The sequence below is a fragment of the Giraffa tippelskirchi genome, chromosome Y (assembly GCF_054371585.1).
Source record: "Giraffa tippelskirchi isolate mGirTip1 chromosome Y, T2T-mGirTip1v1.2.pri, whole genome shotgun sequence".
NCBI classification, from domain to species: Eukaryota; Metazoa; Chordata; class Mammalia; order Artiodactyla; family Giraffidae; genus Giraffa; species Giraffa tippelskirchi.
Window position 1 is genome coordinate 355281 of NC_137290.1, and position 70203 is coordinate 425483.

Below are 70203 nucleotides of genomic sequence, written 5' to 3' on the forward strand. Positions count from 1 at the left end.
CCAGCCCACCAGACACCCACCATTCAGAGGACCCCCCACCCTGCCCTGCCTCGGTTCAAACCGCGTCCTCCCAGCCGAGATGGCAGCCGCGTTGCCAGCCTTGGTCCGTCACCCACAGCCTGCCTGAGTCTACGTTCCCTTCCATTTGGATCGATGGTGTTGGCTGAGGGTCAGCACACCTTTTTCTGGTTATCGGAAGAACGTGTTCCGCACATTACCCCCTGATCCTTCGTTACCTTCTCCCACGGTCAGGTGGAACGGCGTGAACTCCTATGAATGACAGCTAGGTGCAGTCGGGACCCTGACCCATACCGTCTCTTTCCTTCCCCCGCCCGTCACCCCTGAAATGTTTGGGGGTGTCGCGTGGGGTCGCCTGTGAGCTCAGCTTCGCAAAAATGGATTTTAAATGTTTCAGCTGTTCCTGGCGCTGGAAGGAGCGTGGAGCTGAGGGAAAAAAAATGACAAATTAACAATCTGTTCTATTTTTGTCTCATTTAGAGCACTTTCCCCCAAAAGATTGTACGCTGGTTACATTGAACTAGTGTTTTTTTTTTTTTTTGAAGGCAGCTGTGTCTAGAGGCGGTGTCTTCAGTCGGAGCTCGAGGCAGGATGTTTGCAGGTTTGGGGAGGGAGACTTTGGGGTAAACCATGGGCCCGCAGTGCAGGAGACCTGGGTTCGATCCCTGGGTGGGGAAGATCCCCTGGAGGAGGGCATGGCAACCCGCTCCGGTGTTCTTGCCTGGAGAATCCCACGGACAGAGGAGCCTGGTGGGCTACAGTCCATGGGGTCGCAGAGAGTCGGACACGCCTGAGTGACCAACACGTTCACGTTCACGTTCACGTTCACGTTCACGTTCACGTTCGCTTCCACGGGGGGAGCGCTCTGCAGACAGCTGACCACATGGGCCCACCTGCAGGGTGGCTGTGGCCAGGGTAGGCTGGCCGAGGCGGGGACCCTTCCTAACACATCACACAGCCTGTTCCTAGACACCCCCTCCGCCACACCCGGGACCCAAAAGCGCTTTCACAGAAAACCATGCCCCTCACAGACCCTGGTTGGGGCGCTTATCTGTGGGCAGATATTGAAATCCATAAAGAGGGCCTGTCTGTGAAATAGCCACACACATTTTTATCTACCCATGTTTAAAAGTCAGGCGAGCAAGCGTGTTTTAAAAACAAGCACGTCACATTGAGCAGACTGGCAGCCTGGATGGGAGGGGAGTTTGGGGGAGAATGGATACACATGTATGGATGGCTGGGTCCCTCGCTGTCCACCTGAAAGTACCACAGCACTGTTAATCACCCATAGTCTGGTAGATAATAAAGTTGTTTTTTTTTAAAGGCTGTAGTTGATCCATATACATTATTGATACTATGTATAAAATAGATAACTAAAGAGAACCTGCTGTCCAGCACAGGGAACTCAGCTCAATACTCTGTAATAACCTTATGGTTCCCAGGGGGAAGGATGGGGGAAGGGATAGTCAGGGAGTCTGGGATGGACATGGACACACTGCTGTGTATAACATGGAGAACCAGCAAGGACCTGCTGGACAGCACAGGGAACTCTGCTCAATACTCTGTAATAACCTTATGGTTCCCAGGGGGAAGGATGGGGGAAGGGATAGTCAGGGAGTCTGGGATGGACACGGACACACTGCTGTATTTAACATGGAGAACCAGCAAGGACCTGCTGGACAGCACAGGGAACTCTGCTCAATGTCACGTGGCCGCCTGGATGGGAGGGGAGTTTGGGGGAGAATGGATACATGTATATGGATGGCCCAGTCCCTTCACTGTCCTCCTGAAACCATCCCAACATAGTTAACCAGCTATATCCCAATACAACATAAAAAGTTTAGAAAGAAACGGGCACACGGGTATAGAGTCCACGCTCATGCACCTGACTTGCATGAAAATCTCTCTACTTTCAGATTGCACTGACTATAAACAACCCTCAAGATCGGTCCAATGTTCTTTTTCTGGCCTTATCTTTGGTTTTTCCGTGAGACACACAACCGCTGTCTGTCTGAAGGAATGAAGTGTTAAACACTTCATTGTTAACACCTCACTGTTTATAAACCCTCACTGTTTATAAACTCAGGGGTGCTGCCTGCTTCCCCAGAGAGGCAAGAATATGTCCTTTTGAAATTAACTTTAAAATACGTGCATGAAGTACTAACGTCACGACGATGCTTTACGACTTCACTTGTTATGACTTTTGCTATTTTTGTCTTAAAGGAAAAGGTGTGGAAGGTTCCAGTGTGTGGCATGCATGGAATATTTGTGTCATTCCTGGAACCATCAAAAAGTGGCCCAGGACCCAGCAAGACCCAGGTGAAGTATCTTTAAAGACACGTCTGTGTTCAGGACGCCCCAAGAGCTTTCTGCTCTGGGCTGGAATGTATTAGGCCCTGTGCTTGTGATTCTGGAGCAGGGAATGGCAACCAACTCCAGGATTCTTGCCGAGAACCCCACGGACAGAGGAGCCTGGCAGGCTGCGGTCCACGGGGTCGCAAAGGGTTGGACACGACTGAGCGACTTAACACTTCACACATCTCACGTCCCCTGGACAGCTGAGCTGACTGTCCCACTTTGGGAAAACACCTCAGTAGTTCCTTTCGCATTAGGGGCCAGAGTATCGGCGCTTCAGCTTCAGCGTCAGTCCTTGCAATGAATATCCAGGACTGCTTTCCTTTAGGATAGACTGGCTGGATGTCCTTGCAGTGCGAAGAGCTGACTCATTGGAGAAGACCCTGATGCTGGGAAAGACTGAAGGCGGGAGGAGAAGAGGACGACAGAGGATGAGATGGCTGGATGGCATCACCGACTCGATGAGCATGAGTTTGAGCAAGCTCCAGGAGTTGGTGATGGACAGGGAGGCCTGGCGTGCTGCGGTCCATGGGGCCGCAAAGAGTCGGACACAATTGAACGACTGACTTACTTTCTTTCGGGTGATTCTCTTCACAGTGATCGCCCCCCCACCACCTTGTCAGGCACCAGAAAGGCCAAGACGATGCTGACGATCTTGGTGACTGGCTGACATCCGAGGGTAGTGGTCCGCAGGCCAGGAGGGATCAGGAGTCCCTCGTGGCCAGAGAGCGGGGTGGCACGGGGTGGGGAACACTGATGCCCCGCGAAGGCGCCAAGAGTTCCTTCACCCAGAACTGTCACTTCGGGCGCTGCCAAGGCGCCTGGGAATCAGGTCGGTTGGAAGCACGCCTGCCACAGGGCCCCGAAATGAAGAGGGAGAAATTAGAGCAATTATCCGTCTTAATGAGCCCCGCATCTCTTGTGTTGTCATTCATGAGGTACAAAATATGCAGCCCGGATTTTCTGCCTGTGGCGTTTTCTTAAACAGGATTTCACAGGCAAATAAAAATAGATCCCAACGAAAAGGATTGTTTGGGGGAAGCTTTCGGTTGTGGGAGGCAGGGCAGAGGAGGCTTTCAAGCAGGGTGGAGAGAGGCAGAGAGGGTGGACGTGGTTTCCACGACTCTGAGACCCCCGTGTCTTTTCCAAGCACCGGCAGAAGCGGTTTATCTGCGGACAGTCTCTGCGTCTCGCAGGGGCCGGCCAGGGCCCGGCATGCATGTTCCCGGCCACGCGGGGTCAGCACACGGCTTCTGCCTGACTCTCCCTCAGCGGTCTCTTTGTCCAGCCACCAGTGGGTCAGCGGGGACGGCTGTCACCACCCTCGTCATTTCATCGAGCTCTGAGATTGTCCACTGTGACTTAGGACGTGCTGGGATTTTGTTGCTGTTTAAAACCTTTTTATCTTGTGTTGGGCTATAGGCGATTAACAACGTCGTGAGAGCTTCAGGTGGATAACAAAAGGACTCGGTCATCCACATACGTGTATCTGTTCTCCCCCAAACTCCCCTCCCATCCAGGCTGCCACATGACATTGAGTAGAGTTCCCTGTGCTGGACAGCAGGTCCTTGCTGGTTCTCCATGTTAAATACAGCAGTGTGTCCATGTCCATCCCAGACTCCCTGACTATCCCTTCCCCCATCCTTCCCCCTGGGAACCATCAGGTTATGACAGAGTATTGAGCAGAGTTCCCTGTGCTGTCCAGCAGGTCCTTGTTGGTTCTCCATGTTAGATACAGCAGTGTGTCCACATCCATCCCAAACTCCCTGACTATCCCTTCCCCCATCCTTCCCCCTGGGAACCATCAGGTTATTACAGAATATTGAGCAGAGTTTCCTGTGTTGTCCAGCAGGTCCTTGCTGGTTCTCCATGTTAAACACAGCAGTGTGTCCGTGTCCATCCCAGACTCCCTGACTATCCCTTCCCCCATCCTTCCCCCTGGAACCATAAGGTTATTACAGAATATTGAGCAGAGTTTCCTGTGTTGTCCAGCAGGTCCTTGCTGGTTCTCCATGTTAAATACAGCAGTGTGTCCATGTCCATCCCAGACTCCCTGACTATCCCTTCCCCCATCCTTCCCCCTGGGAACCATCAGGTTATGACAGAGTATTGAGCAGAGTTCCCTGTGCTGTCCAGCAGGTCCTTGTTGGTTCTCCATGTTAGATACAGCAGTGTGTCCACATCCATCCCAAACTCCCTGACTATCCCTTCCCCCCGTCAACATAAGTTCATTCTGTAAGTCTGTGAGTCGCTTTCTGTTTTGTATGTAAGTTCATTGGTATCATTTCTATTTAGATTCCACATATAAGGGATGTCATACAATATTTCTTCTCTGCCTGATGTACTTCACTCAGTAGAACTTGGCAAAATCGGATTAGGGGCAGATGGTTATGTAAACAACATGTTGAAGGAGTTTATTAAAACTCAGAGGTTCTCAAATGTGACAAGTTCAACAGAAACACTTAAACAAGTCCTGCAGCTGCTTCGGCCACGCTGCTGTTGCTGTTGCTCAGTCGTGTCAGACTCTCTGCGACCCCATGGACCGCAGCCCGCCAGGCCTCCCTGTCCATCACCCACTCCTGGAGCTTGCTCGAACTCCTGTCCATTGAGTCGGTGATGCCATCCAGCCATCTCATCCTCTGTCGTCCCCTCTCCTCCTGCCTTCAGTCTTTCCCAGCATCAGGGTCTTTTCCAAGGAGTCAGCTCTTCCCATCAGGTGGACAGAGGATTGGAGCTTCAGCTTCAGCATCAGTCCTTCCACTCTGCTCACCACAGACTACATGACCTTCAGGGTGACTTGCTGGTGGATTTTAAAATAGGAAGAAGCTCAGAACACAACCCAGGCCTGCAAAGCACCTGTTGCTTATAGCACGAGCTGCTTTTGACTTGATGGTATCATCGGTCAGGGGGCAAATCGCAGGATGGCTGAGCAGACGGAATAGTGCAAAACAACAGTGGATGAATTTGCAGTTGGTGTCAGAAGACTGTTTGCTAAAGAGCCTTCTGGGGAATTCCCTGGTGGTGCAGTGGTTAGGGCTCTGTGCTCTCCCTGCTGAGGGCCCAAGTTCAAACCCTGGTCAGGAACTAAGATCCCACCGGCTGCAAGGCCAAAAATAAATGAAACAAAGTGAAATGGAATGAAATAGTCTTCTTGTTGCAGCCCCGCGTCCGGGAAGCAAACTTGCTCAGAAGGACGATGCAGATAGTGGAGGACAGTTTATTACACCGGCGGGCCCCAGGCAGAGTCTCCTCTTAGCCAAGGACCCCGAGCAGTTTTTGTGAAAACCTTATACGACTGAGCGACTTCACTTCACTTCACTTCACTTATATACCCTAAGTGTATAAGGTTCCCTGAAACTAGTCTGAACAAAGGAAAAAGAAATATGCAATCAAAGTTAACCCGTGATCATATGCCTTAAGCCTAGGTGGTTAGCAGTGGACAGTTATCAGTAGGCCTGTGGTCATACCCCAATAAGCATAATAGAATGTATGATTTTATTTGCTTACACAGATTACTAGGGTATTCTTTGAGGCAACGGAGAGCCCTGGGGCTCTTCCATGGCGCGGGGAGAGGGGGGGTTCGGGGGACTGGGGATGGCTGGTTTTCCAGTCGGTTTGTCGTTTCCATAGATACTGGGCATAGAGCTCAAAGTCCACAGCCCGGCCCAAGATGGACTCCTGCTTTCGAGACGGAGCCTGTTCTGTTTCCTCCTTCATTCTAGCATTTGGGACACAGGAAAAGATAATACAGAACTGGTAGTGAGAGTTGGACTATAAAGAAAGCTGAGCACTGAAGAATTGATGCTTTGGAACTGTGGTGCTGGAGAAGACTCTTGAGAGTCCCTTGGACTGCAAGGAGATCCAACCAGTCCATCCTAAAGGAGATCAGTCCTGGGTGTTCATCAGAAGGACAGATGTTGAAGCTGAAACTCCAATCCTTTGGCCACCTCATGCAAAGAGCTGCCTCATTGGAAAAGACTCTGATGCTGGGAAGGGTGGAAAGCAGAAGGAGAAGGGGACGACAGAGGATGAGGTGGTTGGATGGCATCACCGACTGGATGGACATGAATTTGCACAAGTTCTGGGAGTTGGTGATGGACAGGGAGGCCTGGCGTGCTGCAGTCCATGGGGTCGCAAACAGTCAGACACGACAGAGCAACTGAACTGAACTGAACTGGTAAAAGGTCTTCAAAGAGTTGGGTATGTGAGGGGGAAAAAGAGTTGGAAAAATGTGTGGCTAAAACCATCTCTCCCATATTCCTGTATGAACTCTAAAGCCCGCAAAAGCAGCTCTGGGCATGTAGGAAGGACTGCATCCATTTTTCCCACGTCTGGTTAGAAATTCATAGATTTTTCCCTCCTTTTTTTTCCTTTCCTATTAACATGTGGCGTGTCTTGGCTAACTTTCAAATATTAATCTAACCTTACATTTCTGGGATAAACCACTTTTGGCCATGGCGTGTCATCCCTTTAATGTATACACTTTTGAATTCGATTTGCTGGTATTTTGTTAAGGATTTCTGTATCTGATTCTGTATATTGGTCTATAATTCTGGGTTTTTTGTAACATCTTTGTCTGATTTTGTATTCAGAGTGATTCAAGCCTCATGGAACCAGTGAGGAATTGTCCCATTTGCGTTATCATTGAAAGAGTTGGTGAAGGTCATTTTTCCTCCCTGTGAAAGACTTCACAAGGCAGTGTGGGCCTGGAGATTCCTTTATGGCCACACTATTAATTATAATGCCAGTGTCTTTATGATATCTATCTATTTATATATGACTATTCATGTTTTTTACTTTTCCTTCTGTTAGCTTTGATAATTTACATCTTTCAAGGTAATTTACATCTTTAGTGATTGAGTTCATTAGTAAAAACGTTGATACTATTCTCCTGTGGTCCTTTTTATTAAAAGAAAAATTTATTGCTTATAGTTAATTTACAACATTACAAATGTTACAATGTTTCTGCTGTACAGCAAAGTGAATCAGTTATATATATATATCAACTCTTTTTGAGGTTCTTGTCCCACATAGATCATTACAGAGTATTGACTGGAGTTCCCTGTGCAATACAGTAGGTCCTTACCCAATTCAGTTCAGCTGCTCAGCCGTGTCCCACCCTTTGCGACCCCATGGACTGCAGCACACAGGCCTCCCTGTCCATAATCAGCTCCCGGAGTTAACTCAAACCCATGTCCATCAAGTCGGTGATGCCATCCAACCATCTCATCCTCTGTCGTCCCCTTCTCCTCCTGCCTTCAGTCTTTCCCAGCATCAGGATCTTTTCCCATGAGTCAGCTCTTTGCATGAGGTGGCCAAAGGACTGGAGCTTCAGCTTCAGCATCCGTCCTTCCAATGAATATTCAGGACTGATTTCCTTTAGGATGGACTGGTTGGATAACGTTGCAGTCCAAGGGACTCTCAAGAGTCTTCTCCAACACCACAGTTCAAAAGCATCAATTCTTTAGCACTCAACTTTCTTTATAGTCCAACTCTGACATCCATACGTGACTACTGGAAAAACCATAGCTTTGACTAGATGGACCTTTGTCAGCAAAGTAATGTCTCTGCTTTTTAATATGCTGTCTCAGTTGCTCACAGCTTTTCTTCCAAGGAGCAAGCGTCTTAATTTCATGGCTGCAATCACCACCTGCAGTGATGTTGGAGCCCAAGAAAATCAAGTCTGTCACTGTTTCCTTTGTTTCCCCATCTATTTGCCATGAAGTGATGGGACCGGATGCCATGATCTTAGTTTTCTGAATGTTGAGTTTTAAGCCAGCTTTTCACTCTCCTCTTTCACTTTCATCAAGAGGTCCTTACTAGTTATCTATTTTTGTACATAGTAGTGCGCATATGTCAATCCCAATCTAAAAACTGTATCCCCCTCTCTTATCCCCTGGTGACTGTAAGTTGGTTTCCTACATCTGTGACTCTACTTCTGTTGTGTAACTAAATTCACTTGACCACATTTTAGATTCCACATAAAAGTGATATGACATTTGTCTTTCTCTGTCTCACTTACTTCACTTTGTAGGGCAATGTCTAGGTCCATCCATGTAATATTCCATTCTTTTTCCTGGCTGTGTAGTATTCCATTGCATACATATACTATATCTTATTTATAGAACTCAAAGAACACAGACACACACACACAGCATCTTTTCATCAAAGGCTTGGTCAAGTGTGCAGCCCTGTAATTTCTCCGGAGGGAGGAGACAGCCCTGGCCTCTGAGCCCTCTCCTGTGTTTCGCCAGCTGTTCTTGCAGCCTTGAAAGTGAAAGTCGCTCAGTCATGTCCGACTCTTTGTAGCCCGTGGAATTCTCCAGGCAAGAACACTGGTGTGGGTAGCCTTTCCCTTCTCCAGGGGATCTTCCCAACCCAGGGATTGAACCCAGGTCTCCCGCATTGCAGGCGGATTCTTTACCAGCTGAGCGCCTTGGGGGCGCTCTCTCTTGCTCCCCTCCTGTGACCTGTATGCAGATAGAACAAACCCCTCCGTCAGTAGGACAGAATCCAGGTGCTGCTGGCAACAGGGGGACCTGGGAGGATCCCATCCAGCCAGCTGTGCCCTGAAGCCACAGGGACCCATCCTACCCTCTTCTGCTCTGCCCTGGGGCATCCCTCTTCACTTGCACCCCCCAAAGCTGCCTTTCTGATCCTCACACAAGCCCCAGGACTCCTGGGAAGTACAGGGCACTTTCGAATTGGAGGAGGTGGCGATGGCAGAGGGGGCACTGCTTTTCCCTGCCCACAGTCCTCTAGCCTCCCCCGAAGATCTCCTCTCTCACCATCAGAATGACCGCGGAAAGGAGGAGGAATAGACCCAGCGGGCACAAGCCAGCTCCGGGGCCACGTCAGCGGGGCAGGGCTGCGCCTTTGGAGCCAGGGACCTGGCGCAGATGGAGTAAGTAAGTAAGTAAGTAAGTGTTAGTCGCTCAGTCGTGCCCGACTCTTTGCGACCCCATGGACTGCAGCCCACCAGGCTCTGCTGTCCATGGGATTCTCCAGGCAAGGATACTGGAGTGGGCTGCCATTTTCAAGAATGAATAAATGAATGAGTGCAGGAATGAATGAATGTGTGAATAAATGAATGAGGGAATGAATAAATGAACAAGTGATGAGTGAAGCAGCCCAGGGCAGGCCTTTGCCTGCAACAGGGGAAAGCCCAGCTCCACACACACCCTCCTGGCTGGGAAGAGCTCGTGGTGGGGGGGGTGGAGGGGGCATCTAGGGACCCGGGTGCAGGCCCACCCAGGACCCCCAGCTGACCAGCTGGTGCCCAGGCCTGCAAGGCGGCGTTTTCGGCCCAGTGGGCCAGCCTGCGGGTGCCCTGATCCCGGACAGAAGGGCCACCCTCCCCCTCTCTCCCTTCCCTCCTCCGCCCCGCGGCCCCTCCCCCCCCCCGCCACCCCGCCCAGGTGGGCTCCTGGCTGATGTCCAGCGGGCACTCAGGCCTCTAGCCCGGGGCTTTGCCGCAGGCCAGGAGGCTGAGCTGCGCTGGAGACGCGGGGGGCCTACGGGCAGTCTCTCTCCCCTCCCGTCCGGGGGCCCTCACCCCCCCCCCGTGCTCTGACCTGGCCTCTGCTCCTCAATTAGCAGGGCCCCCCCAAATCTCCGACCCTGCCGCTCCCGGCTTGTCCCTTCCCAGCTGGCCCCCAACGCGCTCCCCCACCCCCGCGATGGCCGGCAGGTTCCGCGGAACCCCCCACAGGAAACCCTGGGCGCTCAGCACAGGCTTCTCATTAGTGGGGTGTGGGGGGCGCCTGCACAGGCCGCCCAAAGCCAGTCCTCACTGAGGCCCTGATGAGGGATGAGACACACTCCTACAGGGCAGGCGAACCTGGGGCTGGGGGAAGCCAGTCCAAATCTTGTCCAGACTCAGTTGTGTTGGACTGTTTGCAACCACACGGACTGTAGCCCTCCAGGCTCCTCTCTCCATGGGATTCTCCAGGCCAGAATACTGGAGTGGGTAGCAGTTCCCTTCTCCAGGGGATCTTCCCAACCCAAGGATCCAACCCAGGTCTCTTGTATTGGAGGCGGATTCTTTACTGACTGAGCCACCAGGGAAGCGCAACAATCCTGGAGTGGGTAGCCGATCCCTGCTCCAGGGGAACCTTGCCCACCCAGGAATCCAAGCGGGGTCTCCTGCATTACAGGCAGGATTCTTGACCAGCTGAGTCACCAGGGAAACCCTGGGGGTGGGGTGACCAAAGATGGGAGAGCGAATCCAGCTGTCAGAGGACTGGGGACGCACGTGGGGGGGGGCAAGCTAGGTGACACCGCTGGTCCTAGTACTAGAGTCTGGGGAGCACGGAGACCCTGGGCGTGAGGGGACAACCTCTGTGCCCTCCACTGGTTCTAACACTTGGACTCTGAGGGACGTTGGTGGGTGGCCTTGCAGATACCTGGGGGTGAGGACTCCTAGATGAGCACCACTGGGGTCCACCCCGTCTTGGGGGGAGGGACCGCAGGGCCCCGGCCGCCTGGCCCGAGGAGCTTCTTTAGGGAGTGGGCTGGTTCCCACCGGATGGAAGCATGGTGTCTGGTTCCAAAGTGGGCTCAGGAGGCAGAGGCCAGGTAGGTTGCTTCTTCTCTACAAATTGGCCACTTAATTACTGCCTGCCTCCTAGAGGGTGCTTAGCCGCTCAGTCCTCTGCTACTCTTTGCAACCCCATGGACTGTAGCCCTGCCAGGCTCCTCTGTCAATGGGATTCTCCAGGCAAGAATCCTGGAGTGGGTTGCCATGCCCTCCTCCAGGGGATCTTCCCCACCCAGGGATTGAACCCAGGTCTCCAGCACTGCAGGCAGATTCTTCACCGTCTGAGCCTTCATTTTTCTAGAGACAGGATCATCTGTGAGTCGATGGCCGCTGGGAAGAAGCCCGCCGGGAGGGCACGGGGCCCCTGGGTTTGAGCCGCAGCAGGAGCACTCTCAGCTTTCCTCCTGGGCGGCTGTGAATCGGACTTTGCGATCCCCTTTGCAAACTTTGTGGAGGTGGTCTGGAAGTCCGGGGAGCCCTCCAAGGCCTTTTCTGCGGGCACGGACGGTACCGATCGGTGCGTCCCGTTCGCGGGCACCTTGGGGACGCTGCCGGCCGCGGAGCCGGGCTCCGAGCAGGCAGGGCCCGCGGGGGCATCGCCCGGTGCGCGCTCCGCCTGCGCCCCGGGAAGGGCTGGACCGGCCGTCCCCGCCTCGCCCGGCGGTTGCGAGACTTTTTTTTTCCTTCCAGCCTTCGGGCCGAAGCCGAGTTCTCGCAGGCGGTGGGCGCGGGACGGCAGTCCTTCTGCATTTTAAGGCTGGAGAAAAAAGGCCAGACTTTCTGAGCCGGTGTTTGCCGCGAGATGTTTGCAAAGCCCTCGGCGACCCGTGCGTAATGCCTGAGAAGCCAGCCCGGGTGAGGGCGCGCCGGCAGGAAGGAGGTAGGGGCTTGCGTGGCCCGCGCCGAGGCCCTGGGCCACAACCAAAAGCGAAAACCGAAATCCACCACCCCGCCCGGAGGTGGCTTCTTGCAACATTAATTACCGCAGCAACGCCTGCCTGGGATCGCGTAATGTATTCATCGCGATGGAGAGCCGCTCATTGTTTGTTTAGCGGTGGTCTCCTGGAAGAAAAAAAAAGGCCTTCTTTAGACGCCCTCCCCGGTACACTGCTTTGCTCCCCGAAAAAATAATGTTTTTCTTCAATAAAACGTAGAGGACCCGGCCTGTGATTAAATCTGAAAGGAAAGAGTTTTAATGTCCACCATATGTTTGCAAAGTACACGGGGAGGAAAAGAGAGAGAATTCCACCGAAAAGCAAACAGCATTTCCTCCTACAAAATATGTTGTTAAAATTGCCTTTTTTTTTTTTTTGCATAGAAGGTTATTTTAAAACATATCCTGGCCCCAAGGTGGGATTTATAGCAAACATGAGATGGAAAAAAATATATGTATATATATACATTTTGGGGGGTGTGTCTTTGGCAGCTCAGAGGCAGCCCACACTCCAAATAGGAGCCGGAAACCCACCCTGCTCCCTCTTGCCCTTTATTAATATTATAGATGTCGAATTTGTCGACAGGATCAATCTTATCCATTCAGGAGCTGGATTAACAAAGCCCCGTTGTAATGAAACTCTATTAGCCTCCCGTTTGAAACACGGATGTTTGCGTCAATCAATAAACAGCCTACTGGAGAATACAAAAGCAGGTTTCTAAATTTGAAAGGGGTGGGGGGAGGAAGGAGACCCAGCTAAGAAAAGTGTGAAGACCTCTGTAAAATCAAGCCTCTCTGATCGATACTTATAAATAGTTAATGTGTGGGGAGGGGTCGATTGTCGTTAAAAAAGGAAAAAAAAAAACCACCTCACTCTTGGGTGAAAACCGTCAACACCTCCACTCTATTATTATTTTTGATAGAAATTGTCTTTTGAATTAGGGGCTGAGAAAGTGGGCCAAACAGAAGGGACATTCCTTGAAAATTCCTGTTTTGTGGGCAGCGAAGGTGACCTGGGGGGGGCGGTGGGTCTGAGAGTTGCTGGGCTCTGGGGAGATGGAAGTGAGGGGGTGACTCCCACCGACCGACCCTCCCGGGGTGGGGGGGGATGGGGAGGGTGGGGGGGGATGGGGAGGGTGGGGGGGGATGGGGAGGGTGGGGGGGGATGGGGAGGGTGGGGGGGGATGGGGAGGCCCCCTACCAGACGGCGGCCTCTTCTGCTCCGCTCTTAAGAAGCTCGCGGCAGGAAATTTCATTTCAAGTAAATCGGTTTGGGTCACAGGAGCTTCGTGTCCCTGGGCTGAACGTGAAAACTCGAAGCCCTGACCTGGAAGCCTCAGATCAACCAAATATGAAATATCTGAATATTCATCACCTTCCCCCGCCCTGCTGGCCTCCCAAATACAGGGAGACCAGCAGCTGTAGTTCATTAAGATCCACCTAATTCACATCGGGAAAGTCAGATTACTCCCCGAGACCGAACGTGGCCAGTGTCCAGCTCCTGCTGTCCGCATCTGTCCCTGGGTCCCTGGGTCCACAGTGGTTGTGGGGGTGTTGGGGGGGGTCGGCTGTGTCCACAGGCACTGTCCCCAGATATCCTGGGGGCTCGGGGCTGGGCGGAGGAGCCTGGACGTTCACGCTGAAGTTTAGATGAAGGTACGGAAGCGCAGCTGAGAAGTCTGGGGGTCATTTCTTTTCTGCGGGTGATGGCAGGACACAGAGGGGGCAGAAAGCCCCGTCCCCCGCCCGCCTGCACAACGGGACGCTGAATCCAGCAGTCTCTCCCCCTGGGGACCAGGGTGTCTGAGCTTTCTGACTCAGCCTGGGTTCAGAGAGGAAGTCTGAGCGGGCTGGCTAACTGGGGTGACGGGGGGTGAGAGACGGGGTACAGCATTCCAGCTCCGCACCATGCCTGTGTGGCCTCGGCCTGCGTTGCGGGGGATCCTCAGGAATTCAGGAAATCTGACCTGGAAGGACAGGGCCCACCTATAACGGTTCAGGTTCGGGGCGAGGAGGGTCCCTCCCAGCCTGGGTCCCCCCAGCTAGCTCCTGCCAACCCCCTGGTAGGCTGGCTGTCAGCCGTTCTGGGATGTTCCGTCCCCCGGCCTACCAAGCAGGGGCCTGGGTCTGTGGGCTCGCCTGGACCCACACAGACCTGGGGACGTCTCCAAGCTGCAGAAAGACCTGGGTCCTCCTGCCTTTGGTCAGAGACCCTGCCCTCCTCCGCAGCACAAGCCACCCCTGGCATTATTATTTCATTCCATTGCACCCTGCGGCTGCGTCTCTTCCCAGGTGGGCAGAGGGCAGGGGCCGTTAGCACCTCGTGTCACCGGGGGTTCCTGAGCAGCGGGCCTCGGGCCTCGGATCCGTAACCCGGGAGAGGCCCAGGGTGTGTTCCCAGCTTCTGGTGAGATCCACGTTGGAACTTCCGTCTTCTCCCAGAAACCAGATCCCCGGCCTCTCGCTCCCCAACCCAGCCCAACCCACGGCGTCCTTTTTTCTTTTTTCTTTTTTTTTAAAAAGCAGCTATGCTTTCGTTTCTATCCACAAACTTTTCTGAAGCCTCTTTCAAAGCTGGCAGAATGCACTGGAGACATGAAAGCATCCACAACTTCCCAAGACAAGTTGAGATTTTTAAAAAGGTCTCTCTTTTGGGCCCCTTCTTCTCTGGGGGAAGGTGTGGGGGGGTTGGTGGAGAGTCTGCAGAAACTGCAAACAAGAGCCCCTTATGCCCGGGAGGGCCTGAGCTCCGGGCACACCGGCCCCCCTCCGCCCCCCAAACCTTGCCCCGGCGGAAATGTAAATGTAACATTTCATAAACCATACCCACCCTGCGGCCTTGGGCACTGACTTGAATTAGCAAAAATATGTGTTCGAAAAAGTCCTTGCCCAGGCTGAAATTTGAAAAATAACTCTGAGGGTGGGTTTGACCGCCTCTGGTTGAAAGGTGACAAGGTTAAGGAGCTGTGTGTGAGTGTGTGCGTGCACACACGTGTGTGTGTGTGTGTGTGTGCGCGCGCGCGTGCGTGCCCCTGGCTACGGACAGACGGGGAGAGGGTTCAGGGGACATCTGGCTCCTCACTCCCGAAAAGTGAGAGCAGAAGGGGTTTGCTCATCAAGAGAAACTGATTTTGTGAAAATCTTATCATAGGCACAGCCTTGGGACTGACAGAAAAAGCTGGTTAGATGGCTTTCTTCCTCCCAGGACGGGTTATTATTTCGGAACCAAGTGTCTACTGGGAATCAAATATGGAAATCAAAATTGGGAAGGGGGTGACTTTAATTCTCTCTTGGGCTCGAGGTTTTTGGATACCCAGGGTCACCAGCTGGAGGAGACCCCTGGGAGCTGCCTGACTGTAACTCCCAGCGTGTTCCCTCTTGGGTGGTGGTCAAGGCCCCAGGGGTGGGGTGTCCTGCTTGGGAGCCTGGGACTTCTCACCACCTGTTCCCTGCAAGACCCAGCCACTGTGTGCCCCCGGGGAGGCTGGGGCCCCGGGACTGGCCAGGAGGGTCAGGGAGGAGGGGGTGCAGGCTGAAGGCCCGGTGTCCCTGGGGAACCGGCATCCTCACCTGAGGCTGGACGAGCTACCCTCCCTCCGAGGACTCCAGAAAGTGGCTCAAGCTTAGGGCCCCGCCACTTGTAACCCCTTTCCGCTCCTGTCAGTCCACTGTTTCTTGCAAATACCGCGTTCCCTGGTGGGCGGGCCGGGGTGGGGGGGGGGCCCTGACCCGGTAGACCCGGAAAACGCGCGCAGTGGCCCGAGTGACCGCGGGGGCAGACTTGGGGCGCGCCACGCGTCTGTGGCCAGGACTGGGAGCTTCTGAGGCCGCCTCGTGCCCCCCGCAACCCCGCGCCCCCACTCCAGCTCCGGCCGCGGCCCTCGGCGTCTCCCTCAACCCAGCGCAGACCCGCGAGGCGGCTGCATGTTTAATACATGACGGGCTATTTGTACTTCTGTGTGATAGGCGCGCGCCTCCGCTTTGATTAGTGCGGCGGTGGTGACAAAGCCCTGTTTGTCAAGTTGCGAGCGCCTCTTTGCCTTTTCGCTTTTGAAGTCCGCGGGGAGCAGGCCACGGGCACCCCCCCCCGCCCCGACTCCCCCCAAGTCCTCCCCACCCCCCAGCTCAGTCCGCCGCACGCGGGGCCGAGCCGACCCGGGGCCGCGCGCACGAGCGAAGGGCGCAGCCATCCTGGAGAGTGGACGGAGGGCGCAGAAGACGCGACGGAAAACCCGGGGGAGAGATGGAGAGGGCGACGGAGGGCGGCGGGGAGGAAGGGCCTGGAAGGCCGGGAGGAAGGAGAGAAGGAAGCTCTGCTGTGTCTGCATCCCGTCCCCCTCTTTCCCCGCCTTCCTGGAGTCCACCTCCCAGATCGAGCCCCCCCCCCCGCCCCGGGCAAACCCGACCTTGGCCCTGGGGCTTCACTTTCTTTCCCACCGAAGGAAACCCCCGTCCGGCTCCGGACGCTGGACGCCCAGGGCGCCCCGGATCCTGGGTTCTTGCTCACCGGCGCTTCGCAGGATGAGGAACTGACTCCAGAAAAAAATGCACAACGAACTCCTCCAAAACCCGTAACACTCCCCCACTCCGCCTTCCACCCCCTGTAACCCCTCGTCCCAACCCCCTGGCAGAGGGGAAGGGCAGGTGGAAGGGGCCACAAGGAGAGATGAGAGGAAAAAAAAGCGGGCAGGGGGCAGAAAAGGCACTTTATTTGCGGACGGAATTTTGCATTTTGCAGAGTGGATAGCTTTGGCCGGCGTTGCCAAATGCATTTCGGATTGCAATTGAGAAAAAGTGGATCCTTTTAAAGCACGTTATAGCGTTCCGAGAGAGGTAGGGTCTTGTCAGGAGAACCACGGCACAAGCAAAAAAAAAAAAAACAAAAACATAGATGTCTCCCCCCCGCCCCCAATAAATCTCTCAGACACCAGGCTGACAGCACGGCTTGAACAGGAAGGCTGCGTCGGTCCGGCGCCCCCAAGGACCGCTGTGTAAGAACCGGTTCTCCCAGCGAGGGAGCCGCCGGCTTCTCCGCGTCTGGACTCGCGCGCCCCGGGCAGCCGAGGGCCGCAGGGTCCGTGTCTCCGGCCCCTCCGAGGTCTCCGAGCCGCTCTGCCCAGCTGCAGCCGCCGCCGCCGCGGAGACTCGGGCGCCCACGTCCGCCCTTCCTCGCGCTTTCGGGGTTCTCCAGCTGTTTCCCCGATCAGGCCGCGCACGCGCGCACACCCGCTCGGGGGCGGGGGGCGCTCCGGTGGGTCCAGCCACGCCGTGCCCAAGCGCATCGCCAAGCTGGGGGTCAACTCTCCCCCGTGGGATGGCGCATCAGCGCCGCCGCCCCGGGGTCCTCTCGGTGGCGTCTCCGCGCGGCCACGCCCGGACGCCGCATCCCGCGGGGAAAACAGATTCGAGGCGCGAGGCTGCGGCGCTCCTCCCGGTGCCGGGCCGCCGAGGACGTCCTCACCATCCCCAAAGTCCTCGAGTTTCCTTTTCGCCGGCCATTGAGAGAACGCGGATACCTGTTCGCGGCGCTAGCGCTTTGCGCCCCTGCGCGCGCGCTCGCGCTCTCTCCATATCCGTCTCTCTCTCTCCCTTCAAAAACTTGGTCTTTACCGCTCCACACCAAGGTGCCACAGACGCCAAACAGTGATGAAATCAAAAGAAAACCAATTGCCGGACTGGAGGTGGGGGAGAGATAGCGCCTCCGCGTGCGCCCGCGCCGAGCCGCGAGGTGTAATTGCTGCAGACAGAGAGCGTTGGGGGTTGGGCGCAGAGGTAGCCGCGTATAAATAGTGAGATCTCAAATTGAAAGGCATAAATAACAGCAGGAGGGACCTGCCTTCACACGGACGGTCCTCTCCGCGCGCGGGAGGCGTGCGGACCACAGCCCGGCTCCTCGCCAGCCCCGCGGACCCCCGCGGCCCCCCCCCGTTCCCACCCCCACACCCCCAGGCAGCCATGGAAGAACTCACGGCTTTTGTATCCAAATCTTTTGACCAGAAAAGCAAAGACGGCAGCGGCGGCGGCGGCGGCGGCGGCGGCGGCGGCAAGAAAGAGTCCATCACGTACAGGGAAGTTTTGGAGAGCGGACTGGCGCGCTCGCGGGAGCTGGGGGTCTCGGAGTCCAACCTCCAGGACATAACGGAGGCCGGCGGCCACTGCCCGGTGCATCTCTTTAAGGACCACGTGGACACCGACAAGGACAAACTGAAAGAGTTCGGTTCGGGGAGGGCGGCGGAAGGTAAGCCGGGTCGGACGCAGGCTCCGGGCCCCTCCCGGGCACGGCGCTTCCCGTGGCCGCTGAGCCCGGCCGCCCGGCGTCTCGCCCTGCGCCGCGCGGAGGCCCCGGGGAGGGGGCGCCGCGGCGGGCTCTTCGTTCCACCCCCAAAACGCTGAACGTGACAGCCACGGCTCGGACGCAGAAGGGCCCCGGCCGCCACCCGTCGCCAGGCTTTTCGTAAGAAAGAAACCGGCCGGAGAACCGAGGAGGCAGGGGCGGATGGAGGCATTGGATCCGAGGGCGGGCAGCGGCGCGGGGCCCGCGCGCATCGCCCCCCTGGAGGCGTTGGCATTGGGTGCCAGCGGCGGGCCCTTTCCCCGGATGGAGAGCGATCCGGGTGTTTGGGCTTGTCAACGCAGGTAGAGGGTAAGGCTGGCGGCTGCGCGCCCGTGTGCCCGCCGGGCTGTCTGTGTGCCCCGGGACGATCCCCGGAGCTCTCTCCAGGCGCCCCTCGCCTGCCCGCTTCCCCCGCTAGAAATGGGCCGCGTAGGGGATAGCGCCGGCCGGCAGGCGTCGGCCCCCTCCTTGCCTCTCCGCCCTGGGCCCTCTTAGGGAGAACTTTGCCTTGAAGTTGGCTGCCGCGGGGCCTGTGAAATTAAAGCCAGCCCTGTGCCCGCGCAGGTGGTCAGGGTCTGCGAGGGGCAGAAGGGCCCGGGGAGGCTCGTGAACCCCTCGCGCGCGCGCTCGCGCGGCTGCCCAGACCCCGGCCGGCAGGGCGCAGCGGGCCCTCCTGCAGGACCCCCATCCTGCGGCTTTTCCTGAGATCTCCGAGGCGTTTTGGCGCTGTTGTTGACTGCAGACGCAGCCGGGAGGGGAGGCTTGTTTACAAGGGTTCTCTCAGCGGGGCCGAGATGGTCCTCACCGGGGCGGATTTCCATGCAAACAGGGCAGCCGGCAGCTATAAATCAGAGGAGTAAAACTGGCTGGATCTCTCAGCGGGGAGTGTTAGGAAGCAGACGAAGGTCTATATTTCTCACGACAAAGCGAGGAGAAACAGAAGCTTGCCATATGGGGCGTGGGTCCCCGTGTCTTCCTCTGGCAGTATTGAGAGGGGGCGGCATTGGCGACCCCCTGGAAGCTCGTGGGTCCCACACTTCGCTGGGGGAGTCCCAGCACGCGGGGCTTCAAGGCTGGCGCAGACAGCCTTTGGAAACCTTGACCTTAGCGGAGGCAGAAGGCTGGCGGAGGCCTAGTCTGGATAAGCCCCTGACCCCGTGAGAGTCCCCCAGCCTGGGTTCGGATCGTCTTACCTCTGGGGCTCACCCCTTGGCGAGGCCTCGCGCACCTGGCCCTGTAATTCCTACAAAGACGGTGTACTTTGATGGAGACGCGGCTGTCTGCCGGCCGGAGCCCCGGTCAGGGCCTACTTGAATTTACAGCGCCTGGCAACTGACCTCCCGGGCCCCTTCACGGCTTCCCTCATCCTCCTTCAAGGCTGAGCTCCCCTCTGCCTGCCTCCTCTCACTCTTGGACAATCAGGACAGCAGAACCCTGGCAGTCGGCCCCTGGAAAGAGGGCAGAGCTCAATCGAGGCCTTTTTTATTTTCTATTTTAAATAGACAGGAAGAGAAAGACAGGGCTGTAAAAAGTAGCAGCAAGAAAAATCACAGTAGCTCCTCTCTTGTCTGGCTCTGCAGACCACCCCCGGCCCCCCAGAAGGGCTGAGCCCCCTGGCCGAATTGGCAGAACGGAGAGGCGGGAGATGCCTGGGGTCTGGAGAGACAAGGAGGTGTTGAGCGACCGGACTGCGTGTAACCACTGAGCCTGTGGTTTCTGCAGAGCCTGCCCTGGGTTCTGCAGAACTTTCAAGGCCAGCTTCTTATTCTGGGCTCAAGTCCCTGGGGTTCAGGCTTAAGACACCTGTATGACAAAGTCAAGGCAGGGCTGCCTCTGGGAAAGGATTTTTTTCCCCATGGCAGAGAAGTAGGGCATCCTTGGAAAAGGATTCTTCTCAGGGGGTGAGAGGGCATTGGGTGCCCAGTGCTCAGGAGCCTTGAGGAGAGATGTTTCAGGACTTCAGTGCTAAGGTCCATCTTAGGAACTCCCGCTGGGGGACAGGCTGGTTTCTCTGGTTTTTCCCTGGCCCCAAGGAGAATTTGAGTCTTTCCCGTTTGCAAGTTTCCGGGCTCATGGCTGAGGGCTTCTGCAGCACTTCTGGACTCTTTTCAGAAGTCGTGGAAGCCCAGACTCTTTGGAGAGAGTTTATGGAAGGCCACCGTCTTCTCCTTGACCCAGAGGGGACATCTAATGAGGGCGTTGGGAGACCTTTCTGCCTGCACCCCTGTAGACCCTATGATCAGAGAAAAAAGCACACGGGCTGCTAAAATGTTGTTGTTCACTCTTTGCGACCCCACGGACTGCAGCACGCCAGAATTTCCTGTCCATCATCATCTCCCGGAGTTTACTCAAACTCATGTCCATCGAGTCGGTGATGCCATCCCACCATCTCGTCCTCTGTCGTCCCCTTCTCCTCCCGCCTTCAATCTTTCCCAGCATCAGGCAGGGTCTTTTGACTTCCACCAGCTCTGCGACTGGGGAGCCAACTTTTATTTTCAATCCTTGAGTTTGGTGAGGGACTGCATTTCCTGGAGGTGGAAAGGAGAGGCATCTGGGTTAGAATCTGGTTGATCCTGACCTTACTGCCCCCTCCCCCAGCAAGTACAGACGCTCCTGTAATTTTTGGACCTAAGGGAGTTTGCACTCCTGGCGTCCTGTTGGGGCCTGAGAATATGTCCAAGAGACCGAGGGGCAAAACAGGAAGTCAGGAAACTGTGCACTTGCGGGCACCCCCAGACGCCTTCCTGCGTGCCTTAAGATACGGCTTTGCCTTCTTGGGGGGCTCCTCTGGTGGCTCAGACAGTAAAGAATCCACCTGCAATGCTGGAGACCTCGGTTTGACCCCTGGGTTGGGAAGATGCCCTGGAGAAGGGCATGGCAACCCACTCCAGTATTCTTGCCTGGAGAATCCCATGGACAGAGCAGCCTGGCGGGCTACAGTCCATGGGCTGGCAAAGTCAGACACGACTAAGCGACTAACACTTTTCTTCTTTGCTTTCTTGATCAGAGGGAGATGAGGTCCCCCGATCGCCCAGCTCTGTGGCGACCTGAAGGAGGCTCTGGCCTGGCTGGACCCGCCCCTGTCCTGCTGGGGTTGGTGGGAGGACAGGGCTTCTCCTCGGCCGGGACCCCCAGCCAGGCTGGGCTCTCCTTGAGTCCTTCGCAGGAGCCCCTGGCAGGGACCCGGTACTTGGGCGACTCTCCCTATTGACTTAATAATATCTAACAGCCCATTCCCTTTCCCCCCAAAAAGAGGGGGGGGGGTTAGGTTCTGTAAGTATGTCAACAGAGGCGAAGTGGATAACTGAGGAAACTATTCGGAGATTAGGCCAAGATACACCAGCTGGGCCGGGGTTCGGAGTCGTTACAAAAGAGCTCGTCTGGCCTGCGAGTTTGCTTTATCGGCTCCACGCAGGTTTGCGTCAGGGCGCATCGTCCGCCGAGGCCCCGCGCCCCGTGGGCGCACCCAGCGTTCTGCCACGTCGAGCCAAAGCTTCCCGGCGCGCGGCCTGTTCGCAGCGCGCGGGGCCGGTGTTCCCAGCGCGCAGGACCCGCGGGCCGGCTCGGGGGAGGCGGGGGCCGGCGGAGGGGCTCCGCGCGGCCCCGGGGGGACGCGGGGAAGTCCGGGCGGGGCGCGCGGGGGGCCTCAACGCTGTGCCCTCGGCCCGCCCGTAGGCATCTACGACTGCAAGGACAAGCGCGACGACGTGAAGTCGGAGGACGAGGACGGGCAGACGAAGCTGAAGCAGCGGCGCAGCCGCACCAACTTCACGCTGGAGCAGCTCAACGAGCTGGAGCGGCTTTTCGACGAGACGCACTACCCCGACGCCTTCATGCGCGAGGAGCTCAGCCAGCGCCTCGGGCTCTCCGAGGCGCGCGTGCAGGTGAGGGCCGCGGCTCCCGGGGCCTTCGGGGCCTTTCCACGAACGCGCGGAATCCCGGGCTGGGGTGGGCGTTCGTGGGCATCCCCGGGGCCTCGCGCGCCCCCTGCCTGGCACGCTCGCCCTGCACGTCGAGCGCACGTGGTGGGGGGCTGGAGGGGGAGCTGGAGCCGGGCGTTCGGGAGCATCCCCTGCCTGGCAGGCTCGCCTTCCGCGTCTTGGTGACTGAGGCTCCTGCCCGCGCGGGGCCGGATTAGCCGGGGCGCCGGGCGGGGGCCGGGGAGGGGGCGCGCAGGGGCGGCGACGCGGGCGCATGGAATTGGTGATGTCCCCATCTGGCGAGCCACCGGCTGCTGGGGCGGGGGTGCGCCCGCACGTGCGCGGGGGAGGGGCGCTCCCGGGTAGTTTTGTTTGCTGTTGTTTTTCATCTCGGGGTTGTTGTAACCGTGGAAGTGAAACGGACGACTTTATTGATGGGGAGGGTGGGAGGGACCCCCTACCAGACGGGCCCCCCTCTGCAGGCGCTGCCGAAGGTCGGGCCGGCCGGTTGTGCTGGGCTTTCCCGTCGGCGTTGACGGTTCTGGGCAGGACAGCCGAGCCCGAGAGAAGGAAAAGAGGGTCACGGTCCCTGGGCTCCGGGGACTGGTTATTTAAATAAATGGAATTAATGCAGCCCACGGGGGGAGGGGACCGCGTACAGCCTGGGCTTTGAAAGAACGGCTTTCTTGTTGCTGTAGGATCAACGTCTTTAAACACGACTGGGCTAAGATTGTACGCATGAAACGAAAACACGGAAAGGGTTTTAGAGACAGTGTTTTACAAAAGCTTTCATTTGGGGAGCGGGGGAGGGGACGGTGTTTGCGTTCTATCTCCTTCCCCTTCCCTCCTTGCCGCTGCGGTAGCTGGGGTTTCTTAGGCGGAGATGCCGCAGCCCCCCAAGCGTGCCCAGGATTCTCCGTGGCCTGACGCGGTGATGCTGCCCGCATCCCAGGGACGGCGGGCGGCCTGGCTTGAGGGCCGGGTCCCCGAGCCAATTTCTCCCGGCGTCTGTGGCCGAGGCGAGGAGAGGCGCGCGGCAGTGAGAGGGGGGGACTCCTGGCCACCTTTCCCCGTCAAGATGGATGGGGCTGCCCTGTATAAATTAATGAAAAGATTAAACTTTTGCTGAAGGGGACATCAACTTTTATGTCATTTCACAGCCTTTCTGCCCGGGATCTGTAATATCTCCCAGGCCTTGATGTACTGTTTCTATAAAAATAAATTACTTGTAATTTAATTCCACACTATTTCTTTCAGTAGTCTATTACTGAATAGCACCTTCGCAGGAGAGACCAAGTTGGCAGAAAATTGCTTCTTGGGTGGCTACAGATCTTGAGAAAAGCCCTAAAAAAAAAAAAGGTTGGGGGGGTGGGAGGTGGGAAAATAGGAAAAGTGAGGCGTAGGCCTATTGATCCAGAGTTGGATTAAAATTTAATGATTGTAAATAATAATAAAAATAAACATGGGACTAGAAGAAAAGAAATAATTTCCGATTGGCCACGGGGAAAAGCATCGTGTAATAAAGGGGAGGCAGAACGTGGTCATAAAAACCAATTAGTTAAAACTCGGACCCTGCTGTGCCGAAGCCAGGGAAGGGGGCCAGGGAAGGTGGACTCAAAAAGGAAGAGAGGAAAATGCACTGTATTTTAATCCTGAGTCTGAACTGTTGGGTAATTCTTTTCGGTACAGGCTGTCCTGTGTTGTTAGAGGATAGTGTTTCAATTTAGAGTGGAAATTTGCTGTAAATAAATTGAAGACCCTTTGGAAGCTGGTCCTTATTAACCTTTTATTTTTAGTGTTGTACTGGAAAACTCATATCACCCAGCTGTCAGGGTTATAATCGAAAGTTATGAGACCACGGTGAGGCGCGGGCGGTAATTTAATTACGACAAATATCTTTGGGTTTATGGCGCAGAGCTAAATTAAATGTCATTATTCACTGTCTGTAATGGAAATCAAAAGGAAATCAGATTACAGCATTTGTGAGAGAAATCGGCGAGTGATCCTTAATGAAGAAATAACTGTCTAAACCTCTGTCGTGTGCTTTACTTAGCATATTCAGGACTAATTGGAATTGATCGTGAATCACCCCAAGACTGATTTATTATCGCCGAACGCAGGGCTAATTCATCACTTTTATTCTCCGTAATCTTATTTTTTTCTTCTTCTTCTTCTTTCCCCGTGCTGAAGGGAAAGTGAGTTTTCTTTCTTAGATTTAAATAGGATTCTGTTTTCGGGAAAAAATGCCCTTGGTGGTGGGGGGGGGGTTGGTGCAGAATTTTTGCCTCTGGCTCCGAATTTTCACATCCTTTCCTGAGGATGGCTGGGTACCGGACCCCAAGGAGACAGCGGTGTCCAGGAAGGGTCCGAAATGGAGAGTGGTCCAGTCCCAAGCTGAGTGCAAGGCGGCGGTTTAGGGCGGTTCACGGGTAGGGAAGGAATCTGAGTGCAGGCTCTGGAAATGCAATCACGATTTGTGAATCTCCACACGTCTTGAGAGGGGGCACGTTTTTGGAAAAATCTTTTTGGAGCAACAGGGCATCCAAATTTGCCAGGCTCCCTGCGGCGTGGTGGGGTGAGCTTTCCCACACTTGGGGGTGGGGGAAGTCAGTTCTGTTAGGACAGGCAGGTCCTAGAGGTCAGCCTTGGATGGAAAACAGGCCCTTAAGAGCCTGTGATGGAAAAGTTCAGGTGTCCTGCAGTCCAGCCTGTTTGCAGCCTCTGTGGGAGCTGAGGTTTCCCTGGCAGGGTAGGAGATGGGAGCGACCCCAGGCCCTGAGCTTGGACCATCACAGGGTCCCTGAGTTCCCCCCAGAGGTGGGGCGTGGCCTGAATTATCCTGTGAGATCCCGGAGCACCGCGGAGGGGACTGGGTGAGAGAGGCTGGAGGGGGAGTTTTGGAGAAAGTCAGGTAGGAAAAATGAAGTGCTGAGGAGCCCAGACGGAGGGGAAGCCCTGGATTCCACCTGCATGGGGCTGTTTGGAGGAAGAGGGACAGTGAGTGTGGGGGAGGACTGGATGGGGCATTGGGAGTCGTGGGGCTTTACACCCCAATCTTGTTGTCACGCCTCTGATGCTCGTTGGCCTGGGTCTCAACACCCTTTCAAGAGATTCTGAGCCCCTGCAGTTACATTTTCTGTACCAGAAGTGTGGGGTGTGCATTTTGTGTGTGGGGTGTGTGTGTGCACCCAGTCTTTGGGGATCAAGAGTGGTCATGGCTCTGGGATGTTTAGCTGGGACCCTCCAGGCTTCCAAGGAGGGGGGGGTGCCTTGGAGGACATGGAAGTTCCTGAACCCCACAGCTTGATTAGGGAAGAGGCTGGTCAGGAGGTGAAAGGTTGGGGTGGGAGGTCAAGTTGGACCGGTGACCTGACCGCCTGGAGTTGGGGCTGCCCGCACAAAACGATGGAAGGTTCTCCACGGCCACCCAAGGACCCTCTTGGGCTTCCCTGGTGGCTAAGATGGTAAAGAGCCCGCCTGCCAATGCAGGACTACCCCGGTTCGATGCCTGGGTGGGGAAGATCCCCTGGAGGAGGACACGGCAGCCCACTCATCTTGCCTGGGAGAATCCCATGGACAGAGGAGCCGGGCGGGGTACAGTCCAGGGGGTCGTAGGGAGTCAGAGGCAACTGACCGACTAACCACGGCAGAGAGGACCCGCCTGCCGGCTTTCCGCTCATGGATGCCAAGGCTCTATAGTCCCGCTTAGCTGAGGACGCTTGCCAGCTGCAAGTGCCCGGTTGTGCTGGGGCTGGGGAGACAGAGGCAGGGGAGGGAGGCCTTGAGGGGGCCCACAGGCAGCTTTTGGGGGGGGGCTGGGAACCCCAGGCGCCTGGCACAGCCTCTGGCGTCATCTGGAAAGCAGGCTTTGCCCGCGCTCACGACGGGGGTGCCCGTGTGTCCGCTCTGCCCCCAGGTTTGGTTCCAGAACCGGAGAGCCAAATGCCGCAAGCAGGAGAACCAAATGCACAAAGGTGGGTGCGGGGATGGGAGGTGGGGGCCGAGGATGGAGGGTGGGGGGCGGGGAGGCCGCCGGGCGTGGAGGGTTCAAATCTCGTGTGCTTGCTCGCAGGCGTGATTCTGGGCACGGCCAGCCACTTGGACGCCTGCAGGGTGGCCCCTTACGTGAACATGGGCGCGCTGAGGATGCCTTTCCAACAGGTAGCTCGGTTTGTATTTTTATTTCTCCCCCCAGGGGAGCCGCCACCTCCCCCAGCCCGCCTGGGGGGAGGGAAGAAAGGGGAACCGCTTTTTCACAGGGGTGAGATTTACAAACCCGTTGTGCTCTGCGTGTACTCACACAATCCTGTCCGACTCTTTGCAACCCGATGGACTGCATCCCACCAGGCCCCTCTGTCCGTGGGATTCTTCCCAGGCAAGAACATTGGAGTGGGTTGCCACGCCCTCCTCCAGGGGATCTTCCCCCGCCAGGAATCAACCCGGGTCTCCTGCATTGCAAGCGGATTCTTTGCCACTGAGCCACCAGGGAAGCCCTGTGAACCCTTTGGTGCATATTAACATCACGCTATAAAACTCCCGGGAGTTCCCTTTGAGGGACAAGTAGGCCAGAAAGCCAGACACAATATTTTTTTTTAATGAAAGTCCGCGGGGAAAAATAAAACATCCCACCCACCCAGGAAGCGCCCACTAGCTTGGCTCCTGGTCGAGGACGGAGAGGGGGATGTGTCTCCCACTCGTGCGTGAGGACCTTTTCCTGCAGCCAGCCCGGCCTCACTGCATCTCAGAGTGGGGGGCGGAGGGGGTGTGGTCCTTGCCCCATGCACCTCAGAGTTGGGGGGCCGCGGAGGGGGGAGTTCGCCCAGTTCCTAGCAGCGCAGGCAGTCCTGTCCAAGGAGGGGGGCAGGCGGGGCGTTGGAGGACAGAGGCCCTCGGAGTCCAGGTGTCCCAGGGGCCGCGCCACCACCCCTGGTCTGGAGCAGCCTCCGGTAGGTTCTGGGAGCCGCGTGGCCAGACCTGCAGGAGGAGCTGGGCTGGAGGGGGCGCCCCAGCTGCTGCGGGAGAAGGCGGGGCCCAGTGTGGGGGTGGGACCCCCCAGCGTGGGGGTGGGGGCGTGCACGCTGCGGGGAGGGCGTGGGGGGTGCTCTGGCCATCGGCGCAAGCAGGACACGCTTGGGGGTTGTCTCTGTGCCCCTGGGTGCTGAGGGGCGCGAGGTCTGTGGCCCCTCTGGTCAGCAGGGGTCGTCTAGGGGTGACATCACAGGGGGCCGTCTCGCCATGGAGGGTCCTCTGGGGTAACACGGCAGGGGGTCGTCCAGGGATGACACCGTGGTTTCGGCTGGGAGCTCCTGTGGGGCTGAAGGCAGGGAGGGAGTCCGGGGCTGTGGGCCGGGGAGGGCCCGCACCCTCCTCGCTCGGACCCCGCCCCCAACCTCCAGGGCGGGGCCCCTCGCCGCCCCAGCACCCCTGCCGCAGGCCTGTAACGGCCCCTGGCCATTACAGGGGCAGATGCCCAGGCGTGGGGTCAGCGTCAGGCCCTCTGAAATGAGACCACTGGGAGCTCCAAGACTTGGCTGAGCTCTTTTTGGAAGTGGGTGGTCCTTTCCTCCTCCCGACCCAGGGATCGAACCCCCGGTCTCCTGCACTGCAGGCAGATGGTTTAGTATCTGAGACACCAGGGAAGCCCATATAAGTTGGAGCTTGCTCTGCATTTTTTTTTTTTTACAAAATGCTGTGGCTCAGATGGTGAGCGGTCTTTTGGAAGATTCCCAGACTCTGGTCCGTGGGAAGGGGGTGTGTGTTGGGGGGGTGAGGCCTGAGCTATAGGCAGGACCCTGAGTCCAGGGGCATGTCAGACAATCAGCAGAGGGTCGGGTGAGGAGGGGGTACCAGCTGTAGACACCCGATGCTGGGGTGGGCCTGGGGATCTGTGCAGATCCCCCAGCTCCTTGGGGGTGGGAAAGCCCCCCTCCCCAAAACAGCCAGTGACTCCCATCCAGACATCAGGTGTCCAGAGAACAGTGGGGGGTGGTCCCTTGGTGTGGGGGGGTGGTCCCCTGGTGGGTGGTCCCTGGTGGGTGGTCCTCCTGGCAGGAAAGCCCCACCCCACCCCCCAGAACAGGCAGCGACCCCATCTGGACAGCGGGTGTCCAGAGGACAGTGGGTAGTGGTCTGCTGGTGGGTGGGGGTGATCCCCTGGTGGGGGGGTGGTTCTCTGGTCTGGGGGGGTTTCCTAGGGGCAGGAAAGCACCCCCTAGAACAGGCAATGACCTCCTCCATCCAGACACCGGGTGTCCACAGGACAGTGGGTGGTGGTCCCCTGGGGGGGGGTCCCCTGGTGGGTGGTCCCTTGGTCTGGGGAAGGGTCCTCGGGGCAGGAAAGCATCCCCTAGAACAGGCAGTGACCTCCATCCAGACACCGGGTGTTCACAGGACAGTGAGGGGTGGTCCCCTGGTGGGTGGTCCCTGGTGGGTGGTCCTCCTGGCAGGGAAAGCCCCCCCCCCAGAACAGGCAACGACCCCATCTGGACAGCGGGTGTCCAGAGGACAGTGGGTGGTGGTCCCCTGGTGGGGGGGTGACCCCTGGTGGGTGGTCCCCTGGTCTGGGGAGGGGTCCTCGGGACAGGAAAGCGCCCTCTAGAACACGCAGTGACCCCTATGCTGACACTGGGTCTCCGGAGGACAGTGGGAGGTGGTCCCCTGATTGGGTCGTGGTCCCCTGGTGGGGGGGTGGTCCCCTGGTCTGGGGAGGGGTCCTCGGGGCAGGAAAGCGCCCCCTAGAACAGGCAATGACCTCCTCCATCCAGACACCGGGTGTCCAGAGGACAGTGGGTGGTGGTCGAGGGGTGGTCCCCTGGTGGGGTGGTCCCCTGGTGGTGGGGGTGGTCCCCTTGTGGGTGGTCCCCTGGTCTGGGGAGGGTCCTCTGGGCACGAAAGCGCGCCCTAGAACACGCACTGACCCCTATCCTGACACTGGCTGTCCGGAGGACAGTGGGGGTGGTCCCCTGGTGGTGGGGGTGGTCCCCTGGTGGGTGGTCCCCTGGTCTGGGGAAGGTCCTCGGGGCAGGAAAGCGCCTCCTAGAACACGCAGTGACCCCTATCCTGACACTGGCTGTCCGGAGGAAAGTGGGGGTGGTCCCCTGGTGGTGGGGGTGGTCCCCTGGTGGGTGGTCCCCTAGTCTGGGGAGGGGTCCTGGGGCAGGAAAGCGCCCCCTAGAACAGGCAATGACCTCCTCCATCCAGACACCGGGTGTCCAGAGGACAGTGGGTGGTGGTCCCATGCTGGGGGGGTGGTCCCCTGGGGGGGTGGTCCCCTGGTCTGGGAAGGGTCCTCGGGGCGGGAAAGCGCCCTCTAGAACACGCAGTGACCCCTATCTTGACACTGGCTGTCCGGAGGACAGTGGGAGGTGGTCCCCTGGTGGGGGTGTGGTCCCCTGGTGGGTGGTCCCCTGATGGGGGGGTGGTCCCCTGATGGGGGGGGTGGTCCCCTGGTGGGTGGTCCCCTGGTCTGGGGAGGGGTCCTTGGGGCAGGAAAGCGCCCCCAAGAACACGCAGTGACCCCTATCCTGACACTGGCTGTCCGGAGGACAGTGGGAGGTGGTCCCCTGGTCGGAGGGGGTCCTCGGTGCGGGAGAGCCCGCCCCCCCCAAGTGCTGACTGCCCGGTCTCCCACCCAGGTCCAGGCGCAGCTGCAGCTGGAAGGCGTGGCGCACGCGCACCCGCACCTCCATCCGCACCTCGCCGCGCACGCGCCGTACCTGATGTTCCCGCCGCCGCCCTTCGGGCTGCCCATCGCCTCGCTGGCCGAGTCGGCCTCGGCCGCCGCCGTCGTGGCCGCCGCGGCGAAGAGCAACAGCAAAAACTCCAGTATCGCCGACCTGCGGCTGAAGGCGCGCAAGCACGCGGAGGCCCTGGGGCTCTGACCCGCCGGCCCGCCGGCCCGCCGGCCCGCCGGCCCCGCGCGCGCCCCGGCCCCCGCCGCCCCGTGCGTGCGTGCGTGCGTCCGTCCGTCCGTCCGTCCGTCCGTCCGTCCGCCCGCGGCGTCCTGCACTCGACCCCTCCGCTCCCCGCACCGCCCCCCACCCTTCGCCTCGACGGGCCGCACGGACACCCCGGAGCCAGGGCGCAGCGAACTCCCCGCCCCGGGGCCCGCCCTGGGAGACCCCTCTCCACCCCCTGCAGGCCTCCGGAGGGGACCTCCGGGAGCGCGCGGCACCTCCAGGGCCTCGCGGAGACCGTCGGGGGGCGGGAAGAGCGAGCAGGGGTCGGTTGGACCACTCCAACTCGACCCCCTCGACGGGTGGTCGGTGCGTCCTGGGACCACCCTCGGCCACGTGGAGCTGCCCCGCGCCCTCGCCTGCGGCTGCCACTTCCTACCCTGTGCATGCGGCCTCCGCCACGCGCCTTTCCAAGATCTCACCGTCTAGGAAACAAAAAAAAAGTTCTGGGGCTGGTCTCCTCTGAAAATGCCAACGTTTGGATGCGCGCGATTTTATTCACTGCTACGGACGGAAAAGTTGCATCGGAGAAGGAGCTACGGGACGCCCCCCACCCCCAACCCCAGTGTGGATTTCAGTGTGGACTCGGGCATCCGGAAGCAGGGACTCCGTCCTGGGCCGGCCCGCGCATCCACCGTCCCCTACCCTCCGCCTGAAAGGTAGCAATAACGAGACGCACTTGACACGGCCTGGCTAAGGTGCGCTGGTCACCGGGACCTCAGGGTGGCACGCTGGGACCGTCCCGGGGAGGGCCGGCGGCCTGACCGCCCCCGCCGTCTTGCCCGCGTTTGGCCCCGGCGCACCGGATTCAGGATTCCTTGTGCCGCACAACAGGCGACTTGATAACTTTGCCCCCAGTCGCTTCGATTCCCCCTCGAATGGACACTCTCTGGCTGTGCTGCAGGATTCAGATGCGGAAAGGACTTGCAATCGTGGCAGCGGGGCACAGTGGTTTAAGGTATAATAATAGTAACTGATGGAGCATCCACGCTAGTGACATGCAATGACGTGCAGGAAAGTGCAATATTGTAAATATTAATAGATTTAAAAAAAAAAAAGCTGTCCACTCTTGACCCTGTCAGCTCCGGACTTTGAAGGGCATTACCTCCGCGTCCCCCCCGCCCCCCCCCACCTCTGCATGCTGCGGGCCCAGAGCCGGGATGACCGGGGTCGGAGGGGACTGCCTCCGGGCGGTGGGAGTGAGTTGGGTGTGGCTTAAGCTGAGACCCAGGATGGGGGCGGGGGGTGGGGCGCCAGGAAGTGAGGGCGGGGCAGGGGCTGAGCTGTTTCTGGGACGCCTCCTCCAGGCAGGCAGTTTTAAGAGATTTTTTTTTTTTTTTTTTTTTTTTAAGGTGTGGGGCTTCCCTTGTGGCTCAGTTGGTAAAGAGCCTGCCTACCAGTGCGGGAGACCCAGGTTCGATCCCTGGGTGGGGAAGATCCCCTGGAGAAGGGCATGGCAACCCACTCCAGTGTTCTTGCCTGGAGAATCCCATGGGCAGAGGACCCTGGCGGGCGACAGTCCATGGGGTCACACAGAGTCGGAGATGACAGTGTGACTTTCACTTCCTTTCACTTTTCTAGAGGTAGTCAGGTCTAGCCTTTCTTCCTTTTTTTTTTCCCCTCCTGTCCATCAGACAGCTGTCTGTCTCAGCAGCAGGTCAGGGGCGTGGGGGCATAGTCTCTTGACACCATGTATCCAAATCCCAAGTGTTAATGTTCCCAGACTGAGTTGGAGGCATGGGCTTTGCAAGTGCTGTGTGAGACTGGGTTGAGGGGAGCATGGTGGTGGCCATGCACCCTTGCTGGGCTTGTCTACCTCGAAAATGTGCATTTCTGTCGTTTTTTTTGGTCTGTTTGTTTGTTTGCCTTAGTCAACCCAGGCGTGCCCAGACAGAACTATCTACCTAGTTCCCCAAAGCCCAACCAGTCCACGCTGTTTCTAAAACAGCTTAGCAGCTTTTCAGTCTTGCCAGCTGTTTTCCCTAACCCCTTCATTTGGGTACATTTCTGTAAGAAAAAAAAAAAAATTTTTTTTCCCTTCTGTGTAAGGGAATATATTCTACCTTTGCACTGAAATGTAGATTCATTTACAACATCTGAAACTCTTTTAATCAAAAGGGCAGTTCAACATAGTATTTTTTTTTTCTAATTTTGAAATTTCAACAAAGCTCTGAGATGATGAAGAGAGAGATGGGGTAAAAAAAAACATTGTGTATTTTTAAATCACTTGCAAGCCTCGTTCCCAGCATTCACGGCATTATGGAATTTGCCTTGTCTGTGCAGTTCTCCTTCTGAAAGGTTGTCAATTAAAAAAAAAAAAAGAAAAAAGTCGTCTCCATGGGATTTTTCTAGCAAGAATCTTGGAGTGGGTTGCCATTTCCTTCTCCAGGGGATCTTCCCCACCCAGGGATTGAACCTGGGTCTCCTGCATTGCATGCAAATTCTTTACTGATTGAGCTATCAAGAAAGCCCATATACGTTGCAACTTTACATTGTTTACAAAAAGCCATGGCTCAGTCGGTCAGGAATCTGCCTGCAATGCAGGAGACCCAGGTTCATTCCTGAGTCGGGAAGATCCCCTGGAGGAGGTCATGGCAACCCACTCCAGTGTTCTTGCCTGGAGAATCCCATGGACAGAGGAGCCTGGTGGGCTACAGTGCATGGGGTCGCAAAGAGTGGGACACGCCCCAGCGACTGACACTTTCAAATGAGCCTCATTTGTTCTAGAATGAAAAGGAAAGGTTGGAGGTGAAATGTGTTCGTGCGATTTTTTTGGGCGGGGGGGAAGTTTACCATCCATCCATTGTAGTTAAATGTTGATTCTCCACACATGAGGTCTGGTCTGGCAGAAACTGAAGTTTCAAAATAGAGCTGCCCGCTGGGGGGGCTGGTAGCCCCAGAGGCCTGCCGGATGGGGGCGTCATCTCATCCTTGTCTCTAGCTTAAATGGGGTGAGCAGGGTGCGTCTCTCCTGGACGGGGGGCCCCCCCTAACAGAACAGAGCCTGAGCTGTTTGAGGGGGCGAGGGGCTGTGAGAGGAGCTGGCGTGGCCTCTCTCTGGGCAGGAAGAAAGTCTGGGGGGTGGCGGATGACTGTTCAGGGCGCCCAGGCTGGACGGCGGCTCCTGCCCTCCTGTGTCTGCCAGAAATTCCAAGACAGAAGCAAGCCAGGAGCCCCCATGGTGGTCAGTTCTTTCCAGCCCGGATCTGGTCTCTGCTTTCGCTCTGTCCGGCAGTCGGCAGGGCGTGCTGGGGCGGGCGGATGCTCCATGTAGGTCCTGGTCTCCCCGCGACAGTTCCTGGACCGTCCTGGTCTCGTCCCAGCGGCCGTGGGACAGAGAATGTACCGAGGTGGACGTAGTTCGGCTGTCGTCGGTGTCTTCTGAGTAAAGACAAGAGCCCCTTTTGAAAGTCCTTCACGGCCACTTCCACAGGGAGCAGGCCAAGTGAGGAATATCACGTAGAAAGCAAAGTGGGCGGGTTTCATCCAAACAGCACCGGACGTGCGGTTTTTGGTTGTGACAGCCACGTGCAAGCTGGCCCGTGTGTGCAAACGTGCTATCAGATCTGTTCGGTGTCGACCCCACGGGGTGCGGGGCTGTGTTCTCCAGGACGGGCCCCAGTCCACGGACCTGGTTTTGTTTCCCGAGACCCTGGTCGGAGAGGTCTTTCACGATGGGGACTCCCGGTTTAGCAAAACCTCTGTTCTCAGCTGGGTTGTTGCGGTTCCATGTCTGTCTTACAGATTTGCTCTCTCCACCCCCCCTTCTGTTGTGAGGCTGGGAAACTTGCAATTTTATCTCAACGGGGAAGGGGTTGCATTGATGGGGTCTTAGCATTGGATGTTGGGCTTCCCTGGTGGCTCAGATGGTAAAGGATCTGCCTGCAGTGTGGTTCGATTCCTGGGTCGGGAAGATCCCCTTGGAGAAGGACATGGCAACCCACTCCAGTGTTCTTGCCTGGAGAATTTCCACAGACGAGGAGCCTGGCGGGCTACAGTCCAAGGGGTCGAAAAGAGTCGGACGCGTCGGAACCACTGACACTTTCACTTTCAGGGCATGTAGTTGAGGTGATGAAGTGTCTGACTTGGAGAAGTCTTGCTCGCTCAGCAGAGAGGTGCCAAGATCTCACCAGTGGCTCGTTTCTAGAGGGGTCACGGAGGTCATTTTGCCGTCATGTTTTATAGGGTGACTTTGTTGCCTGTGACCAAGGCCGAGTGCAGGCTGGGTGAGGCTGCTGTATAGTCTGGCTGCAGACAGAAGGGACCAGGCATGCGTGTCTTTCCAACCTCACGGAGTCGCGCATGCGGTGAGGTTAGCGTCCCCTACCAGGGAAGTGGATCTTCAGAGCCTCACACGTCCCCGGGGGGTGCAGGGACCCTCCGCCCACCTTGCTCCCATCCAAGCTGGGACCCCGGGCCAGCTGCCCCTGATTGCAGGCACTTGCATGCTCGGCCATGAAGTCTGTTCCCTGTGGGGCCATCTGGACTCTGAAATGGGAAGGGGCTGGTGTCCAAGCTCACGGCCACCCCACCCTGCTGGTAACTCTCCCAGCCCACTGTTCCCACCGGTGGGCTTCACTGTTAATGCTCCCCCAAGTCAAGGGGGTCACCCCAAGCCCTGAGTCCCAGTGTCACTTACAGAGAAGCCGACTTTCACGACCAACGTACGTTTGAGGCACTTTGCTCTTTTTTTCTCCCCACCACCCCAAATCTGGGAGGTTGGGTTGGCGGAGGGGTTATCCGTGGACAAGCTCGACATTAAAAAAAGAAAAAAAAACTGGTGCCTAATTTATTAAAAATTAGCTTAGGAATATGCTGACTTTTCAATACACGTGAACACGATGCAATTTATAAATGTTTTATTGAAATTTGATATTTAACGAGAAACCGGTTGAGGAATGTATAAAAAAAATGTTCAAGTTGCAAAGCTATTAAAACGCGCTATTTATTGAGAGGCGATGGTTTCCCCAAGCCAGCCCCACGGTGCGTAGAGCTCCCGTGTTGAAGAGGGGTCACTCCTTTGCTCCCTGGTAGTAGGTATATGTGGGTGTGTTATTTATTTCCCCCCTCCTTTGGTTGAAAGTTCCTAAATATGTGCTATCTTAATTATGTTGAGTGTAAATTTGACGTTGCCTTGCCTTTATTTTTATATATTTTTTAAGCCTGTTGCTTTTCCCCCGCCCTCTCTCCTTTCTTCCCTGAATTTACGAGCAGCGACGATAATTTAGGACACAGCGCCCGCGTTTGGGTTATGCATAGAAGGTGTGTCTGGACCTACGCAGGTTTTCAGGTATCCGTCAAATGAAATCACACAGCGCCCCCCACCCCCAACCCCGCTATTGTGGGTGAAAAAAAAAAACACGCCAAAGGTTTTCTTGGCTGTGCTCGCCGGCAACCCACCCCCTGTCCCCCCCGACCCCCCACACAAAACGCCCTCAAGTTTAGTCCTAGTTACAAAGTGTATTTTGTCAAACCATATAGTATGAATGTACATCTTGTAAAACGGAGATATAAATAAACTTATAAATATTTGTATTCAAGTGTTAAAAAAAATTCGCACCTTTCCCCAGAGGAGACCAGTGTGGGTTGGGGGGGTGGGGAATTTACAAGTCGGAGGGGGCTGAAAGTTTTGTTTTCGAGGGGACAGCAGAGAGAGAGAGAGAGAGAGAGAGAGTGAGAGTGTGTGTGTGTGTGTGTGTGTGTGTGTGTGTGTGTGCGTGCGCGCGTGTGCGTTTCTGGTGGCCGTGTGGCTTTCCGTTCACGACGGCTCCTGTAACCCTGACCTCGAGGAAAGGTACATTCCACCTCCCTCCTCCACCCCCAGAAAAGTGAGGAAAGAAAAAAGAGGAAAAAAAAAATCCCCACTTGCAATCAAGTCCGAATTGGAGGCTGAGCCGCCAGGGGACTTGAGAGAAAGCCAGCCTGCTTTGGTTTCCAGCTTAAGATGATCCTTTTGTATGATTTCTTTGGGGACTGTGTGTGAGTTCTCCACCCTGGCTTTGCACTGATGGTGGAATCCTTTTGGAAAAAAAAAAGAATAAATGGAAAAGAAAAAAGCAACACTTTTAAAAAAGCGAGACTTTTTTTTTGTTTTGGCCTGTGCTTTTTATCTTATTCCGGAGATGAAGGTTAAAAACGTGATGTTGCCTTCTGTGTCGATAAAAACCACATGTGGGGAGGAAAAGGCCGGCAGACGTGGGGTGGGGGGAGCCCCCTGGGGGTCCGGGGAGGCTGTGTGAGCTGGAGGTGAGGGGCTGCAGCCTGCTCTTTCGGGGGGCCGGGGGAGACCCTCCCAAGGGAGTATCCGTCACCACCCGGGTGTGTACAGGGCAGCCTGGATCCTCTCCTCTCGTTCTTGGTCCCAGAAACCTTCTCAGCCAAGGAAGGGGGTTCTAAAGGAGCTTGTTGTTGGATGCCGAGCATGGCATAACTTGAGATTTCATTTTCGTTTCTGACTCAGACGCTGCAAAAGCGGTCCATGCCCAGAGCCGTTTGCCACAAGCCTGTTTGTGTCCTGGCTGTAAGAGGCAGGGGGCCTGCTCATTGACCCGTGGGCGGCCCCAGAGCGCGGCCTTGGACGTGTTTGTGATGGCCGTGTTCAGCATCTGTATCCCGGGCTTCCAGGTTATCTGTCCTTTTTTGGGGCAAATGTGGCCAGCTTTGGTCAGGCCCTGCTAACTGGCCTCGGTCATGTCTGACTCTGCGACCCCACGGACCGCAGCCCGCCAGGCTCCCCTGACCGGGGGATTCTCCCGGCAAGGATCCTGGAGTGGGTTGCCGCGCCCTCCTCTGGGGGGACAGGCTAGTCTCTACGAGATGAAATCTCGAGAGCACCGTTCTGTGGTCATCCAGAGAGCTGTGAACTTCCAGCTGTGTTCAGCAAACACCTTCATGCTGTTTAACATTAAGAGACCAGTTTCTCTTCCACACAGACTCATTCACTTTGCTGCCAGTTGTAACCCATCTGAGACGGAGCTGAGTGTCCTTGAGACGTTCCTGGCATAGCTGAGCCTGAAATGTCCGTTTGTCTGTCCTTGACACGTTCCTGGAATAGCTGAGCCTGAAAAGTCAGTTGGTTGGCCCTGAATTTCTTTGTTTTTTTTCTTCTCCCCACTGTGGACTGTGTTGAGCGTGTTCCTTGGATTCAAACTGAGTTTGGTCTTTGTTTCTAAATGATTTTGAGTCACCCGCACGGACACGCCCTGCAGAAAGACGGGGCTAGGGGTTTCTGGACGGCCGGACAGCCGTTCCTTACGACCCAGTTCTCAGACCCGTAGAGTGACCACGAAGGCACCTTTGCTCTGCGTCCTGTGTTTTCTGTATCCGGGTTTCCGAGGCTTCAGCCGGGGGTTGTGGGAGTGGGGGCGCTGCCTCCCGTAGACAGTCACGGGAGGGAACCCACCGGCCGGCGGCAGACACGCCCTGCTGCTTGCCAGAGGGCTCTCCCAGCAGTTGTTGGGAAAAAAAATATAAAGTCGTTTTCGATCTCACCAGTGTGTCTCTCTCTTCACACGGACACGGAGCACGGACGAGAAATGGTGGTTCTCTGCCTCCAATCCTGTGGCCCTTTTCTGATTTTATGTGTTTTTTTTTAAAATGACTCCATTCTTTTCTGTTGGAACGCTGACATTCTTTGAATAAAGGCAGATACAGAGTGCCTGTTGCCGAATCTTACTTGTTTGCACGTCAACATTTTGGAATTTTTTTTTTCAATCAACATGATGGATTTTTTTTTTTTTAGCCGTTGACTGAAATGATGAGGTTTTTCTTCTGAGTGTATATTTGCCTCTGTTGTTTACCTGAAATCACAGAGAATGAGCTGAAAGTCCTGAAAGGGTCTAGCTTCCGTTGGTCTGTGGGTGTGTGGGGGTAAATGCACAGTTATTTCTGCAGACACGTGGGAGGGCGTGGGGACCCCATGGGCGTCCGTCGTGACCTTCCCTCCTGGACCATCTCTTGGCCTGTGCCCTCGGAGATGTGAGTGTGAGCCTGTGCCCGAGAGATGCAGAGAAGTCGAGCGGAACCGCCACGCTGGGCTCTCCCAGTTAAAGGAGGCAGGTCACCGGCCCAAGCTGTCGACGTCTGAAGAGACAGAGTGTTTGCGGTATTTGGTGACAGTGCCCTGCCGCAGGAGGCTGCTTTAAAGAGGGTGGGCTGCAGAGGGACAGAGGTACTGGGGTTCAGACACGAAGAAGCGGTTGAAACAGCCCTGCCAGAGGCTCTGTCTGAGTGGAGCAAGTGTGTTTCTCCCTGAAATCGAGGGCAGCTGGGCCTGGCTCACGTCTGGGGTCTCCAGACCCAGCACACGGTCCACTCTTACTTTGATTCCATTCTCTGAAATGAGGACCCCACTGCGGGCAGCAGAGCGTGGGCTCTCACAGGGATCCTCTGCTGTGACGGGCAGGTCGCCTCCATCCTGCCCGACCGGGGTGGACTTGGGGGACGTACAAGCCGCTTTCCTTCCAGAAGGACGGTGAGATTTCCAGACGGGTGACTTGAAATGATGTTTTATCGAGAGAAGGAAATGGCAGCCCATTCCAGTATTGTTGCCTGGCGAATCCCATGGACAGAGGAGCCTGATGGGCTACAGTCTAGGGGGTTGTAGAGAGTTGGACACGACAGAGCGACTAACACACGAAAGACAGAATCGGGCTTCCCTGGTGGCTCAGCTGGTAAAGACTCTGCCTGCGGTGCAGGAGACCCAGCTTCAGTTCCTGGGTCCTGGGCCAAGAAGATCCCGTGGAGGAGGGCACAGCAACCCACTCCAACATTCTTCCTGGAAAATCCCATGGACAGAAGAGCCTGGTGGGCTCAAAGAGTCAGACAGGACTCTGGCGGGCTACAGTCCACGGGGTCGCAGAGAGTCAGGCAGGACTTACTGATGGGACACCACCAACAGGCTTTTTTTTTTTAATCATAGATTTTGATATATTTCTCTCCACCAACAGGCTTTTAACAACTGTTGGGAAAACACGTTATCACGCACGCATGCACACATCCACAGACACACACAGAGTGGAGAAATGAGTGAGTGGAATCACGCTGTGTGTCCAGCAAGCTCAGTGAAGTACAACCACACACAGACTGGCGGGTTGGTTTGCCGCGTACGTTGGAGGATGGACGTGGCTTTGGAAAGCGAGCCGTGCAGTTACTCAGCAAGTTTCTGCGCATCCGGGGCTCCAGGTGACCGAGTATCAGAGCGGAGACGTGGATGCTGAACGGAGACGGAAGGGCAGGTCTTGGTTACGCGGTGAGAGCTACGCACGGGCCGCAGGCGGCAGTGGGTTGGACAGATGCGTGTCGTCCTCCGAACACGTTTTGGAGAATGTTTGCCGGTGTGGGTCATTTTCTAGGGAAACTAGAACGTGCCTTGTTTCCGCACCTTGACGGAGGGTGAAGCAAGAACTCTGCAGAGGAGCGCGAGAGAGGGAGACCGGTGTCTGGGGGGAGCCCCCTGCCTCCGGCCCTTCCTCGGCCGCCGAGGGAGCTCGTGCGGTGGCCGAGGCCAGGCGGTCACCAGCGTGTCCGGCCGTGTGGGACCGCAGGGCGTGTTCTTCGGCTTTTGCAGTTCGTGGGGAAGCTTTCTGGCTCTGCGGACAGGGCTGTGGAAGACACAGGCAGAGCCGATACGCTGCACGTGCCCCGAGCCTGTCTCTGAGGTTCCCGACAAAGCTTATCCGAGATGCAATGCTCCATAAGAAATCGCGGGATATTTAAGCTTAAGTCTCAGGGAACCGATAGGAACAAGACTCTGAGCGGAGACACTGGACTGGCCACGTTTCTACAAACGACGCCCACGGACGCCTCTCCTCCCAGCACTTAGCCTCGAGATTCCTTCTTCTCCTCTGACAGAGATGCCGGCAAAGCTCCTCTGAGTTGAAGGTGGCTCTGTGCCCCGTTGCTGACTTGCATCAGATTCAGGCTTGCTTTCCGCTGGGACCATGCGTGGGGTCCCCGGGACCAAGGATCACAGGCCAGTGACTTCAAACCAGAAGCATCTGTCCTCCCCCAGCCCTGGGGACCAGACGTCTGAGGTCAAGGGGTCCCAGGGTTGAGCTCCCTGCAGAGTCTCCAGAGGAGGGTCCTCCCCGCCTCTTCCGGCTTCTGGGGGCTCCGGGCATCCGTCCCTGGGCTGGTGGCCGCCTCCCTCCCGTCTCCGCCTCCGTCTCCACGTGGCTTCTTCTCTGTGTCCGTGTCTCTCCTCTTCCGTGTCTTATAAGGACCCTGTCCTTGGGTTTAGGGCCACCCCCATCCAGGAGGACCTCATCTCAGACCTTCACTCCGTCACCTTTGCAGAGACCCTGCTTCCACAGAAGGTCCCGTTTGCAGGCTCCAGCCCTCTCATTTCACGGGGCCCTTGTCTTGGGTGTGCGTAGGTGACCCCGGGTCCCCAAGATTGTGATCATACCTCTGGGCTGCCGCTTCTCTGACCGGGGTGAGCCTTCACGGAGGTTGAAGGAGGAGGTGACAATTCACTTATTTCTGAGACTTTTTAAACACCCGGATTTCTGGCCCAAAGAGACGGCAGAGCTGAGGCTGAGAGACGGGGCTCAGTGGAAAGATTTTGAGCCGCAGGAAAGTGGGGTCTCAGACCTTATTGCCTGGGAAATTTGCTGGGACTCTGAGCTCCTTATTGAAAGGAAGGGACAGACACAATCCGCACGTGGTCTCCATGGAGACCTTCCACATCTTGGCTTAGACACAAGGGCTCATTTCTGCTTAAGATGTAATATATATATATATATATATATGTATATAATGGCTCACTTATTTCTGCTTAATGTGCACTGCAGAGAAAGGCATAGAGACAGAGGAACCGTGTCGTGTGTGTGTGTGTATATATGTGTGTGTATATATATATATGTGTGTGTATATATATTTTGTTGTTGTTCAATCGCTAAGTCATGTCCGATTCTGTGAGACCCCATGGACTGTAGCCCGCCAGGCACCTCTGTCCATGGGATTCTCCAGGCAAGAATACTGGAGTGGGATGCCTTTCGCTTCTCCAGGGGATCTTCCTGATCAAGGGATTGAACCCCAGTCTCCTGAATTACAGGAGGATTCTTTACCGCTGAGCCATTATATGTATATATATTTATGGGCTTCCCTGGTGGCTCTAACAGTAAAGAATCTGCCTGCAATGAAGGTGTCATGGGAGATGTAGGTTCAATCCCTAAGTTGGGAAGATCCCTTGGAGAAGGGAATGGCAACCCACTCCAGTATTCCTGCCTGGAGAATCCCATGGACAGAGGAGCCTGTTGGGCTACAGTCCATGAGGTCGCAAAGAGTCGGACACGACTGAAGCAACTTTGCAGCTTATATGTGTATGTATGTGTGTGTGTCTGTATATATGTATGTATATATTAATTTTCAAAAATCAAAGTTAAAATGCTGCTGGGGGCACAACACTTTTTGTGTCTGGGAGTTTAAATATAGCTCTGTCCATGGGATTCTCCAGGCAAGAACACTGGAGTGGGTTGACATTCCCTTCTTCTAAGGGATCTTCCCGACCCAGGGCTTGAACCTGGGTCTCCTGCATTGCAGGTTCTTTACCGTCTGAGCCACCTGAGAAGCCCATCATACATGGAGATGAATTTTCAAAAAGCAAAGTGAAAATGCTCCCGGGGGGCATAGCTCTCTCTGTATCCATTCTTCGTGAGTACAGACTTTTATCCTCTAAATATAGCTCATCCAAAGGCGCGGCCACAGGTGGAAATGTGCATACTCGGTATTTATTTTCGATATCCAGGCAATGAGCCCCCAAGAAGGGGCGCACAGCTGCTTCCAGGCTGGGGCAGACCCCGGGACATGGGGGCCCTTGTGTTGACATCTTCCCAACGCCTGGTGCTGACATGGGAGTCTGTCTGGGTGGGCGTTGGGAGCGCATCTGTTCCCGAACCTCACAGCGCTGCGTTTGCCTTGTGGGGTGTCCCATTTCTGGATACGGACTGAGGAGCCAGACAGGTGTCATCTCAGTTCCTTGAGTCATCACGGCGCTGATGTGCACTAATGACCGAATTAGTCATGCCCTCTGGCAGACAGGCCTGCACCATCCTTAAAGTCTTGTTTTTTTTTTTTTCCTTCAAAATTTACTTTTTATTGGGGCATAATTTACATACCCTAAAATTCACCCTTTACAAGTGTGCAGTTCAGGTTTTTTTTTTTTTTAAGCACATTCACAGTGTACTGTATTCATCACCACTATCAGATTTCTGGAGATTTTCATCATCCACAGAAAGAAAAGTCTGTACCCATTAAGGACTCATTCTCCAACCCCCTCCCACATCCTCTTCACTGCTAGGCAACCACAAATCTCTCTCCTGTCTCTGCTGGCCTCTTCCGAATGTTTCCTCTGAACAGAATCACATGCTGGGTGTCCTTCTGTGTCTGCATCTCTCACTGACCGTCGTGTGTTCAAGGCCCATGCACATTGCATCCTGTGCCAGAGCTCCACTCCTTTTCCTGGCTGTGTAATATTCCATTGTGTGCGTGGACCCCATGCTGTCCATCCACCCACCCATCAGTCTATCCATCCACCCACTGATCCATCCATCCATCCATCATCCATCCACCTATCCACCCATCATCCATCCATCCACCCACCCACCCATCCATCCACCCATCCATCATCCATCCACCCACCCACCCATCAGTCTATCCATCCACTCACTGATCCACCCACCCATCCATCCATCATCCATCCACCCACCCATCCATCATCCATCCACCCACCCACCCATCCATCCACCTATCCATCATCCATCCATCCACCCATCATCCATCCACCCATCCACCCATCATCCATCCATCCACCCACCCATCCATCCATCCATCATCCATCCACCAACCCATGCATCTATCCATCCACCCACCCATCCATCATCTATCCACCCACCCATCCATCATCCATCCACCCACCCATCCATCATCCATCCACCCACCCATCCATCCACCTATCCATCATCCATCCATCCATCCACCCATCATCCATCCACCCATGCACCCATCATCCATCCATCCACCCACCCACCCATCCATCCATCCATCATCCATCCACCAACCCATGCATCTATCCATCCACCCACCCATCCATCATCTATCCACCCACCCATCCATCATCCATCCACCAACCCATGCATCTATTCATCCATCCATCCATCCACCCACTCATCATCCATCCAATGACATTTCTGTTGTTTCAGCTTTTTGGCTATTTTGAAAATACTTCTACATACCAGTTATTGCATGGATATATCATTTCTGCTATTTTTCTTCTGAGTTCCATAGAATTTGTTGCAATATAGCTTCTATTTTATGTTTTTTTGTTTTTCTTTCTTTGGCCAAGAGGTGTGTGGGATCTCAGCTCCCAGACCAGGGAGCAAGCCCGCACCCCCTGCATTGGAAGGCTAAATCCTAACCACTGAGCCAGCAGAGAAGTCCCGGTAATTGTTGTTTTTAGACCCAGTGCCATTGCACACTTAATGGACTGCAGTCTCATGTAAACACAAGCTGCAAAAGCCCCGGGAAGCCCGGGTGACTCACTTTATCATGATATTCGCTTTATTGAGGTGATTTGGAAGTGAACTGGAGGTATTTCGGAGGTCTCCCTGTATTAACGATGGTGGAAAAATACACCCCCCCCCCTGCGTGTTACCCTTCTAGTGAACCATCTGTTTCAATATTCCTATGTTTTTTTCCAGGCTTTGAGCATAATTTTTACATAGTTATAATAATACTTCATGCAATTTTGGACTTTTCCCACCCAGCACATCTGCGTGAGGTCGGCGCGTTAATTTATACGAAGAAATACGACTGCCACACGGAGCCAGCGCTGTGCACCGGCCAACACAAACATTCGTTCTTTCACAGGGAACATCTACTAGGCAAAAAAAAGAAGTCAATTTTTTAAAAAAATCACTTAATGTGAGTGGAAAATTGAGTTAAGTTGCATGATACCACCCAGGCTGAAATCCTCAAAGAAATCGACCCTGAATATTCATTGGAAGGACTGACGCTGAAGCTGAAGCTCCAATCTTCTGACCACCTGATGGGAAGAGCTGACTCACTGGAAAAGACCCTGATGCTGGCAGGGATTGGGGGCAGGAGGAGAAGGGGACGACAGAGGATGAGATGGCTGGACGGCATCACCGACTCGATGGACATGAGTTTGAGCAAACTCTGGGAGGTGGTGATGGACAGGGAGGCCTGGCGTGGGGTCACAGTCGGACACGACTGAAGCAACTTACTACGCACAGCCCATGGCTGTGTCTAGTGTATATCATTTTACAGGTTTCAGATGCGATCTGGCTTCTCCATATAAGCAAGTCCACCTTGACCCATTTATTCCAGGTTAAAGATATATAGATGTTTTCAGGTTTCCAGAATTACGTATTTCGTTTTTGACTGCCACTGAGGTGGTCATCACCCAGGAGGGAAAAATGAAGCGTTTATGCAGAAGTCGAAAGTTATGCTTATTTGTTTAACTTTTTAAAGTATTTCCCTATTTTAACGGTTCCTACCAAATAGGCCAGTGACAAAATGTTTGCCTGTTGCTATTGTCACGACTGAACAAAATGCTGCCGTGCTTTCCCTCTGGGTTTTAGTCACATCAACGGTCACTGGCCGTTTCCAGGGAGTGTTTTGCTGACGGACGTTGTGGTGCAAACAGGTCGAAACTGATGATGGATTCTGGGATTGGCCATTTTGTTCTCCGGGGGGAGTGCTTGAAGTGAGTGTTAGTCGCTCAGTCACGTCTGACTTTTTGCAACCCCGAGGACTGTAGCCCACCAGGCTCCTTCGTCCATGGGATTCTCCAGGCAAGAATACTGGAGTGGGTTGCCATGCCCTCCTCCAGGGGATCTTCCCCATCCAGGGATGAAACCCAGGTCTCCTGCGTTGCAGACAGATTGCTAACCACTGAGCCACCAGGGAAGCCCCGAGCAGCAGTGATTCTGTGTTGAAATAAACAGCACTGTGAGATTCTGCCACGTTGAGCGTTATGGGGTGGTATTTAAGGACAGATGCTGTGGTTTAAAAAGAACCCCTGGAGTGTCTGTTCAAGGCTCCTCTGAGCATCTTTGTCCTTCCGAGGAAGATACAGCAAAATTGCTTCTGGATGTATATATGGTGAGCGCCAGGAATCTGTCTCTGGCCTCTTCCGTGGGTCCATTTATCAGTGTTTGTGGAGCGACCACTCTGGCTCAGTGATGGCGGGCACACAGCGCCTGGCCTCCAGGTGGGCACGGACATGCAAGTGCCTGGAGTTACAGGAGGGGACGCCTGGGGCTCAAAGACAGCCTGAGCGAACGAGGTGACGCCCAAACGCCTACATGGTCCAGGGTCTACATGAGACGACACGCCGCGGGATGGAAGGGTCTGTGCTGGGGGTTCAAGTAAGAGGGACTCCTCTGCACATTGGTTTACAGATGTGCACAGCGCGAGAGTTGGGGCTCAAGTCTTATTTGGGGCAGAATGAGGGCTGCAGCCCGGGGGACAGCTCCTCAGACAGCTCTGAGAGGCTGCTCCAGAGTCAGGAGGGAGGGTCAGTGCAGATGGGATTTTGCTGAAGGGGGAGTGCATGCAACCACGCACATATTATTGCAGAAGGTTTCTACTAGTCATGAGGAAACCGTCATCACCATGAAGGATTTCAGTGCTTGTCTAGATGCGGGGCTTCCCAGGTGGCGCTAGTAGTAAAGAACCCGCCTGCCAGTGAAGGTAGACATAAGAGACGTGGGTTCGATCCCTGGGTTGGGAAGATCCCCGGAGGAGGAAATGGCAGCCCACCCCGTATTCTTGCCTGGAGAATCCCATGGACAGAAGAGCCTGGCGGGCTACAGTCCATGCAGCTGCAAAGAGTCAGATACAAGTGCAGTGAGTTAGCACACACGTAGCGGGCAGCATCTTAGTTCTCCCTCCAGGGATTGAACTCACACCCCTCTGTGCTGGGAGCGTGGAGCCTTAACCACAGGAGCCCCAGGGAGGTCCCCATCTCTGCGTCTTTTGACATTTCCTGCAGGGAAACACACACACACAGACACATACACACACACACACACAGGCGCAGAGTAGAAATAATTTCAGAAGGGAAGCTAGGCTGCTGTCGGCCACCTCAGGTCTCTCTGCCCCCCTTCCCCGGACACCAGAGGGGACAGGGGACAGAGGTCAGAAATGCAGATGACGGGGTGGGTGTGGGGCCTTGGGAAGCAAGAGCTGATTTCCTGCGCTCACTTCAAAGGGGGCTCCTCTCCGCCCCCATTATCTTCCCGAATTCCTTTCCCCTTCCAGAGTCTCTCTGTTGCCTTTTGATTCCTGCGTGAACTCCGATGCACACCCGATATTAAAAAACAGAGACGCCACAGCCACCGAACACACACACATACGTTTGCCCCCTCCCTCCCGGTTTCAGAGGACAAAAAAAAAAAATTCATAAGCAGAGCCATGCTTTTCTAATAAAAATTCATTAAATAATGGTTATAAGGGATGAAGCCCGGGCGGAAACAAAAGCACAGGATGAAGGGACTCGCTTTGAACTTTTTCCTGCAAAGACAAAGCAAGCGGGGGTCTGCCTGGAGCTGTCCCCACCCCCAAGGAGAGCCAGACCCCAGCTCCCCGCCCCCCACTTTCTGCGGATGCAGAGGAGGCTTGGCTAGAAGCTGACGAAAATTGGTTTTGTCTCACGTTTCCTTTTTCGATGCCCACAGGTGAGACTCAAAGAAGTACAGCCACCCAAGTATGGTTCTCTCTCTTTTTTAATTTATTTTTTTAAATTAGAGGATGATTACAACGTTGTGTTACTTTCTGCTGTACAACCACATAAATCACCCTTGTGCTCAGTCGCTCAGTCCTGTCTGACTCTTTGCGACCCCATGGACCACAGCGCGCCAGGCCTCCCTGTCCATCACCAACTCCCGGAGTTTACTCAAACTCATGTCCATCGAGTCGGTGATGCCATCCAGCCACTCATCCTCTGTCGTCCCCTTCTCCTCCTGCCTTCAGTCTTTCCCAGCATCAGGGTCTTTTCCAATGAGTCAGCTCTTCACATCAAGTGGCCAAAGTATTGCAGTTTCAGCTTCAACATCAGTCTTCCCAATGAACACCCAGGACTGATTTCCTTTAGGATGGGCTGGTTGGATCTCCTTGCTGTCCAAGGGACTCTCAAGAGTCTTCTCCAACACCACAGTTCAAAAGCATCCATTCTTCCGCGCTCAGCTTTCTTTATAGTCCAACTCTCACATCCGTACATGACCACTGGAAAAACCATAGCCTCGACTAGACGGACCTTGGTCGGCAAAGTGGTGTCTCTGCTTTTCAATATACTGTCTAGGTTGGTCACAGCTTTTTGACCTGATGGATCCCAAACACGTGATGAGATCCGGAGGGGCTTGCTGCGGTCTGGCCTTGCTGGCCCCTGCACGGTGACGCCTGTGGTTATAGAAAAGGCCTCTGTGCGTTCCCAGCCACACAGCTGTCCTTACGTCTGACTCAACAGCAGGGCCGGGCTCGGGGACCCCAGCGGGTCATCTGCTCTCCGTGGACCCGGCGCTCAGCTCACGAGGTTAACTGTGTCTTCCCCTCTCCTCTCACCGCCCACACGCCACCAGCTCCAGGAGGAGCAGGGGTCGCGGAAAATCCATAGAAAATACCAGGTCCAGGCGCCGGCTCCCCTTCCCTACCTTGCCTTGATTGCCAAGTACGAGCGACTGACTCAAGTTGATGACTCTTGGCAAAATGGATCCTGTTAATAGCATCTTCAAGAGGACCCATCCATCTCGAGGAGCCTTCCTTGGGACCGAGGTCCGAGTTCAAGGTGGATAATGGAGGATCGTCAGTCCTCCGGGGTCGGGGGTGAACATTAGACTGTGTGTGTGCTTAGTTGCTCAGTCGTGTCCGACTCTCTGCAACCCCATGGACCGCAGCCCGCCAGCCTCCTCTGTCCATGGGATTCTCCAGGCAAGAACACTGGAGTGGGTTGCCATGCCCTCCTCCAGGGGATCTTCCTGACCCAGGGATCGAACCCGGGTCTCCTGCTTTGCAGGCAGATTCTTTACCGCTGAGTCACGAGGCAGGGGAAACATGAGTGACCACTGGTCAAGCTCACACACGAGGACAGATGGCTCATCCCCCAGGGCGGTGAAGCCAGGACTCTAACTGGACACCAGAACCTTGATCTTGAGTTCCATTCCTATTTAGTGGTTCTTTTCTTCTTAAATTTGTGTAGCTGTATAGTTGCTTCCCAATGCTGCGTTACTTTCTGCTGTATACGGCAAAGGGCGTCAGTTACGCATACACATCTATGCAGTCTTTATAAGATTCTTTTGCCGTGTAGGTGATTACAGAGTGTTGAGTAGGGTTCTCTGTGCTATACGGCAGGTTGTCATCAGTCTTGTGTTTCATACATAGTGTCAGGGAGAGAGTGAAGGACAGGGAAGCCTGGCGTGTTGCAGTCCCCGGAGTCACAGAGAGTCAGAGACGACGGAGCGACTCGACAACCCACATTATCTACTTGGGACACCCATGAAAAGTCCCGCCTCACCCCTGGGGAGCTGGCCTCAACCCCCATCTGGGAAGGAGGGAGGAGAGTGGCTTTGCTCCTGAAAGGAACTGGAGCCAAGTGTTAGCAGCTGGTCCTAGGCTTACTGAGGCCAAGTCTTGGGAAGACTTGATGGGATGTCTCTGGACGCCAAGGGTGGATGAAGTTGGTGCTGGGGCATGGTGTCCCCGATGGACTCTCAAGGTGGCTCTAGTGGTAAAGAACCCGCCTGCCAGTGAAGGAGACCAGAGTTCGATCCCTGGGTGGGGAAGATCCCCTGGAGGAGGGCATGGCAACCCACTCCAGTATCCTTGCCTGGAGAATCCCATGGACAGAGGGACCTGGGGGGCTACAGTCCATGGGGTCGCGCAGAGTCAGACACGACTGAATCGACTTAGCATGCACGACGGTGTCCCCAGGAAGGGCTGGAATTTGGGGGACATGCCAGGTAGGCACAGAGGGGGGTCCATGCTGGTGTCCTGATGAGATCAAGGTCACCCCTGAAAGAAGACAGATGGAGTGGGGTAGCCCAAGACCGGGATGTTGCCCCGGGGGCAACCTCCAGCCCCAGGGAGAGCAGAGACCCCCAACAAGGGCTGGAATTCCTCCCGGTGCTTGGTCCTGCACCGAGGGACCCCGGGAACCGCACACATGTCCGGAAGCCAAACCCCACACCTCCGCTCGCCGCCATTCCTGGGTCTCCTCCAAGAGGAACCCGTGCCGTTTCCAGGGGAGTTTCGGCCGACGTTCACGAGGGGACTCTCCGAGACTATCGGATTCATGCCCGCCGGCCGGGGGGAAACGGGCTGAAATCGAGGGGCCAGACTGAGTCCCGTCTGCAGAGCTGGGAGGCCAGTGCATCCGCCCGCAGAGCCGTCGGCTGAGCGCCCGCCCCCAGGATGGGCCATCGGACGTGAGGAACGCCGAGTGCTCTAAGCAGCGGTACCCCTTGTCCTCTGCTGGAAGGTTGGGGGAGACGCTGGGGGCTGGGGGGCTCTGGGCCGCTGTCAGGCTGAGTCTCAGGACAGAGGGGCTCCCCTCGTGGTTTCTTTGCTCAGCGATCTCCACGTCTGGAGACGGGCACGTCATTGTCTCCAGTCAGGGTTTCCTGCTTCCCGCTTGAAGCCCACGCGCGTGTGTGTGCAGATGTATGGTGTGTGTGTGTGTGTGTGCGTGCGCTCAGGTGTCTAGATTCAGCATCTCTGCAGCACTAAGGTGGTCACACCTGGCGAGGTCGGGGGTCACCAGCCATCCCTGGAAGCCTCTCCCGAGACACACACTTTGACCCACTGAGACTGGGATTTGGCGGTGAGCAGGGGCTCTCCTTGGGGAAGTCAAAGCGTCAGCCGCTCAGTCGTGTCCGGCTCTCGGCGACCCCACGGACTGCGGTCCGCCAGGCTCCTCTGTGCGTGAGATTCTCCAGGCCAGAATACTGGAGTGGGCGGCATTCCCTTCTCTAGGGGATCTTCTCGACCCAGGGATGGAACTCAGGTCTCCCGCGTTGCAGGCGGCTCCTTCAGTGAGGTGCTTCCAAAAGCGGCTGACTTGGGGTGTGTCTGTCGGGCACACTCGTTCCTGAGCTTTCAAAGTGTCCCGATGGAGATTGGAGAGGGTACAGTACAAACCCCCAGTGGTCATGGGCAGATGTGAGAGTTGGACATAAAGAAGGCTGAGTGCTGAACAACTGACAGTTTTGAACTGTGGTGTCGGAGGAGACTCTTGAGAGTCCCTTGGACTGCAAGGAGATCCAACCAGTCCATCCTAAAGGAGATCAGTCCTGAAGATTCTCTGGACAAATCCGTGTGGAATTCACAGCGGGTAGAATTGTTCAAAGCCAGCGTCGCTCCAAGATCTTGGCAGGGTTTGGAGCAAAAGGCAAAGGCCTTCCTGTTACCCTTGTGTGAAGCCCAAGGAGCTCTACGGAGCTTTCTGGCAAAACCCACACACACGATGACCGCAGAGACGGGGCACTTGGGGGTAGACCCTCTAGTTCCCACACCCCCGACCCACCCTGCCCCGGCTCAGGACCCATATGGTGGGCATGACTCTTGGTGTTACCAGTCGCCAAGCAGACCCACTAAGATCCCCCAGACCTGGACACCAAGAGACCCTCGGGCTTTTTTTTTTTTTTAGGTTGTAAGGTTTTTTCTTAGTCTGGTTTTGTTCCACCCTCAATTTGATTAATTACCGAGGCGTCTGGGAAAGCGGGGGACTTGGGGCAGCGGGCAATTGATTTACAAAGTGTGTACACGTGATTTCCTTCAAGGATTGTAAATTCACACCCAAGGAGTCATTGGAACAAGAGCCCCGGGTCCTTCAGGCTTTAAGATGGATTCTGAGCAGAGCCCTGGCATTTGGGGCTTTGTATCGCTGTATCGCCCTGTTCACTGAACCCAGGGTAGGCAAGGGCGCACGCTAAGCGCCTGGAAGCGGACTCAAGGAGCCGTGGGAACTGCAGACGCGTTGTTTTTTTTTTTCCTCTCCTGGTCATCACAGCAGCCGTAGAGGCAGACACGGCACAACCTGAGACAGCACAGCCCCTCTGCCGCCCGGCTCAGTGTCCACGACAGTCTTCTCGCCCGGCTCACGCAGCGTCCGTAGCTGCAGAGCGGCCGTAGTCCCTCCTCTCGTGGCCCACCTGGCGGGCACAGCCGGGCCGCAGCAGTCACGCCCCCCGCTGTCCTCCGGCGGGGCTCACACGGGCGTCCAAGAGGACGTAGCCCGCCACCAAGCGAGGCGCTCCTGATGCCCGCGCACAGTGCCGCCCGCGCGCGCATGGCCCCCTCCGCACGCTCCACCCCGGCAGGGTCTCGGGCCTCCCCTTGTGTGCGCAGCCCATCTTCTCTGATGCTCGCTTGTCGGGTAACACTGACCCTTGGATTCACATCTCGCAACAGCAGCGGATGCTACAGCAACAAACAGTGACAGCCTCGATACCGTAGCAAAACCCAGGGCCGTGTATCAGCTGGGACTCACGTTGCATCCTCTCCTGATGGGGCTAGAAGACCACCCACCACACCTGGAGTGCCTTCATCTTCCAGGGCAATGTCCAGTCCACCGTCTGTCCTTGTGAGGTTGCAGGGAATCCTCCACAGGGGCGACTCCGCCCCGGCAGAGTTTCTTATTAAGGACCCACAAAACCCTCACGGGTGCCGGGCCCATCGCGTCAAGGAGGGGATTTTCTGCAGCATTGATAGTCCACCCACGGGATTATACTCTTTTAAATCTGAGGGCACAGCCTTTTCAGTATAATCTACATCACAGGACATGGCCTTTACATTAGAGTGTCCTCCAAAGTCTCCATCACAGGACACAGCCTTTGCAGTACAATCTGCATCACCGGACACGGCCTTTACATTAGAGTGTCCTAACTCTACATCACAGAACACAGTCATCACACTACACAGCCTTTACAGTACCCTCTGCACAAATCAGCCCCCGTTTCCTTCTGTGTTTCTGCGATGGGACCCCTGCCTGCTCGGACCCCCCCTGGGGCCTTCACACCTCAGAATGGCGTCTCGCATCCGTCCCTGTGTTCCCCTCTGTAAGGACCCGCAAAACACCCGGCAGGTGTCAGGCCCACCCCTGTGTCCCAGAGTCGCAAAAGCCAAGCTGTCAAGGGTTCCCCTAGCGACGCTGAAACTGCTAGCCCAAGTCGGCCCATTCCGCCTGAGTCCACACGTCGTGAACTGAGTCACGCTGGGGGCCCCTTGAGGATCCCCCCAGCCCGGGCCATTGACTGCTCACGCTTCACTTTCTACTGGGCAACATGCTCGCTGCCCGTCGGGGCCCCGCGGTCTCACAACCTCCCTCATCACTGCCTCTTCCCGCCTCGCCGTGAGCGATGCTGGGTTCTCCAGGGCCGCGGGGTTTTGCTCCAAGGCCAGCCTACGTGGCTCTAGTTTTCCCGAGCATCTCTGCACGTGGTGTGTGAGCACGGCATCACGGAGAGCGCCGTCCAGGTTCGCCTTCAGGGCTGTCCGGAAAATCCACCCCACAGGGCCAGCGGCCATCCGTGCTGCCTTTTTAGGCAAATGGGAACTCACCGCCCATAAAGCCTTTTCAAAGCTGTCTGGGGAACCGTCCGCCACTTCCCAGTCTTCCACCGAGAGAACCTCGGCCACTGGGCACCACGTGCTGTATGGTGGCCGCTGGCTTCCTCCATCCAGGGGAGCCTCCGGCTCCCCTGCCTGCTGGGTATCCTCCGACAAAGCCAAGTGTACCGCTGTATCTCCCCGTTCGCTGAACGCAGTGCAGGCAAGATGGGCACTCGGAGACTGGAAGGCAGCTCGAGGGGCTGCAGGAACTGCAGACGCGTTTCCTCTCTCCTGGCTGGTGCAGCATCCGTAGCAGCAGACACGCTATATTCTCTCCTCGCGTGGCTGACCCAGCGGACACGGCTGGGGCCCAGCACCAGTGCCCCTGCTTGCTCGGGTGGAGCTCACACAGGCGTGCCACACAGAGCACTCCGTGAACAAGAGAGTACCTGTGACGCCCGTGTGCAGTGCTACAAACGATCTCAGCAGGTCAGTTCAGTTCAGTCGCTCATTCGTGTCCGACTCTGCGACCCCATTGACTACAGCACGCCAGGCCTCCCTGTCCATCACCAACTCCCAGAGTTCACCCAAACCCGTGTCCATTGAGTCGGTGATGCCATCCAACCATCTCATCCTCTGTCGTCCCCTTCTCCTCCTGCCTTCAATCTTTCCCAGCATCAGGGTCTTTTCCAACGAATCGGCTCTTCGCATCAGGTGGCCAAAGGATTGGAGTTTCAGCTTCAGCATCAGTCCTTCCAATGAACACCCAGGACTGATTTCCCTTAGGATGGACTGGTTGGATCTCCTTGCAGCCCAAGGGACTCTCAAGAGTCTCCTCCAACACCACAGTTCAAAAGCATCAATTCTTCGCGCTCAGCTTTCTTTACAGTCCAACTCTCACCTGTTACATAGTCGCTGTTTATAAATCGTGGGGCCAGGGAGGCTGACCGTGCCGTTTTGGCTAGTTTGTCCTCTCCCCACAGGCTTGATGATGCGTTTCCAACATGGCGGGTGTGGGTGCGTGTTGGGCTCTGCACCCAGGCTTTGGGGTTGAAATCCTGCCCCTTGTTTTCATGCACGTTTCTTTTCTTTTTTTAATCTTGTTCTTTGACACCGTGGCCTCTTGGTTCAGGTTGGGAGCAGGAATAAAAATCAGCTGCATTGTGGAGATTTGGTGATAGACCAGTGCAAATGAGGTTAAAACTGGGAAGTCTTTCCTTTGGGCAGAGGCGTGTGGAAACTCACTTACAGGCAGAGCTGTGTCTGGCTTCTCTGGGTCTTTCCTAACGTGTTCCTTTAGGCCAGGGGTCCCCAACCCCGGGGCTTCCAGGTGGCGCTAGTGGTAAAGAACCTCCCTGCCAATGCGGGAGACGTAAGAGACACAGGTTCCATCCCTGGGTTGGGAAGATCTCCTGGAGGAGGGCACAGCAACCCACACCAGTATTCTTGCCTGGAGAATCCCATGGACAGAGGAGCCTGGCGGGCTACGGTCGGTCCATGTAGTCCAGTCGGACGGGACGTAGCACCCATGTACCCTTAACTTTGTGATCTAAGGAAGCATTTTATACCCAGGGTGTGCCATGACTGTGCACGTGAAGCTGGGTGTACACGGAGAATTCGAGGGTGTCCCCAAAGTCACAGCTCATTAGGGGTGACTGTAAGGGGCAGTCAACTCCTTCCTGGGTTCCTGACCTCCCACCCCAGGAGCACCGAGGAGACAAAATGTCAGAGAGGTCTCAGCAGTGCCCCTGGGGGGTGAATGCAGAAATGCCAGGTGGAAACACACAGGACCTCTGCTCAAGCCGTGCCCTTGGCCAGCGCACAGCACGCAGGGCGCGCCCAGAGCCTGTGAGCGGAGAGCTCCTCAGTCAGGGCTTCAGAAAGACTGTCAGGCAGCTTCCCAGCCTCGCGATTCTTGGGGGAGTGCTGGCTGCAACAGACACAGGCAAGGACCTTGCTTGCATTGATTCAAAACGACTGGTAATAACGGCGAGAGGGTGCTCACAGCCCCGGACCATGTGTCTCTGATTTCCAGGGGGTCAAGATCTCATTAATCTTCCCCATGTACTTACAGCTCTGTGCCAGTTTACCTTTAAAAGGACACGGTTTGATGAAGGCTGGAGGCACATTCCCTCCACCATAGGGCAACCTCTCTCTCTTTCCCTCTTGCCCTAAAACATGCGACGGATGGAGGTGGCGTGCTGTGAGTGTCCCTTGGTGAAGATAGAGTGGGATTCAGTATTAACTGATATTTTGCAAACAGAGTCGGTGTGATACAGATGATGCATTTTTTTCTTTTCAAAGCGGTCTCTTCGTGATCTGATTATTTAGCCATTTTTGCAGAAGGTAGTCCTGCCAAAATCCATCCCTTCTTTTTTTTTCTGCTGAGCACAAGATTAAGCTATGTTTTGCGGCCCCATCTGTGCTGGCTTTCGTTCTGTGGCCGAGTTCTTGGTGGTGAAACATGAGTGGAAGTGACCACGGCCCCGCCTGCATCTGGACTTTAAGACAGGATCTTCTCTGCACGTTGTTCTCTGCTCACAAGACTGAAGAGCTGGAGAGGAACTTCCAGCCACCAAGACCACTATGGATAAGTGTGAAGGACTGGGCGGATGGAGCAGGCACCGCGAGTTCCTCAGTGGCTGTGCAGAGCAGACGCCTGTCCCCATGGACGGCTCCCTCAGAGCTGCGGGGTAAGACACAGAAGGATGCTTTGGGTCATTCCTGCATCTGTGCAGGACACAGACTAGGACCCCAAGCCCTGTTCTTGGGTTTGAAGTGAATGCAGGCTGGCCGTTTCCGCACCTCACACTGTCAAAGTGAAAGTCGCTCAGTCGTGTCCAGCTCTCGGCGATTCCCTGGACTGCAGCCCGCCAGGCTCCTCTGTCCATGGGATTCTCCTGGCAAGGATGCTGGAGTGGGTTGCCGTTTCCTCCTCCAGGGGATCTCCCTGACCCAGGGACCGAACGTTGGTCTCCTACGTTGGCGGCAGAATCTTTACCGTCTGAGCCACCAGGAAAGCCCCCGAGGACAGAATTAATTTCAGCCAAACTATGCCCAGGTTTTGAGGGCAATGGTGGATATCTAAGCCTGCTTTCATATCTCCTTTGTCTCAAAGGATCTGCTCATTTTATCGGAAAATCATTGCTAATTTTGTTTTCTGTTTTGTATAATCCTTTATTTTAAAAAAGACTGTTTGCCACTCAGAGGTTGGGCGCAATAAAGGGTTGTATTTGTCTTCAGTGTAACTAGCTTCTTGCCACAACTCTGCCTGCTGAAGGCGTGCTAAAGTAGGGATCACCCCTGTGGCAGTCATGTGTATGCCCCTCAGAGACACCCTACAGAGACCAGGAAGTCAGCCTGGCATTTGCAACCCGAGAGTCTCACCTCCTGAGCGTCACTGCTAACCCGAAGTTACAGTAGCGCAGGTCACTTCAACCTCAAGCCCCCTCCCCCAAGTTCCGGGACCCCGGGAGACGGTGAGGGGTGAACGACTCTTCCCAGACGTGACGATGCATAGGATGGCTGCACGTAACAGGAACTGTCTCACTCTCGTGTGTAACGTGTGTGTCGCCTTCAGTCCATATTTGGAAGCCCCATCTCTTGATGGGACGGTGTTAGGAGGGGGGTCTTTGGGAGATGTCTGGGGATAGTTGAGGTCACGAGGGTGTGTTTCAGGCTGAATGGCGATAGGGTTTTGTTCCCCTCATAAATAATGAATTCTCCCCCCTAGGTTCCGAGGCACGGAGGTCTTACGGGAGACGGTGAGGCATGCTCGGACCGAGCCACACGCTGGGTCGTCGTGGTCCGTGTGAAGGTGCCCACGGGCGGAGGGGCTGGGCGCGGCCCCAGTGAAGGGCGCAGGGGAAAGTGGAGGAGGGCCGGCGCCTGTGTGCGGAGGGGGGCGCGCTGGGTTGTCTCCCGCTAATGGCAACACAAATGGCATTTATGGCCCTAATTTACAGAGCACTCCTAGGAGCGGAGTCGGGGTAAATCATTTCGATATCAAGATTTATGTCTCGTGGGCCAAGGACTAATTTCCATAAGGCGGTTACAAAATCCGTCTTGTCCTCGGAGGCTGTGATAAGTTGATGTCCCGGTGGCCCCTGACCCCGGCGGCAGCCCGCCCCGCGTTGGGTGACTTTCCTTTTCTTGAGTTCTCTCTTCCCTCCTTCCTTCCTTCTTTCTCTCTGACTCTCTGTCTCTCCCCCTCCCTCCCTCCCTTCTCTCTCTCTGCGTTTATCTGTGTCTGTCTGTTCTGTAACCTATCTCTCTATCCGTCCGATACGTGTGCACGCTAAACGGCTTCACTGCTGCCCACCTCTTTGCCACCCCGTGGACTGCAGCCCGCCAGGCTCCTCTGTCCATGGGATTCTCCAGGCAAGAGTGCTGGAGTGGGCTGCCATGCCCTCCTCCACGGGACCTAGGGACCCAACCGGCATCTCTTAGGTCTCCTGCATTGTCAGGGGGGTTCTTGACCACTAGCGCCACCTGGGAGGCCCTCCATCGACTGTATCCACCATCTACCTAGCTGTCCACCCGCTTATTCTCTACCTCTCCGACTCTGTATTCCGTCACTTATCTGCGGATCTACCTACTGACCTGTCGTCTGTCTAGCTCCCCTCCTCCCCTCCCTCTCTTCTCTGTAGCTATCTGTCTGCATATCTGTCTGTGCCCATCTATTCTGTAGTCTGTCACCCAGCTCTCTGTCCATCCATTTATTCTCTGTCTCCTCTCGTTTCCACCCTGCATTCTGTCCCTCTATCTGTGCCCATCTATTCATAGTCTCTCATCTGGTATATCTACCATCTGTCTGTCCATCCGCTAATCTCGATCTCCTGTCCTTCCCTGCCGCTGTTCTCTCTCTGTATCTATCTCTATCTATCTGTGTCCATCTGTTCTATAGTCTGTCCATCATCCGCTATATCTACCATCTGTCTGTCCATCCATTAGTCTCTACCTCCCCTCCTTCCCTCCCTCTGTTCTCTCTCTGTATCGATCTATTGATCTACCTATCTATCTATCTCCGTCTGTTCTATGGTCTGTCTATCATCCATTATGTCTACCACGTGTCTGTCCATCCATTACCCTCTCTGTCCCCTCCTTCCCTCCCTCCCGGAAGTGAATCGCAGAAGCCGACGAGCATTCCAGGGCTTATGAGCGGGACACACACACGTGTGCCCCTTTCTCTTTGGCCAGGTGGGCAGTTGCTTCCTCTGGGTCCGCGGTCCCTGCAGGACTCCCAGTGAATCTGACGCCCACGTGGAACAGCAGGGACACCCGAGGCAGGGGCAGGGGCTGCCCTGGGCAGGGCCCCAACCATCTGACGTTGCCAGCCCAAGGGCGCCTCAGGAAACGGGAGTGGTCCTCACTGACGTTCACAGCGACATCAGAGGGAACAGGAGGGAAGGATGTGCAGGAATAGCATGCATTTCCGAAACGAGCTGTAATCACCACGCTGAGACCTTGGGTGTGACCGGCCAGGATGCTGCCCCACCTGGAACTGAATTTCGTCTGGGGGAGAAACAGCTTTGTCTGTGAGAGCTGGACCATAAAGAAGCTCCAGCTTCAGCGCTGACGAATTGATGCTTTCGAACAGTCATGCTGGAGACGATTCTTGAGAATCCCTGGGACAGCAAGGAGATCAAACCAGTCAATCCTAAAGGGACTCAATCCTAAATATGCACTGGAAGGACTGATGTTGAAGCTGAAGCTCCAGTCCTTTGGCCACCTGATGGGAAGAGCAGACTCGTTGGAAAAGACCCTGATGCTGGGAAAGAGTGAAGGCAGGAGGAGAAGGGGACGACAGAGGATGAGATGGTGGGATGGCATCACCGACTCAGTGGACATGAGTTTGAGCCAGCTCCGGGAGATGGTGATGGACAGGGGAGCCTGGCGTGCTGCCGTCCATGGGGTCGCAAAGACTTGGACACGACTGAGCGACTGAAGAACAACCTGTTGGATGGAGGACGAGGATCCAGGCGGATGTGACGGAGCGGGCAGGAGCCGCAGTATTTCCAGGGGCTGCCCCTTTGGCCGGCCACCTCCACCGCATTCAGCGCCTCTAGTGGTTTATCCAGCTTTTGTCTCATAAGGTCTGGGTTTCCGCTCCTTACTGAAGACCAAAGGGGAGTATTTTAAGGACACACGAAGCTGAGGAGCTGTTCTAAATGCCCAGTAAGGAGCAGACTGGGTTGGCAGCGCTGAGCTCCAAGTGGTAAGTATTAATTCCCAGGGAAACTCAAAATGAGAAACAGAGAGATGGTGGCGGAGAGAACGCCGCCCGGACTGGAAGCGCGTCTTACGAGAGCTGGCGCATAAAGCCTCAGCGGGAGCCTCTAACTTCCAACTCTGCAGGGGAACCAGAAACCTCCTACGAACAGAGGACTTTCTTACCTTTAGCTCTGGACAACAGGGCGGTCGGTGACTTCACACCTGTGCTTTAAAACTATATACGGACTCATGGAAAAATGCGCTTTTAATAAGCTTTGTGGTGGTCCTCAGACTGCTTGTCCTGAAATGAGCAATTATATTAATAATCCAACCTTACCGAAATTGCACATCTACCTTCCAGCTCCTCTCTCTGGCAATTGTAGATGGGCTGTGATTCATTCGATGCGATGGTACGTGCATAGTTATTTATGCCCCGTCTGCCCCACCCCCCGCTTTTAACGTCCCCCCCGCCTTGGCTAAGGCAAGTGGAAAATCTAAGTAAAACGTCTTCTGCTGTGACCTTTCTGAGTGGACCCCGAGAACTTGATGAAGTTTGTCATCTACCAAAGATTTCTAATCTGACTTCCCACATCAACTTGTTCTCTCCCTAAAAATCCAAATCATGCTGTCAGCGTTCTAGGAAATTTCAGGAAAAAGTTGGAGCTAAACTGGCTTTGAGTATCGGTGATATAGGTTTGCCACGTGGCACTAGTGGTAGAGAACCCGCCTGCCAATGCAGATGTGAGTTCAATCCCTGGGTTGGGAAGATCCCCTGGAGGAGGGCACGGCAACCCACTCCAGTATTCTTGCCTGGAGAATCCCATGGACAGAGGAGCCTGGGCGGGCTAGAGTCCATGGGGTCGCAAAGAATTGGACATGACTGAAGCTACTGAGAATGCACACACGAAACTCTCTTCGTGGTTCATAGATGGTGTCTTCTCACCTGGTGCAAGGGGTAAGGTAGTTCCCTGGGGTCTCCTTTATGAGGACACTAATCCCCTTCATGTGGGCTCCACCCACATATGACCTGATGACCTCCCAAAGCCCCCACCTGCTAACATCATCACGTTGGACGCTGAAGCTTCAACATAACATTTTTGGGAGGACATAGATATTCACTCCATAACAGTGAAGAATGTTTTCAAAATATTCACCTTCATTCCTTGGAATGCACACCATATTTTCTCAAGCTAATGATAACATGGCCTGTAAAATAGCCTAGTGACTTGAAAAGAAAGGGCTTTTTGTAAAAAACATCCACCATGCATTACATGCTCATTTGTTTTCTAAAAGACATTTTGATTTCAGAAATGTTAAGATAGAGAGAGTGCCTGAGAGTTAAGGACACAGCATGCACGCGTGCGTGTGTGTATACGTGTTAGTCGTTCAGTTGCGTCCAACTCTTTGCAATCCCATGGACTGTAGCCCGCCAGGCTCTTCTGTCCATGAGATTCTCCAGGCAAGAATACTGCAGTGCGTTGCCATGACCTCCCACAGAGGATTTTCCTCACCCAGGGATCGAACCGACGTCTCCTGCATTGCAGGCGGATTCTTTACCATCTGATGTCTAAGGTAGAGCCAGCTTAAATCTGGGGCACGGTCCGCATCCTCATTGGACATGTCCTTTCTGTACAGTTGAATATGTAGGACGTGGTTGCCCTAAATAGTATATAATTTATGTTCCTTCTGCAGACCAGGATAGGGGGAGAAAACACTGTAGGGGTGCAGTATTTGGACTGGAATGTCGTTTAATAAAAGGGTATCATCTTGCATGATCTCTTCAGCGAGCGGAGGGCGCGTGCCTGGTGAGTCACCGTGGTGAGTGCGCGCCGACATCTTTCCCCATCACAGTCCCATTTATTAAATTACAGTGGCGAGTGAAGCTCGCAGGAATAAAGGATCATTTTTTATGCTGTTTACACATTACGGGGTCTCCGGGGACTACTTACGTGGGGTTATAAATGCATCAGGCACGGTGTATAACCTTGCATGATTGCGGTGTTTCTGAGCAGACGGGGATTAATTGATTTCTAATGGAATATGCAGAGGGAGCTTCAGCTGGGAGCCACGACGGGCACACGTCTCCGAGCGAGGGGAGACCGTGTTGCACACATCAGGAAATTAAATCAAACACGCCCTTCCTACAAATCATCCCATTCTTTGTTTTTATAGCAAAGACTGTGGCCGAGGCGGGGGGTGTGGGGTGGGGGTGGGGGATGGGGGGATCCTTGGGACTCAGCTCTTTTATGGGGTAAAACATGTGTCCTTGTGTTTAAAAACATGCTCAGAAATTTCATTATTTTTCATGCAAAGTTCAAAGCACATTGTCTTTCCTTCCTAACCACTTGCCTAGGCCCTATCTCTTTGAGCGACACAAGCTTCATCTAAATTATTTCATCTGACTGAGGACTGTCATGTATAACTTCATTGCTACTTCTTCTGTCTCAGGTATTCCTTTGGAAAAGGTGTATGGGATATACATATGTTATATACATATATATGTATAGTCTATACATATATAGAATATGTATACATATTCTAATGTGTTGTCTCTAGATTATAAGATAAAGTCAAACATTTACCTGCTGATACCTTTTAAGTTGACCTGTCTTTATACTTAGAAATGTCTCCTAAGAATAGACTTCCCTGGCAGCTCAGATGGTAAAGAATCTGCCCGAAATGCGGGAGACTCGGGTTTGACCCCTAGATCGGTAAGATCCCCTGGAGAAGAGAATGGTGACCCACTCCAGTTTTCTTGTCTGGAGAATCCCATGGGTGGAGGAGCCTGGTGGGCTGCAGTCCATGGGGTCTCAAAGAGTCAGAGATGACTGAGTGATTAACACTAAGTCACTCAGAAATTTCCAGGTACAGATCCAATTATTGGCCTTCCCTGATGGCTCAGATGGTAAAGAATCTGCCTGCAATGCAAGAGACCTAGGTTTGATCCCTCGGTCAGGAAGATCCCTTGGAGAAGAAAATGGCAACCCACTCCAGTATTCCTGCCTGGAGAATCCCAGGGACAGAGGAGCCTGTTGGGCTACAGACCACGGGGTCACACTCAGTGACTAAGACACACACATCCAATTGTTCCTCTTTCCCAGCAGTAGGTAATTTTATGGGGTTACAAAATGCTGAAACTTCTCAATAGATATCACTTGGAAAGAGAGAGTTCAGGTTATTTATTTTCCTGTCTTGGAGTTTCCTAGTGGCCCAAAGTGGGCGACACGGATGCCCTGAGTTCACAGAGCCAGTGATGTCAATCTGTCCTTCTACCAAGGCTTGTGATGGATGCCAGTCTTGTCTGAACACTGATGTATTCATTTCTAGCTGTGGTCTTCCTGCTCACCTGCAATGCTGCAGGCGTGCATGAGCGCTCCGTGGTATCTGACTCTTTGCAGCCCCACGGACTGTAGCCCGCCAGGCTCCTCTGTCCATGAGATTCTCCAGGCAGGGATGCTGGAGTGGGATGCCATTTCCTCCTAAAGGGTATCTTCCTGACCCAGGCATCGAACCGGGGTCTCCTGCATGGGCAGGCGGATTCTTTACCGCTGAGCCACCAGGGAAGCCCCCAAAGTTATCATTCAGCTGGAGTTAATTCCGGAGTTAATTCCGCTTCCCTTGCTGAATTTCCATTTTGAATCTTCTGCTTCTGGGAACGTCACTGAATTCTTCCAGTTACCATTATTATTCGTACCTTGTGCTACATTTCAGTTTGGGAAATGACCAATATTCGCTGACATTTCCGTTTCTAGGCACCAGTGAAAGTGATGGCTAAACAATCTGTAATGATCACTTTATTTGTGGTGAGCTAAAAAAAATACTTCTGACAGATGGATTATATTTCCCTCGAAATACTCATGGGCTTAAAAATGAAGGAAAACACATTTTTTAAAAAAAATTGCACTTTGCCAGGACCAAAATGTTTGAAAAAAAAAATAATGGTTGCTATACATACATACATACATATATATATATTTTTTGTTTGTTTGTTTGTTTGTTTGTTTTGCCAAATCCCGAACATCACCCAATGTTACCGTACCTCAGGGCCAGGTCTGAGTGTTTCTGGCCAACATGCTGCTGCTGCTAAGTCGCTTCAGTCGTGTCTGACTCTGTGCGACCCCATAGACGGCAGCCCACCAGGCTCCTTCGTCTCTGGCCAACATAATGGACCACATTTTCACATGTCAGTCGTGGAGGTCTGCTCCCTTCTCATAGGGAAGTGACCCTCTGAAATACCATTGCTTCAGGCTTTGTCTGGGCTTCCCAGGTGGCGCTAGTGGTAAAGATCCCGCCTGCCTAATGCAGGAGACATAAGAGACCCAGGTTCGATCCCTGGGTTGGGAAGATCCCCTGGAGAAGGGGATGACAACCCACTCCAGTATTCTTCCCTGGAGAATCCTATGGACAGAGGAGCCTGGTGGGCTACCGTCCACGGGGTTGTACAGAGTCGGACACGACTGAAGTGCCGTAGCATGCGAGGCTTTCTGCACTTTAAAATCTGCAGTGACTTTTGCAGGCAGGCAGGCAGGAGCAGGAAGAACCACAGCCGGGCATCTGGCTGAGATCGCAGGCTCTCACGTGTCTACCACATCACCCACGTTCAGGGACGTCAGGTGGATGCCATGACGTTCAGGGACGTCTGGTGCACGCCATGACCTGTGGACTCACAAGGGGACAGAGATGGGAAAGCGCACGGTTACACCCTAACAGAGTCTCAATCTGAAAACACGACTGAGGAGTCTATCAATGTGTGGCACCATCTTGCTCTCTTAGGGCAGACTGAATCTCAGATGAGGAAACAAACAAACAAACCCCAAACGGGTAAGACCGGCCCTCAGTGAGATGCACTTATTGAAACAGAAGGTGGATCACATTGAAAAAATCTTACTGATGACTCTCTGATTTTAAGACGCCTGATAAAATTTGGGACAGGTCTTGTCTCATCACTGTCATATTATATTTTTCTCTTTACACCACAAATGCTTTCCAAGCAGTTGGCTTCTTTACGCTTCTTTCTGGGAAGGGATTGGTGTAAGAGGCCAACATAATCTTTTCATTTATTTTTTTAAAGATTTTTTTTTAATGTGGACCATTTCTAAAGTCTTTATTGAATTTGTTACAACATGGTTGTTATTTGTTTAGTTGCTCGGTCGTGTCTGACTCTCTTCGACCCCATGGACTGTGGCCCGCCAGGCTTCTCTGTCCATGGGATTCTCCAGGCATACTGGAGAATATTCTCCAGAATACTGCAGTGGGTATTCCAGTATGCCCCGCCCCTGCCAGGGGGAGCTTCCCGACCTAGGGATTGAACCTGGGTTTCCTGCATTGGCAGGTGGATTCCTTACCATGGAGCCACCTGGGAAGCACCTCTGTCTGGTTCTGAAAAATCCCATCACCCTGAAGGGAGACACTGTCCCCAGGAGCAATGGCTCCTCTTGCTTCTTTCCCCCTGGACCCTGACAACCACTGATCTGCTTTCTTTGTCCATGGGTTTGCCTGTTCTGGACGTTTTGTATCAATGGGCTCACACACCATGTGGCCTTCTGTGTCTGCTTCTCTCACTGAGCATCGTGTGTTCAGGGTCCATCCACACTGTAGCCTGCGTCAGAGCTTCACTCCTTCTCATGGCTGCATAATATTCCACTATATGCATAGCCCTCATTCACCTGTTGATGAGCATTGGGTTAGGTCTACCTCTTGTTATCACCTCTTCTAGCTACGCCTCCCGGGCCACTCTAGAGCAAGAAAGGCAGGAGAAAATTCAAGGATGCTTATGCTTGACCCAATGGAGTGAAGTAAGCGTTAGTCGCTCAGTCATGTCCAATTGTTTGCAACCCCATGGAGTACAGCCCACCAGGCTCCTCTGTCCATGGAGAGTGGAGTACAGCCCACCAGACTCCTCTGTCCATGGAGAGTGGAGTACAGCCCACCAGGCTCCTCTGTCCATGGAGAGTGGAGTACAGCCCACCAGGCTCCTCTGTCCACGGGACTCTCCAAGCAAGAATACTGCAGTGGGTTGCCATTTCCTTCTCCAGGGGATCTTCTTGACCCAGGGATCAAACACCACCAATATTGCAGGCAGATTCTTTACCGTCTGAGCCCCCAGGGAAGGCCATTGGAAGGGGCTGTTTGGCCATGAAAAACCCAGGGCAGTGAAACATCTCAGGCACATTCTGTCCCATTGATTTCCCTTTAGCTCCACAAATGTCCACGTGACGTGAGGGCTCATGCTTTCACCTCAGTTCGAGCAGCCCCTTCTCACGTCTGAGCGGCACAGGGCGGCAGGTTCCACGTGATGCTTGGACAGCGAGACACACCTTACCGTGGGCAGACAGTCTGGGGTCTCCAGTGCAGACCCGTCACCCCAAACCACAGAAAGTGTGAACGGAGGAAGCCTAATGAAGTGTCCGGTTGGGTGGGGGTCCCCGAGACCCATGTTTCAAAAGCACAGCCTGGGAGCCGGCCTGACTTATTTTGCAAAACGGAGCTCAGTCTCCCTGTGGCCTCCTAATGAATCAGATGAAGGTGTTCGGGGTGTGTGTGTGTGTGTGTGTGTCTGTGTGTCTGTGTGTGTCTGTGTGTGTGTCTGTGTGTGTGTGTGTCTGACATGTGTTCTGGCCACGAGACCCTCCTTGCATACTGAAACCCACCTCTCGGGGGACGGAGGAGCTCCGGTCCGTGGGGCCCTCGGCCGGCGTCCCTACCGGGTGAGATACAAAGGAGAAGAAAAAAAACGGAACACGGTACAGCTCGAGTTGATCGCCACCATCGGCCCTTGTTTTGAAATGATTATATTTCTGGGGAATTTCAGCCCGTTACATGAAAAGGAAGACAGTGGATCCGGGGAGCTTTGATAGTCAGGTTATGCTAATAACGGGGGCTCATGCAAAATGCATAAGGTGTATCTTGCTAAGGAGACATCGCTGATAATTACTCCGTGTGCCTCATTCCGAGCGGACTCATAAAGACCCCTTCACGTCGTAGCCTAATTACTTATAGACAGTTGAGTGCAAAATTACTTTCATCTGCTGGGCCGTGCTGGTCGGAGAGAGAGAGCTGGGAGGCTGGGACGGGCACCTTTCCGCACAGCTGGTCCCCACCACGGAGGAAGGCAGCCTGTGTTGTGTGGGGCTGATTGCAAAGTGCGTTTTTGGATAATTAGGTCTATTAAAGACAGACAGGACAGCGGCTCCGCGTTGCAAGTGAAAAAAAAAATGGTATGTAGACTAAATGAGAAAGAGGCCCTGTGGCCTTGACCCGCGTCCCTGGGTCGGGGCTGGGTGTGCGGCCCTGGGCAGGTGACCGAGATGCTGTGCTCCGGGCGAGGCGGGGACCTGCCCGCAGCCCCGGCCAGCAGGGACTCCAGCCGCGTGCTGTGGACGCCGGTCTGACCCTGTTGGTTGGTTCATCCCGGGAGCGGGCGTCTTAGGGATGGGTTCGCCATCCGTCCACGGCTTCCCCTTCAAGTGGCCGAGGCGGTGTCCACACAGGAGGCTACTACCCGGCGGATCAGGGTCTGCAGGTTCGGACGGTCCTCTCTGGGAGGCAAGGGCAGCAACGGTCGTTCCTGGGTGTTTCCTGGTTCATGGAAGCAAATCCTCGTGGCCAGTGGGCAGTCATGCCTGATACACAGCTGAGGCAAGGGGGTGAAGCCGGAGTAACGCAGTCACACTGATTGTGGTGTGGAGAGATGTATAAACCCGCTTGGTGGTCTGACTTTCCAGGGGTGCAGGGGGCATGGCTCTGGGGGGGCGGTGACCACAGCTTAAGGCTGTTACTGTTGTTCAGTCGTTCGGTCATGTCCGTCTCTCTGCGACCCCAGGGACTGCAGCACGCCAGGCTTCCCTGTCCTTCAACGTCTCCCGGAGCTTGCTCACCCTTACGTGCATTGAGTTGGTGATGCCATCCCACCATCTCTTCCTCTGTCGTCCCCTTCTCCTTGCGGCTTCAATCTTTCCCAGCATCAGGGTCTTTTCCAATGAGTCAGCTCTTCCCATCAGGTGGCCAAAGGATTGGAGCTTCAGCTTCAGCATCAGTCTTTCCAGTGAATATTCAGGACTGATTTCCTTTAGGATGGACTGGTTGGATCTCCATCCACTGATTGGATCACCAATCTCCAACTGGTTGGATCCCTGTTCAAGGGATTCTCAAGAGTTTTCTCCAACACCACAGTTCAAAAACATCAAATCTTTGGTGCTCAGCATTCTTTATGGTCCAAGTCTCACATCTGTACATGACCACTGGAAAAACCATAGCTTTGAGGTTAAGATCCTTCCGTCTGAATTCTGGGGTGGGTGGTATCCTCACAGCCTGGCGTGCGCATCTGTCCTTGGGGATCTTGGGGGAGGGTCTCCACGTCATCTGAACATAACCCTGTTCCCTCCCTCCCCTGACTCCTCCTTGGTCTTTGATCCTGGCCCTGGTCCTGTTTCCAGTGTCAGTCGCTAAGTTGTGTCTGACTCTTTGGGATCCCAGGGACTGTAGCCTTGCCAGGCTCCTCTGTCTATGGGATGCTCCATGCAGGAATACTAGAGTGGGTTGCCATGTCCTCCTCCAGGGGATCTTCCCACCTCAGGGATCGAACCCAGGTCTCTCCTATCTTCTGCATTAGCAGGCAGGGTCTTGTACCACCAGCACCACCCAGGAAGTGCGTATTTATACCACTGACTGGTGCCATTTATGCCTTTGGTGCTCACCGAGGGAACAAAGAGGGACAGGAAATGTGGAAGATCCTCCCACGATGGGCTTAAGAAAAAGCATCTTTCTGTTGCCATGGGGGCTGGGCTCCCACCGGCCTGATCCCCAGGGCTGCTCTGTCTACCGGCTGCCCTTCCCCTCTTGCTTGAAATACACGCAGATTTTGTGCCTTGAAACAAACAGATGCAGGTGGGGGAGTATCGGAGCGGGAGGGGCCTTGCACGGCTGTGTACAGGGTGACACATTCTGCCTGCCTACCAGGGGCTCCATTGATCGCTAATAATTTAATCCTCGTAACAGACTGGAGAAGCCCATTATCCCAGACTCAGAGTGCGATCGATATATTTTGCAAAATAAAGAGTCTATTGGGTGCACAGTAATAAAGCAAAAGGAAGCAGCCCCTCTGGGTTTAATTTAGTGCGTTTTTTCCCCCCTCCTGAAGTAGCAATTGCTAGGTTGCTTCAGTTGTGTCTGCCTCTGTGGGACCCCATGGACTGCAGCCCGCCAGGCTCCTCTGTCCATGGGATTCTCCAGGCAAGAGTTCTGGAGTGGGATGCCATGTCCTCCTCCAAGGGATCTTCCCCACCCAGGCAGGGAACCTGTGTCTCCTCCATTGTAGGCAGATTGTTTACCATCTGAGCCACCAGGGAAGCCCAGAGATAGGGATACCCTGGAAATTTCTGGGCCTCCCAGACTTGGACGGTTTCTTTGAATAGCATTCTCCTCAAAAATTCATGTTCACCTGAAATCTCAGAATGGGACCTTATTTTAAACAAGGTCTCTGCAGCTGTGATGAACGGAAGGGTCTGAGATGAGGCCCCTCCTGGATGGGGGTGGCCCTGAACCCCGTGACAGGGTCCTCATAAGACACGGAAGAGGAGAGACACGGACACAGAGGAGAAGCCACGTGGAGACGGAGGCGGAGACGGGAGGGAGGCGGCCACCAGCCCAGGGACGATGCCCGGAGCCCCCAGAAGCTGGAAGAGGCGGAGAGGAGCCTCCCCTGAAGCCTCTGCAGGGAGCTCAGCCCTGGGACCCCTGACCTCAGGTGTCAGATTTCAATCCGCCTGCAGACTGAAAGTTCAAGGCCAGTGTAGATCAGCATCCCCCCACTGGTCAGTTCAGGACAAAGAGAGGTCTGGCCTGGTCTAATGAAGGATGCATTGCCCCGAATGAGATGGCTAGATAACATCGCTGACTCCACGGACAAGAGTTTGAGCAAGCTCCAGGAGCTGGTGATGGACAGGGAGGCCTGGCCTCCTGCAGTCCACGAGGTCACAAAGAATTGGACACGACTGAGCGACCGAACACAACAATGAACAGAGATATTTGTCCGAGTCTTCTTTTCTCAGGGACGAGCACCCAAGAATGTAGTAGCTCAAATATAGGGTTGTTGCAGGTTGAGCTTTTTTAAGAAACCCCCACGGTGTGTTCAGGAGTGGCTGTTCCATGGAACTTTGGATGAGGGATTCCACTGTCTTCCCAAATCCAGAAAGAATGGTGATGGAAAATGGTGCGTCCTTTTTAAAGTTTCATCCTTGAAAAGACCTGGAGGTGAGGTTGCGGTACACTGGGCTGTCCCATGAGTCAGCATGTCCTGGGCACAAATGCCCACTCAGGTGATGGAATCTGTTTTCATGCATTTGTTTTTGGGGGAAAAAAAAAATGTGTTTTTCTGAGATGCACATGTTAGAACAGTCCTGTCGTGACTGTGAGAAGGAAACACCCTTTTTTTTAAAAAAAAAAAAGATCAACTGGATTTTTTTTATGGCAGTTTTAGCTTCACAGCAAAACTGAGGGGAAGGTGCATCAATTAAGAGGGATCGCTTCAGAAACCAACACAACAGTGTACAACAATTATCCTCCAATTAAAAGAATAGCTAAAAAATTGCAAAAAGAGGGAAACTTTTCAGCAAGCATCCCTCCCATCTTCAGGTCTAAGTCCAGGCCACCAGCACAGGGTTTCTCATGACATTTTATATGCAGTCGTTAGCGTCTAAAATTAACCAGGCTCAATTAGGGCCACCCCCATGGGGCGGCCCAGGAATGCATCATTATTTATCATCAGTGGATTCATCATAAAACAGGGTCAGCTGCGGTATTTTTAGCGCGGAACACGGAGAGAGAACATAATGTGATCGTATATGTCATAAGGATAATATATAACTCCCAGATTCAGGTTGTTTAGAAAAAAAATGAGGTCTTTATGAACCAGTAAAGGGGGGAGGGAAGGCGTTAATTTGTTTCAGGAGAAATAGGCATGTTTTGTTTTAAACTGATAAACATTTGTTGAAATCTTACCCTGAGCAGATGAGGGCTGCGGGATTTCAGTTGAGGAAGATATGGCCGAGGGTTGGGTTGGGGGTGGGGTAGGGTGGCAGATCCGAGGGAGTTTGGGAGTAATGGGCAGGTGACCGCAGCCCAGCAGTAGATGTGATTTTTTGGTGTGTGTGCGTGTTGCTAGGGCAAGGTTCAGCAAACCACAGCCCTGGGCCAATCCGGCCCCCTGCTTAATGTTTTCAATTTTATTAGCACACAACCGTGTCCTTTTATTTATACGTAGCCTATTAGTGGTTTCCCGCTTCATCCCATGGATGAGTAGCTGTAATAGACTCTGCTGATTCATATCCGACTCTGTGACCCCATGGACTGTCGCCCTCCAGGCCCCT

The 70203-nt window shown here is 54.8% G+C and overlaps 1 protein-coding gene across 2 annotated transcripts; it reads left to right on the top strand.

Annotated features, from left to right (window-relative positions):
• The first annotated feature begins 17801 nt into the window (after positions 1-17801).
• Positions 17802-31128, top strand: LOC145537603 (short stature homeobox protein). 2 transcript variants are annotated; one of them, XM_081568298.1, is made up of 6 exons: positions 17802-18084; positions 21856-22064; positions 26017-26074; positions 26173-26269; positions 26448-26459; positions 29692-31107. In XM_081568298.1, the coding sequence occupies exons 1-6, from the start codon at positions 17802-17804 to the stop codon at positions 29978-29980; spliced, it is 948 nt and encodes a 315-aa protein (XP_081424424.1). In that variant the 3' UTR covers positions 29981-31107. The 2 variants fall into 2 exon arrangements, with proteins under 2 accessions (XP_081424424.1, XP_081424425.1); XM_081568299.1 differs by lacking the exon at positions 26448-26459 and having other exon boundaries at positions 26173-26261; positions 29735-31128.
• Positions 31129-70203: the final 39075 nt, after the last annotated feature.

What these genes read in the sequence shown, in the direction of transcription:
- LOC145537603 (XM_081568298.1), top strand. Translation starts at nt 17,802, where the DNA reads ATGGAAGAACTCACGGCTTTTGTATCCAAATCTTTTGACCAGAAAAGC. An exon ending in TTCGGGGAGGGCGGCGGAAG is followed by an intron (nt 18,085 to 21,855) that starts GTAAGCCGGGTC and finishes GCCCGCCCGTAG; the next exon opens with GCATCTACGACTGCAAGGAC. An exon ending in TCTCCGAGGCGCGCGTGCAG is followed by an intron (nt 22,065 to 26,016) that starts GTGAGGGCCGCG and finishes CTCTGCCCCCAG; the next exon opens with GTTTGGTTCCAGAACCGGAG.